This window comes from Talpa europaea (genome assembly GCF_964194135.1).
Source record: "Talpa europaea genome assembly, chromosome: 11".
NCBI classification, from domain to species: domain Eukaryota; kingdom Metazoa; phylum Chordata; class Mammalia; order Eulipotyphla; family Talpidae; genus Talpa; species Talpa europaea.
The window spans coordinates 2,387,145-2,446,280 of NC_140078.1; the positions used below are offsets into that span (position 1 = coordinate 2,387,145).

Sequence of the window (59,136 nt, forward strand, 5' to 3'; positions counted from 1 at the left end):
GGTGCTGACCGGGCAGGGGCCCACTGCTGCAGGGGGCCTTGTTACCCCAGCCAGATAAGATACCAGCAAGCAGCTAAGAAAAAGGGCCTCACACCGTGGGGCCGAAGCTTAAGGGCCTCCCACCGTGGGGCTGAAGATTTATCATCCCTTTGTTTTTTGTTCTTGGTCATAAAAAGAGAAAAATTTATTTAAAAGTATATTAGGCAATAAATTATACGTATCAGCAGACTGTAAGTATATGGCACGGAAAATTACCTGTTTAGAAATTAGTTATTAAACAATTTGGCCCACTTGACAGTGGGAGACAATTTATTGTACATGCCTGACAAGCAGCCCTGCACAGCAGTTCTAGCAGGCCCTTCTTTTGCCTTCTCTTGAAGTTTCTTGGGAAAGTTTTTAAAGGAAGCTGTTTGAGTTAAGGAGTTTCTAGGTAAAAAAGTTCTGAGAGCTGAGTAACCGCCGGTCCCCGGCTTAAGGGGATGCGAAGAAGAAAAGTCTTCTCTTGCTGAGGCTTTGGCGGACAGGGAGGGACTGGCGGCTGTCTACGGTCTTGGGTGATTGTTTAGCTGAAACAACGAGTTTTAGTGTAAGGCTCAGCTTTTTTATTAAGCTTGAAGGCTGCCTTCTTGCGGAGGGCACGTAGTGGCCAAAAGTCTATGGAGAGAGCGATGCACTGAGTGTTGCTGCTTCGTTTCTATGCACCTGATAGTGTCATCTCACGGCTTGCTAAAAAAGTATAAAGAACCTGCTGAGTCTTTTGCCAGAAGATACTTGCACCGCATCGAGTGTCGGTGGCTCCTCACTACCTCATCCCCTTCCCCTCAGCCCCTTAACGTGTCGCCGAGGCCGTCTCATCCTTTCAGGAACCCCTGACACGACATTTTGCCCGAGGCTGGTCCCGGCAGCCCACGGTGCCAGGGGAGGGGCGGGGTAAGGACGATGGGGAGGGGTAAGGAAGGTGGGGATTGGCGAGGCAGGGTCACGGCCCTCTGTGTGCTCACACGTGCGCACACGCTCACACTGCAGGTGCTTGCGCAAACACATGCCTAATACACGTGTAGCAACCCACATACACCATGTAAAACACCCCCCGCCTACATACACGCCCTGCACACGCACACGCACCCTGGGCCGCTCTGCGGTTTTTCCAGAGTAAAAGCCTCGCTGGATGGCTTCTCCGGGGCGCATCCTGGCCACTGACCACTGTGGCAGTGAGTGGCCAGCTGGTGTCATATGACCTACCAGGAACCAAGAGGGGTGTCATGTGGTCTACCCCAGATCCAGGAGGGGCGGGCCCCCCGAGATGGGTGAGAGCCCAAGACCTCGGCCGCGGGTTCCAGCACTGGCTGGTGAATTTACCGGGCTTGGGGGCCCCGTCTTTTCAGGCTGCACCCCATATAGGCTGGGCAGGCCCCCTCCCTGAGCACCTGCTGTGTGCCAGGCCCTGGGCCACAGAGAGGGAGACAGAGGCCCTCTCTCACCAGCCGGCCACATGCTCAGGGGGCAGAGGAGGGGCCCGGCCAGCACAGTGAGTCCTGAGCGAGCGGAATCACGGGAATGAAGGAGAGTGGGACGGGACCCAGATAGCACCCAGAGGACGGGGGAGCCCCATAGCTCTTGCACATGGCGGAGGACAGAGGAAGAGGTGGGGGCACTGGAACAGCCAGGACCAAGTGTCAAGGCAGACGAGGGGGTTTATCCAGGGCAGCCCAGCCGTCTGGCGTGGCTGGAAAGCTCAGTGCAGAGAACAGCGCGGGGTGGTCAGCTGGAGAGCAAAGCCGGGGCCCGCTCACGTGCGCCTGCCGGTTTGCACTTGACACAGGGCTGTGTACAAGCAGGGGTCCCCTGCACACCTACTCCTGGGGCACCTGGCAGGCCCCTGCAATAAGGAAGCTAGATTTGTATGGGGAGGGGCACAGGGTGCAGCAGCCCAGCCCTGCCGGTGGCCTCAAGTCCCCAAATCATTGCCACAGGGGGTGCCCCAAGCGCAAACACATCACCAGGCAAAGGGCTTGCCAGGTTTGGTTTGCTGCTCCTGGCCTCGTCTTCCCTCTGCAGTGAGCTGGAGACCAACCCCTCGCCTCAAGGTTCTGCCCAAGGTCTGCGGTTTACCAGGCCCTTGTCTGTGGGGATCTGAGCGCTTCTCAGAACTCAGCCCCGCTCCCACCTCCAGCCTGGGCCGATCACTCCTTTCCCCAGCGAGACTTCCCCTCTCTGTATAATTAATTTGTCATAAACACGCTGACAAAGCACTGTCAGCAGCTAATGGGGGCCGGAGGTGAAGGTCAAAACCGGTCTCTTCAGGAAGGAAATTAACTAGCAACCATTAAAAGTCGAGAATGATTAAGTCCGAATGTCCCCCAGCCCTTGGCTCCCGCAGCTCTGCAGTCGCCCGCCTGCCCTCCCGCAGGCTCTCTGCCTGAGGGACTTGCAGCCCCCGCCCCAATTGAATGGGGGAGGGGAGAGGACTTGACTTGTTGAGTTAGAAATGATTTTCCACGGGCTGCTCACACATGCAATTCCATGTCCTCAGCTGGGCCGCTGAAGCTGTCTCGTGGTGAACCCAGACAGGACTCCTCACCGGGGGCTCTAGCCCCAAACAGTCGAGATTACAGACTTAGAGCAAGAAAAAGGGTTGGGGGAGCAGCAGTTCAGGGGCATTTTAGCTGCAAGTGACAGAAACCAACCCCACCTAAGCTAAAAAGGAAGATTCTAGGGCCTCCCTGGTGGCGCAGCAGGTTGAGCGCAGTGCTGTGAAGATGTCCGCAGCCTCTGCAGCGCCGGTTCCATCCCTGACGGCGAGAATCCCACATGGCGCGGCAGACCTCTCCTATCTCGCCCGCTGCTCCCCTCGGCAGTGTATTTCGTCAGTCTGCCTGTTCTGCTCCCTGCTCTGTCTCTGGTGAATCCTCTCACCCTTCCGCACATCTGGCCTGTACCCCAGTTCTTGTGTGCATGAATAAAAAATAAATCTTTTAAAAAAAAAAAAAGGAGGATTCTATTTCTCATGCCACTGGAAAATCAAGGGATACTGAGCTTCAGGAGTGCCTGCATCCAGGGGCTTAAACATTCTTTTCTCTCCATCTCTCTGAGACTCTCTCCATGTGCCTGTCAGCCACCCAAGCTGTGACCTGCCAGTCTAGCCAAATACTGCTGGTAGCTGGTCCAGCAGGGGGGATTCTGATTGGAAACCAATCACAGGGGATGAAACATTCTGACTGGCTAATGTGGGGTCCAATGTGCTTCCCCCATGGAGGGAGCAGTCCTGATCTCCAGGAAGGAGAGGGACGTGGTGCTGCCCCAGCACCGTGCCCTTCAGGACAGGGGTGTGGGTGCTTCTTCCAGGGCTCCTGCAACACAGACGTTCCTCTTTTGGCAAAGGAGAGAGAAAGCAGTGACTCTAAGGGGGCTGAGTCACGCTGGGGGCTCTTGTAGATGCCCAGTTGTCCAGCGACCTTTGTGCAACCCCACGACTTCCTCTCCTTCCTCCTTCACAGAGTGTTTTGGGGAGCAAAGGTATTCAGTGGGTACACGTGGCTTCCAGTTGGGAAGTGTCCCAGGTGGGTCAGAATGGGGGTCATTAATAGCTTGCGAATGACAGGAAAACCCTATTCAAATCAGTGCCATCAAACTACGGGCAGCCAGACAAGCCTTTTAATTAAAAAAGGTATTTTCACATTGAGAAATCTTCCAACAGGAAGGTCAGGCAGAAAGCAAACATACCTCGGGCCTCCCCGGTGGCGCAGCGGTTGAGCGCTGGGTTGCGAAGCTGCCCGCAGCCTCTGCGGCGCCAGTTCGATCCCCGGCTGCTTCCAGGCCACCGGAGGAGGGTCCCACATGGTGCGCAGACCTCTCCTGCCGCCCGCTGCTCCCCTCAGCAGTGTATTTCGGTCCTTCTGCCTGCTCTGCGCCCCACTCTGGCTCTGGTGAATTCTCTCACCCTCCCGCGCTTCTGACTGTACCCAGTGCATGTATAAACGAAAGAAAGAAAGAAAGAAAGAAAGAAAGAAAGAAAGAAAGAAAGAAAGAAAGAAAGAAAGAAAGAAGGAAGGAAGGAAGGAAGGAAGGAAGGAAGGAAGGAAGGAAGGAAGGAAGGAAGGAAGGAAGGAAGGAAGGAAGGAAGGAAGGAAGGAAGGAAGGAAGGAAGGAAGGAAAGAAAGAAAGAAAGAAAGAAAGAAAGAAAGAAAGAAAGAAAGAAAGAAAGAAAGAAAGAAAGAAAGAAAGAAAGAAAGAAAGAAAGAAAGAAAGAAAGAAAGAAAGAAAGAAAGAAAGAAAGAAAGAAAGAAAGAAAACATGCCTCTATTAAAAAAAAAAAAAGAAAGAAAGCAAACACACCTCAAAAAGGAATGGTGAGGTGCTGGAGCAAATGCAGTGAACAGAAGAAAACGTGAAAGCTCTGTCACGAAGCGCCTCCAGGGAGGTGAGGCCCTCACATCGGGAAACAAGGATGGACTCCAGAGGTCCGGGCACGTGAGGAAAGAACTCAACGTTGAGATCAGAGCTGGGCAGAAAAACAAGACATTTATTGTCACATAAGGAGAAGGACAGGCAAGCCCTCTGAGCAGGGAGGGGCCCAAAGCGGGTTGCTGCAGTGTGGTTGGGAGTTTTATGGGTTAACTAAGAGGGAAAGAACATCCCTGAGGCCCAGTACTCTCTGTTGTCTTTTTGCTGATTGGGAGGAGCCACCCGGGGTTGTTTTTGTTTGGTCATTGGGCCACACTGACCCCTGTCCCCTGGACTTGTCGCTTATCAGAGAGCCCAGGCAGCACAACATTCCAGGCCGGGCCCTCCCTAACTGCCTGCATGCAAAACAGTCAACGTTCTTCTTCAGATGGACATATTGCAGTTGCTGAAACTTGAATGTCAAAAAGCAGTGTCTTTTAAATGTAAATATAAAAGTTTTTTTGTTTTGTGTTGGCTCTTGAGAAAAGTCTTATCCAGCAGCTCAAACAATATGGCCAAAGACACGCTGTCCCTCTGCTCCTTGGTTTGTCCTCACAGACTCAGCTTTCTCAGGCTGCAGCCTTTCCAGCCACGAAAAATGAGGCTGCCCTCATGGTGACAAAGTGGCTGCTGTGCTTCCGGACAGGATGAAGACCCACAGGACACCTGACCTTTTCTAAGCATCCTTTAATCCTCTTCTGAAGCAGATGACGACATGACGGTCAAGGGACATAACTGCCCTGGTTAAGAGGTGGAGCCCATTGGTGGGGGCGGGGGAGGGATTCTCAACCAATTTTCCTAGTCCCGATCATCAGCCCATCACCCAGGGGCACACTCACGCCTACCATTCTGCTCACTCTGATGGATGAAGCCAGAATGAACAACCCTCGGGCACCGGACAGCACTGTGGATCCTGCGGAGGCTTTTCCCTCAAGGGGCTTTTTGCCATAAAGGATCCCGGCAAAGAAACCTCAGATACAGGGTGACCTGCCCTGGTGAACCTCAACAACCACTTGCCCCACAGAGGTAAACTGAGGCTCTGAGGGGTAAAGCAACTGTCCAGGGGACAGAGGCAGGACCTTACTTCCACTGTCGCCGCAGGAGCTGTTTGTGACCTGCCGGCTGGCCTGGCTCTCTCCACCTGGCCTCACTTTTGTGGCCGGCACCCCTCCTATGTCATCAGCTCATCCACTCCCCAGCACCCAGCTGGGACCCTGGACCTTTGCTGCCATCAGAAGCAGCAGGCCAGCCTTGGTGGGTCACAAACCCAGAGAGCGGGGTGGCTGTGGCAGAGAGGGGGCTGCCCCTCGTCTGGGCTGCTGAGTCCTCCACCAAAGCAGAATCTAGCATGGAGGCCATGAAGCCATTCAGTAAATCCAGGTCCTGCCCCCCATCTTTGTGAAATCACCCCTAGTTGTCCAGTTAGCGGCTCTGAGCCCCACCAGCAGGAGGGCCCAGGAGGCTAAAAGCTGCACAGGGCTCCTAGTCTTGAGAGGGCTCGATGAGATGGCGCAGCCATGGCCGCCAGGGACACGTGGGATGCAGGCAGTGAGGGATCACCTCTTCAGGGGCTCCCCCTGGGCCATGGTGTCCACCTCTCGACCCTCCCCCCAGGCCAGGTGTGAGTCAGGGGCAGCTAGAATTGGCGTGGGGTGGGGTGGGACACTGCCGTCACAGACTGCCAGTCTACACCACAAGCACACACTCCTGCATTCTGGAGGTCGGGGCTCCTGCTGGGCCTCACAGGGCTAAAGCCCAGGGGTGCGGAAGCTTGTCCTTGGGAGGCTGCAGGGAGAACCTTCCACAGCTCCCTGCTGCCCACACCCTCTGCTGGGCACCCCCCATCCGTAAGTGGAGCAGTGAGCACCTGCCCCTCCCCTTTCTCTTCCTGCCCCCTCTTTATTCCCTCCCCCTCCAAAGGCCCTTGTGATGACATGCGGGCTGCTCTGACAGTCCAAGGCCATCTCCCATCTCAAGATCCCCCACCGTATCTGCAAGGCCTGTTTCACCCCAGCCTCTGAGGATCAGGACATCAGCACGATTGGCACTGGTCCCCTTCAGCTTCCCACATCCTGCAGCCCCCCAATAAAGAATCAGCCAGCCCCAAATGTCCACGGTGCCCAGCTGAGAAAGCCTGCAGAGCTGGGTGATGTTGTTATGAAAATCATGGCGGGGGGGGGTGCTGGCTTCATGACCCTTGGGGTCCCCTGAGTGTAACCTCCAAGCCTCAGCTTCCTCCTCTGTAAAATGGGCCGAAATAAGGACGCCCACCCCAGGGAGCTCGGCTCCAAGATCACAGCCCCGGGAGCGTCTAACAAATGTCTTCATCAGGACCACCCCACAGAGGAACCCCAGCCTCTGGGTATCGTGAAAGCTGCCCTGCCCCCACGGGCACCGCTGGACGGCACTGCCCCAGCCAGCACCTTCCTGCTCTCTGTGGCAAGAGTTTGCCTGAAGAGAGGGGCCGCAGCCAGCTGTCCCAGCCTCTTCCTCCCGGCCAGCGGCGGCTCCAGGCCTCTCATAGCCTTGGGCCGAGCGCCCTCTGCCGGCCACAGGCTGCTGGCCACTGCCGGCTGCGTCCCTGTCAGGTTGAGCCGGTGCCAGCCGGGGTGCCCTCCCAGGGCACCGTGACCCTTCCCACCCCCTCCTTCCACAGTGGCCAGACACTCAACCTGCCCCAAGCCCCAAACTGTCCACACAGCCCAGAGTAAGTTCCCACACTGCCCTCCCCCAGGGTCCCACTGGAGACTTCCTCCCTCACGGAGACCTTGTCCTCCTTGCTCTGGGACCCCAGACGCCCCCCGGGAACCCCAGGGGCCTCACCCGCAGAGTCGGAACCCTGAAGCGCACTAGTACCTGCCGTTCCCAGGGCCCCACTCGGACTCGCTCAGCCCCTGCATGGCGTCCATCCTTCCTGACCCCGGTCTGTCCAGGCTTTGGTCTCCACGTGGGTGAAGTGGGACAATCCTTCCTCACGCCCCTCAGGATGAAATCAGAGGCGGCATGTGGGCACGTGCGACTGTGCTGTGAGCTCCGTGCCCCCAACCTGCACCCCGAGCTGCCTGCGTCTCAGGGGTACCCGTCTCTCCTTCTTGCACCCAGGCCTTGCTTCCTCCTCTGATTCCTATGTGGCCCCGAGTTTCACCCCATGGTCAGCTCAGATAAGAAGGAATCAGGGCCAGACTGCTGCCCCTTCACCCTCTGGCTAGGACAAGACTGAGGACCTCGCCCCCCAGCCCAATGCACACACACCCCTGGGGGGACTGCACAGTGATGCCTCCCCCCACCTGGCCTGGAGGGGTGTGCCCCCCAAACAACACTTCTGAGGGGCACCCAGGTTAGGCCCTGTCAGAGCTCAGCTGCTTACCAGCTGATGGGCTTGGAAGCACCTTGGCCTCAGTTTCCCCATCTGCAAAGCCGGTCTGTGCAGAGGCCTCAAGTGGCGCCGGCGCGCTCTGCCCGCTAGCAGATGCCTGGCTGTCATCACGGGGCCTCTGGCCACCCCCTCCCCAGCCACGGCCTCACTGACAGCAAAGTGGGCCTGTTGGTGTCACGACCCCGGCCTGTGACTCGGCCCCCTCCCACCCCCAGAGTGACTGGCCCTTCAGCAGGGGAGGGAAAGGGGCCTGTGGTTCCGGGTCAGCCCCAGCCCCGCCACTGGGACCCCACAGTGACCACAGCCCCAGGGCTCATCCCTGGACAGGAGCCAGGGCCACGAGCGGGGGCCGGTCCCACGCATGCCCTGCCCAGGGAGGCTGCACAAGGGCCACACGAGGCCCTCACCAGCCCTGCGCCTCTCGGGAGGGGCTGGAGGAAGCCCAAGACCAGGTGCAGGCCCTGCTGGCCTGACACGCGTCCGTCCCGTGGATCCAACGGGCTGCTGGGGCCCCCGGGCTCCAAGGGCTGTGGGTGAGCACTGAGCACCCTCAGGATCCCCACCTGGCCCTGGGGGTCCAGGGGTCCTGCCCTGGCACCATGGCCTCGAGCCCCGCATATGCACTTGTCAAGCCAGACCCCCTGCCCGTGGGACCCAGGGCCCGGGCGGTGCAGCCTCCCTCAGGGAGCAGAGCAGGAACCAAGATTCCCTGCCACGCTGACTGTGCCCCTAAGTCCAGGGACACCCCAGGGCGCATGGTTGCCCAGGCCCTGCTGTCAACGTCCAGGTGCAGGCTGGCACATTCGTGGGACACCCCCCAGGGGGCAGGGCTCCGCGGGGCATGGCTCACTTCGGGGATTAAAACTAAACTCGTGGAGCGAAGGGAGAGGCTCCCGCTGGCTGCAAAATTCTGGGTGGCCGGTCTCTTGAGGCTTTCTCTGGTCTCTGCTTTATGGGCAGCATGTGTACTAACGGGGGGCTGCACACCTCCAAGGCCAGGGAGGCTGGGGGCAGGCTCAGAGCCCTGGACGGCGAGACGGGCCGTGCCGCGGCCGTGGCTCTGCCCACCAGGTGGCACCCCTGAGCTGTGCTGACAACCTGAGGCCGGCTGGGAAGGGAGGGCGGGGCGGAGGGGCCTCCGCTCAGCCCAGGACCCGCGCCCGGGGCTGCTCCCCGAGGGCCCTCCCATCCCCACTTCATGCATCTCTGTGGACCCCCAAGTTTAGCGGCTCCTCCACAGCTGGGTGACCTCCTGCATGACAAGTCCCTCTGCCCAGAGGTGTGTGTCCTCAGAGTGACCGCTGGGAGCCACGGGGTCCCCTGTACCAGGTTCTTCCCACCCCGGGACCCCCCGGCGCCACCTGGCTGGGCACCCTGACCTCTCTTGTCTTGCGCTGGTCTTCTCTCTGATCATGGAGGCTTCTTGGCCCCCCCTGGAGCTGAGAGTGGAGACTCTGCCCCCTCCTGAAGGTCCCCCCGCCCCGGCTGTGCAGTCCTGGGCCAGCGAGCACCTTCCCTGTGCTTGGCGAGCACACCCCTCACAGCATGCTGGGGGGTCAGGGCACCAGGACACCCGTGGCCCAGAGAGGCCCAGAGGCACAGTCCCTGGGCCCCCGCGGGCACGGGCGGAGGTGGCCTCCGAGGATGGCGTCCTGGGCCATCGGGACTCACCTCGGCCCGCGGGAGCGGCTTAGCTCCTGCCTGTTACTTGCACTAAACCTGGGCTCCTAAGACAGCGGCTGGAGCCTTCCCATCCCGCCCTTATTGGGGACTCCCCTCACTGTCCTCCATCCCCGTACCCCATCCCCGTGCCCAGTCCCAGATGGCCCCATCCCCTTGCCCCATTGTGAGCCCCCAATGAGGCCACCGCAGGGTGCTGCATCTCAGATTTCCCTGGGGCCACGTGGGGGTTTCAGGAAAAGCGGGGTGCCCTGCAAACCCCAAGGTCTCTTCGGTAGCTTCCTTTGGGCCCCCACGGCCAAGTGCTCCCACCACACTCAAGCATGGACTTGAATCCCCCCGGCGGGCAGGGGACTCTGGGCAGGCACTTCCCGCAGGCCGGGGTGCTCGCCAACACCAGGGCCCCAGCCAAGGGCTGGCAGGGCGGCTGATGTCCCCACCGCGGCCCGGGTTAAGCTTTGACTTTTCTGGTTGATGCTGTGGTCAGCGTCATCTGCAGGAGCTGCCAGGGCTGGACTTGGCATGGACACGCGGAAGATTTCCTGCCCACTCTCCCTTTAGCTGACGTTTAGTCCCAGACCAACCCCCCTTCTGCCCTCAGCCCGCTGAACCTCAATCCCAGTCCACCGCCTGGACGGCCCAGAGCAGGGACGGCCCAGGCAGTGTCCCCTACCCCGCTCGGTGTGTCCCCCCCGGGACCCAGGCAGATCTCTCTAGAGGCCCCCCGGCCCAGGAAGGCTCCCGACCACGCTTGCTGGTCAGAGCCCTCCTCAAGCTCGCCATCCCCCCTCACCCTCCCCCGGCCTCTGCCTTTCTCTGGCCACTGGGCACTGACCTGCCCTCTCCCCTTTCCAGCCATGCCCCACCCAGCACCCCAGGGGTGTGAAAAGTGTGCTCCAGTCCAGCCGCTCCCCTCGGCAACCCTCGGTGGCTCCCCATCACCCTCGGTGAATGAGCTCAGTAACTGCCTGGACCCGGCCCTCTAACCTCTCCACCCCGCTCCCTGCTGGCCCCGTGTCCCGCGCCCACCCCGCCTGCAGCTCTGCTCAACGGATGCGCCCACCGTCCGCTTCCAGATACACTGGCCTCGCCCTGACCCCCAGGCCCTGTGCCGCACTGTGCCCTTCCCGCCCTGCACGTGGCCCCAGGCCCCAGCCCAGGTGTCCCTCTGGAGGCTGCCTCTTCCCCTCAGAGGTGCCATCTTGGTACCCCGGAATGGGCCTTGGCAGCCGATTAGTCTCCACTGGCGGGGCCGATGTGGTTCCAGGGGTTGCGGTGTCCTGGGGCAGAGCAGAGGGGCGACCCCAGCCCCTGCTAAAGGGACGCCGCCCAGTGAGGCCCCCGCGCCCCCTGTGGTCCCACCCGGGCCCAGGTGCCCCAGGCTCTGTGCCTCCCTAGAGTCTCCTGCCGCTCCACCAACCACTGCACCAGGGTCCCCAAAGGGACACGTCTGTCCCAATCTCCACCTCAGGCCTGTCACCCCCTGGCTCCGAGGACGCCCAGGGACTCAGAATCCAGGCCTGGAGCCAGCTGTTCGGCCCAGCCTGCTCTGCCCTTGGCTTCGAGAGCCTGGCCCTGCAAGGGACGGTGATGCCCCCGAGTGAGGTGGGCACGGCTTTAACCACGCAGGTAGGAGTGTCAGCCCACCTGAGGCGTAGCTGACGCTCCACCTGATGGAGCATTTCCTCGCCACTCTCATCACCCCTTGGCCGCACTATGCATGGCTGCAGCCCATGTGTCCACCCCACCGGGGCTCAGCAGACGCTGGGGAGACCCGGCCCCTCTGCAGGCCACTGGGCCCCTGGCTTCTGGCTGTTTCCCCTCTAATAGCATCCAGCCCACCTCGGCCTGGAAGGAGCCAGAGAACGGGGTGACTCTAGCCAGAGCTCACCCCTTCCCCACAGGTCCCACCCTTGCTCCTCCCCGCAGGTCACCGATCCCCACTCCCAGCAGCATCAGAGCCCGGACCCCCGCGGCCTGGGAGTCACCCAGGCAGAGTCCCGAGCCCCAGGGAATGATTAACAGGCAGCCACAGGCTTCTCCCTTGCTGGAAGCTTCCAAGCACTCAGTGACACTGGTTCGGGTTTGCTGGGAGCTGCCCCCCCGCCCCCGAGCTGTGACCCCTTGCTCAGGACTTTGGTATAGGGAAACAAGGCCCCGTCCCAGCAGGCAGGGGCAGCAGAGGGGACCCTGGGTGGACCGGCCCCTCCCTCCCACCTGCCAAGATGCCAAGACAGCAAAACTCTGCAACGCTGGTGGCCCCCAAGGCCGGGGGCGGTGTCCACTCTGCTTCTAGGTTAGTTTTGAATCTAAGGGCATTCGTGGGGAGGGGGCTGCTTGCTGGGAGCCCATGGGGGTTGGGGACTGGCGCCCCGGGGGGCAGGGAGGGCAACGTGTCAGCTCTGCACGAGGCTGGCCTGCGGGCCGACAGCGCATCTACCGGCCGGCCGGGCGCTGGCTGGGAGGGGACATGGCCCCCAGGCCGCTGCGGCAGAGCCAGGCCCGACCTGGGGGCCCACCCAGACCCTCCCCAGCTGCACCGCGATCCTCCCCCAGGCCGTCTGGGCAGGGGCTCAGGCGAGCGGGTGCTGGGGAAGGTCCTGCAGCCTCAGCTGGAGGCGCTGAGCCCAGCCGTGTGGCTCCAGGTCCGCAAGCTCCCCCAGGCTCTCGCCACTGCCAGTGGCAGCCCTGCTCCTCCAGGCGCGCTGCCTGGGCCACCCCCCCCTGCAGGCCTGTCCCAGGTCAGAGCCGGCGCCAGCACTCCCTTGCGGCGGCGCCCCTTCTTCTGCCCACCAGGAGGGGGCAGTAGTGACAGCGTGGGCCGGGCTCTCTGTCCGAGACCTGAGCGCAGATCCTGCCCCCGTGACCTCAGGCAGGGTCGGGACGCCTGGCCAGAGTGACTGTGCATCGGGACAGGGGAGCCCCTCCCGATAGAGGGCGCTCGGGAAGGGCCACGGCCCTGAGGCCCCTGAAGCTCTAAGTTAACATCCAGGGTGCAGGCCAGGGGTTGGGAGGCCCCGTCATAAACCCCAGTGTGCTCCCTTATCCTCTAGCCCCCGTCTCCTCCATCTGTAAGCAAACGGGGCTAGTAGCCTGCCCAGCCCACCGCCCGCCCCCCAAGCCTGCCGGGCACCTGGCTCATCCTGAGCCTCTCACACCCAGGAGTCCGTTGGCTGCCGCTACAGCCCTGAGTCAGATGCGGGCCCGGGAGGCTGGGTCACACGCCCGGGCTGCTGGGAACAGCAGGTAGGTGAGTCCTGGAAGGGCCTGGGCGCATCCCGCACACGGGGGTCACATGCAGGCGGCTGGGTCGCTTCTCCCCGTCTCCCCGGACACACCAGCCCGAGGCCCAAGCCCACCAGAGCGGACGCCCTCTCCCTTCTTGCTCCTCTTACCCCTGCTTAATGCCGAGAGTCCTCACTTTGGGTTAAGCCCCCAAAGCCTTGGAAGACGGGGGCTGTTAAAGGCACTAGGTCGGGTAAGCCAGGACCGAGCACGGACGCAGGGCAGCAGGGGGTGAGGAGAGCATCCAGGTCCCTGAAGGGGGGCTCCTGAGGGTCTTTTCTGGGAGGTGGATGCAAAGCCCTGGAGGGCTCTGAGCTGCTGCAGCCGGACAGAGAGAGAAGGGAGCTCCCCACCCCTGGGAGAAACCAAGCAGGATGGGCACCTCCCGGCTGCAGCGCCCCCTAAGGCCGCAGTTTGATTGTGGGGGGTGAATGACTTCATGGGGCCAAGCACAGCTCGCAGCTCCCGGGACGTGCCGAGGATTCTTCAGCGACCCCTTGCGTCCTAATTATGAGGGTCCATGGTTTTGTGCCCACGTGCTGAAGTGTTCACGGATAAGTTGACTAAATAAACAAATAAGAATAAATAAATTCTCATTTATCCGAGCTCCTCTCAGGGAGCGTTTGCGATGCAATCCCAGGGCAAACTACCTTGTCTGGGCGCGTCCCAAAGACATGCTGGCGGAGAGCAGGCGCCCCCGACAGGGCCTCCTGAGGTGGTGCGGCCACGCTCCAGAGAACTTTGGTTCGGCTGAGAAAGTTGGGGTCCGAGTGGACTTGTTCAGCCCACAAAAGGAGGTGACGCTGTAACAGCTGCCTCCTGCGCGCCTGATGCAGAGCGTTCAAAACACCTGCCCTGCGAACACAGGACAGGCGCGTAGGGACACCCGCGGGGGGCTGCTGAGGCGTCTGACCTCTGCCCAAGGTTCAGTCCCTACTCGCACCCCTGGATTGGACAGAGGTGGGAGACTTATGGCGAAAACGCCATTGGCAGCAATACTGTGTCTCTCTTCCTTCCAGAAGAATCCACAGGATGGGCAGTTTACTCCCCTGTGCCCAGGAGGACATAGGGAGCCCCTGGCTCCCACAAAGCCTCTGCTCCGACAGGCAGAGGAACCCTGAACCGGGAACTGGGGTCCAGGCTCGATGGGACCCTCCGGGAAGCCATGACCTCACGCGACACACCAGAGTGTGGGCTCTGCGAGGCAAGGTCACGGCTCCTGACAGGCCCTGGCTGTGTCTTCCTGCACCCAAAGCACCCACTCACGGCGGGCCTCCATTGTCTCCTGGATCCGATTAAATAAAACCGAAGCTCCAGAGACAAATGTCAGTTTTCCTGCTGTCCCTGCCTTTCCGGGGAGTAGCCACGTCCCTGTCCAGCTGCCCGGCGTCCCCGGGGCCCTGGAGCTGAGGTCCTTCCCGCCCACACGCCTTGGCCTGCTTCAGCCCGCCTGCCCGACCTGCCCTCTCCCCTTCAAACCCCGTCTGTTCTCACAGGTCCCCACTGAACCCCGCAAGCCCTGAGCGCCCCCCTTCCTCCCCACCACCCCGCCCTGCAGGAACACCCTGGCTGCAAGGGAGATTGGCCTGAGCGCTCACATGCCGGCTGCAATCAAACAATGAAATTACTTTAAAACATGTTTAAAAAATCAGTTGCTGGTGTTGAGAGAACTCTGTGCTCTGACCTGGACGCTCTGGGCAACCCACGGACATCCTCCGAGCCCCACGGCTCCCTCCCGTCCTTGGAGGGTCCCACGTTTGGGACAAACCATTGTTTGAAGGCTTCGAGGGCCACAGCTGCTGAATCCTGCCCCCGCCCCCCAGCACTAGGTGTGTTTGGTGCAAGACCCCTGCCCCCACCTGACCCCCCTGCTGGGAACTGCTGTTCTCTGGGGGGCCTCCCAGCACAGCATCTCTGCCCTGCAGCAGGCCCTGGGGCTGGCTTTGGGGAGAACTCCATGTACCACTCTGTTGAGCAGCTCCCAGCACCCCCTGGGGTTGCTCCATCTGTGTCCTCCAGGTCGCCGGGTCCTCAGAGCCAGACCTGCTGCAGGAAGGTGCAAGGTGTGTGTGTGGGGGGGCAGACCCAGAAACTGCTCCCCTGAATGCTTGCCAGCCCCCTTTCCATTAACACGGACTCCATCCCCACGATGCCCACCAGGGAACCCCAGCCTTCTCCTCTCTGGCACCTGCACTCCCTCGCTGGTTGGAACCACCAATCTCAGGGATGTCTTGGTCTTCTTTGCCTCCCCAACATCTCATCCATCTCCGTGTCTGTCAGCTCAGCCCCCAAATGCAGCCTGAACCTGACAAGTCTTTCCAGCCCCAAGACACCCATCTCTTCCCTGCAGCCCCTCCTCCCTGGGATGACCCCCACTGCTGCCTCCCATGCCCCCTCTGCATGGAAGCCAGGGGAACATTTTACATGTGACTCGGGTCATGTCTGCACCACTTGTCTACACTGGGGGTTCTTGTCTACACCACTGGAACCTCCTGGGAGGAGAGCCCCAAGTTTCTCATTCAGCAGGTCTGCTGAGGGACCCCAGGGGACGATGTTGGTCCTTTAAACCAGAGCTGGACCTAGAGGTGAATTATGCCCCAGAGCAGGGAGTGGGTGCTCAGCCCTGGCACCAGACTGGTGGACTCAGTCCCCAGGCTCCGTGCTTGCTGTGTGTCCTAGTACAAACAATTTAACTCTCTGTGCTTCGGCTTGGTTTTCTTCTTTGTGAATGGAAGAGATAAGAGCACCCCCTTTCCAGGGTTGTTTTGAGGATTAGAAGGGCTGATGCTGCCTCTGGGACTGGTTCCTCTCTGAGACAGCTGCAGAGAAGGGTGTGGGGGCTGGAGGCAGAAAGGAAGCGAGACCAGGAGAGCTGCCCACATGGGGGCAGGACCAGGCAGATTGTTCCTGTGGGCAGCTGGGTCCAGCCGGCTGGGGCGCTCGGGGAGCCAGTGCAGGTCCCACCACCAGCCCTGAGGTAGGATTAGTGGAGCCAGGAGGTGGGGGGGTAATTAGCCAAGCTCAGCAGTCGTGCGGTGCGGGCTGTTCCTGGGGGGTGCGGGGCATGGGGGTGGGTGGACAGCCTGCCCCACATGCAGGAAGAAGCAGGGCCCTCAGCCCAGGGAGTCTGAGCATTTGCAGTCACCACTGGGAGACAGCCAAGGACACTCACGAAGCTGCTGGAAATACCAGGCAGAGCATCCAGAATGCAGACCAAGACGGCGTGCAGCTCCAGCTCCATCCTCACTCCCCGAGGCAAGCCCCATGACCTGAGCACCTAACCCGATAGCCTTCACGGCAGCCTCCCATGCCAGCCCCAGCCTCGGCCCTGCACTCCTAACACGAGCCTTGCACCGGCTGCTCCTCCACAGCCTCGGCCCCACTTCCTGGCATCGCATCCAACACTCTTCCTGCCCGGAGAGTGCGTTCCTGGCCCTGCCATCCAAAGCCGTCCACTCAGTCACACTCAGTCCTGTTGTCCACTTGCCCCCAGCCTACCAAGCCTCCCCATTGGCTCTCCCAGTCTCCTCTATAAACCCCACTTCATTCTCTTGTTTACTGGTTCATAGTCTGCCCCCATTAGTCTGTTTTACCCCAGAGGTCCAGAAGCTGTGTGCGTGCCATCCTGTCGCTAGCCCCCAGCAAGCATACAGTAGTGTTTACTGGACGAAGAAATGGCTAGAAGGTTTTGATGAGGGTCAGAGAGGTAACAGTGTCAAGTAAAATCTGTGTCAGGCTTTGCTAGCCTTGCATTCCAGCCCCTCCTTACACCTGTGTCCTCCTTCTGATCCTCAGGGCCTCACTTCCCTCAAGGGGCCATGAAGACTCCTCTGACCTTGGGAGCTGGGGAACTGACCTTGACAGTGTCCTGGGAGCTCCTTCTAACTAAAGGGCCCCATGAAAATGCACTGCTTGAGAACAGGCTGGACAAAATGAACAAAGTCTTCTTCCTCCTTTACCCTGGCACCCCCCAAAGCATGGCACAGTGCTTAAGATTCAGCATGATACATAGGTACATATGCACATGGTACATGGAGAAACCAGGGTCAACAGTGGTTTCAATAAAACAGACTATTTCACTTTCATGCAACAAAAGCTCTGAGAAAAGAAGTCTGAGGTAGGCAAAGCACCTTCCAGAAGTCACCAAAGCCCAGGTCCCTTCTACCTTGTCCCTCTACACTCAACAGGGAGCTTCTTCCTCATAGCCCAAGGTGGCTGCTTGTGCTCCATCCATCACATCCCCATTCCAGTCATCAGGAAAGAGAAAGGGGTGAAAAGTAGCTTGCTCTCTCCCTGTCAGGGCACTTCCTGGGATGCCACACACAAGACCTCCACTTACATCTCACTGGCCAGCACTCCGTCGCCCATCCGTGAGTCCAGCAGCTAAAAAGTGAGGGTCTCAGTACTAAAGGATATGGGGAGAATGGATGGCATGGGGCAGCCGGCAGCTCTGCCTTGGTAATCTCTCAGATGAGTCTTTCTATTTTTCTCTGATTCATCTACTATGTGCCCGGCGCTGGTGAAACAGCAGAAACCTAGGGAGAAAGCCCCGCCCCGCCCGATGATTGACGGCCCACATTCCAGTGTGGGAGACTGGCACCAACAGGGCAGCACACACGAGCAGGGTGCCTCTGTGACGAGACCGATAGGGCGAGAACAGCAGTGGGGAGAGAGGGGTGAAGACCCCTCCAGCCAGGGGAGACAGAGAGGGCCTTTCGGAGGAGGTGACATTGGACAGAGCCTTGAGGGCTGAGGAGGAGCCACCCTGCAGAACCAGGAACTGGCTTGCACACCCGAGCTTGGCCGCCTGCAGGCAGCTTCCCCGGACAAGTCCCTGGGCCTCCCTGCTCACTCACAAAGTGTGAACTGTGGCCACTGTCTCCCTGAATGGTGGGGTGGTGGGATAGGAGACTTGCTCACAAGAATGGGGGCCCCCACGAAGAAGCTGAGGCTGGGAGAGACTGGGAACCATGCTCTAAATCACTAGTTCTCAATGGGGGGCGGGGGGGGGTTGCAGGGGATGGGGGAGGTGATGTCGTCCCCCAGGAAGCATGTGTCAGCATCTGGAGGCATTTCCGGTCCTCACAACTGGGGAGGGGGCTGCCGCTACTGACCTCTAGTGGGTGGAGGCCAGGGCTGCTGCTGCGATTGCCCTCTGGCACCCAGCAGAGCCCCCCAGAAGAGAGTCACCCAGCCCAGAGGTCAGCCTGCCCTGCACGGTCACCCACCTAGACGGCCGGGGTCCGGGTCCAAACGCAGAGTCCCCCGCCCCAGAGCCCACGCTTTGCCTTCTCCAGATGTGCCCTCGACCCCCGGCCCAGACCCCTGCCCCCGCCACCACGGATCCAGCCGTCTGCCTTCTTACTAAACATCCACAATGACTCAGGCATTTTCTGAAGTTTAAGAACTAAACTTTGTGCTTATAAAGTGCCAGGCACGTAGCCGTCACCGCCCCCTCCAAAATCCATTACAAGTTTAAAGTACAGCTATTATTTTTACAGCATTGCTTAGAAATGGCTTGCAATCTCTAATTTGCTAAATTGATGTGTATATTGACTAAATAAATATTCGGCACGAAGCCCGAGTCCCCCTCCACACTTATTAATCCTCAGGAAATGGAAACACAGACACGAAATGAGCTTTTGCTCAGAGCTGCAGACAGGAATACATTATGTTGTTTTCCAGGCGTTCGGGGACTTGACTCTGCAGCTCAGAGGGCCCAATCACCAGCCTCCAAGTTTTCCATGACGCACACGTCTGCCCAGAGACGTGCCCGTGTTGCTAAGGTTCTTTCTCGGACTTTGGAAGTCTAGGATGAGAAACTTTTGCCTCAACAGGGGAAAATTGGGGTGACTGCCTTTTGGGGAGTTGATTTGAGGGGTGGCTAGATGGCTCCAATATTGGTAACTAGAGATCAGGGCTGCTGGCAGACCCGCTGAGAGAGAGCCGGGGACAAGTCCCTTTCTCCAAGGACCAGGGCTGTGAGTGAGCTCAGTCTGGGGAGCAGTAAACTGGGGCAGGGGAGGTGGGGGAGGCCCGGGAGCTTGTCTGCTGTCAACACCCCCCACCCAGGACCCACCCTCGTTCAAAGGGGTGCGTTCCGGTGGACCAATTTCTATGGGTTTCACCCACCCCGGGGACTCTGACCTTGGCAATGTTGATGAGTCCTGGGTGCTGACCTGGTAGGGTTGGAGAGGGGCTCGCCAGACACTTGGGGAGACCCTGGGTGGGGACGGGCTTGCCTGTGTTGACCTCTAAAGGCTCCCAAGCCTATGGAATGTTTGCCCAAGCCACTGGCTGATGCCACCGAGACAACAGAGCCCAGACTTGGGAAAGAAGGTCATCGTGTGAAAGTTGGGGGGCAGGGGGATATCTTCTAGGCAAGAGCTTTCCTTTTGCCCCACTGGGAGGGGTGTCTCCCGAGAGGGAGGCTTTTGATCAAGGCTGGCCTCTGCCGCAGCCGGCCCCCTCCCACAAGGGCCAGACGGCCATACCCAGGCTTTCTGCCCACAGAGGATGCAGAGCACCACGGGGTCTTGGGTCTCACCCTGACTCAGTTTCCTGGAGTGTCAGATGAGGTCACGATGGGGCCACCATGGTGACTGTGCCCAGCACTCAGCCCCCCGCCCAGACCCAAGGTGCTGACAGAGGGGGCGGCCCCCAGGAGGGCAGCGGGTCTCAGGGTCTCCCCAAGGGCCAGGCGGTAGGACCCTGGAAAGGGGCAGCTGCGGGGCAGGCAGGGGTGAAGGAGGTGAAGACACAGGTGTCTCCAACGAGGCCCCTCCCTCTACCAACCTCCGGGCAGAAGGGGCAGCCAGCTCAAAGGCCCTGGGGTGGGTCCTGCCCCCAGCTGTGGGCTGGCGCCCGGGTAGCAGGTGGGACCTCGGCCTGAAATGAGGACGGAGGGCTTGGGGGTGGAGGGCAGTGTCTTGTGGCCTTGCCCGGGGACCTGGGTTTGTACGAGGGTGGCCTGAAGTCACAGGGGGATTTTTTCAAGCTGGAGTCCGAGCCTCAGTAGCCCCAAGCTCCAGCCTACTTGGGGAGGTGGCTGGTAGGGATTTGGCCCCTGAACCCAGCAAAGAGATGAGTGACCGTCCCTCCTGCAGGACCAGCAGGGCCTTTGGGAATCGAGCAGAGAGGAGGCCCTCGCAGAGATGCCCCCCAAAAGGGATGAAATAAATCGGATAAAACCGACGGCTGCAGAGGAAGCCCAGGATGCTCGGCTACCTGGGGGAGAGGGAAGGCAGGAGCACCTGCAAACCTCTCTGGTGATTTCCTTACAAGGTGAAACATCCTCTGCCCGACATCCCCACATGGAGGTGGCTACCCAAAAGAAAGTGCCAGAAAGACTGGTGTAGGCACTCAGGGCCCCAAGCCAGGTGGGGATGGGCAGATGCAGGTGGCCCCCTGGAGGAGTGGCCCATCCATGGTACCCACCCTCCCCCCGGGGCACGGCAGAGGCTGAGCAGATCACACAGAATTTCACAGGGTGGGAAAGTGCAGGGGGAGCCCAGAGGCCTGTCTACCAGGCAGAAAGCAGACCCTCAGCCCAGTGAGGGAAGATCCGGGGGCACCAGGGGCTCGGGAGGTGGGGGTTTGCAGGGGAGGACCCAGGGGAACTTTCTGGGCTGCTGTTGGAATGTTCTGGAACTGGGGGGGGCTCCACAGGGGTCCAAACGCATCCCATTTCCACAAGAGGCCGGTGTGTTTTACTGCAGGTAAATGATGGCACCTCAGTCACCGAGACTGTAGCATGGGGGGCCGGGCTGGTGGGGCGCCGGCGACCCACCCCCTCCCGCAGAGCTGCCCAAGTTTTCCAGACAGAAGCAGAAGTTCTGCGCCGGTGGAGGGGGCCGGCGGGGGCGCGGGTCGGGGCTCCTGAGGCCACCGCGCCGCCTTCCTGCGCGCATCCATCTCTGGCTGCCAGGCGAGACGCGCTCCCAAGGCGGAATCTTGAATATTCATCTGATTTACGGCCGCTGCCGACAGCTTTATGAATCCGCCCACCAATACCTGCAGCCGGTCATCAATCTTCCCCCGAGATTGTGCTTCTGCCAGTAACTCATGAATTAAAGAGGCCCCTGGCGGCCCCGGCCCCCGCCCGCGCGCCGCGGACCTGACCGGCAGGCAAACGCGCTGCCGCAGTGGCGCGGCCGACCTTGGATGACTCTGCTCTGCCTGCGGCAGCCGAGGAACTCAGACGCCCCCCTCGGCCTCGGCCCGCCCGGCCTCAGTTTCCCCACTGTGGAGGGGGGCCCAGCACCCCCTCTGCTGCTCCCTGGGGGGGGGGCTGGGGCAGACTTGCTGTCCTTTCACTGGAGAGGCTGGCAGAAAAGAGAGGGGTCCCCGCAGCGAAGCCCCCTGGTTTTTCTTGAATGTGTGGGAGGGAAGGAAGCACTGCTCCCCAGGATTTTGTGGGGGGACTCTTGGGGGGTACCCGCCCCCGGCTGGCACTCACTAGTAGATGCCATGATTTTCACCCAGGAGGAGGCAAATATCCCAGGCTTACTCCGGGTGCAGGAGGCCACCCAAAGTGTTCACAGGCCAACACTCAGGCAGGGACCCTTGCCTGACAAACTGATGCCTCAAAGCTGGGGCCGTGTCTGGCTGGCCCGGGAGCCCCCAGAGGCTGCGGGGGATGGTGCCGGGGCGAGGCACTGCCCCCCAGCCTGTAGTCACTGGTGATGACAGAAAGGGCCCCCCTGTGTCCATCATGTCTGTGTTCTGGCTGACCCCCCGCCCAGGTCCTGGCTCCCACCGGCGTCTGCACCTGGTTCCCCCACCATGGCCCTGCAGCAGCCACGCCAGCCAGTGCCCAGGGTACCCTTCCCGAATCCGCAGACAGGGTCACTCAGCTGGCCGCCTGCCCTGCGGCGCCCACCTGCTTCCCCTGCACCCCCTCTGTCCAGCACAGCCCCCCCCCCCCGCCGCAGAGCACACTGCAGGGACAATTCTCTCAAACACCCCGTGTTTATTGAGCATGTACTGTTGCCAAGTGCTTTCTGAGGCCCTGAAGTGACCCCTTCTTCTCTCCTCCCAACCTCCAGAGGCAGATTCTGCTACCATCTGGCTTGCACAGAAGAGCCAAGACACAGAGAGGTGAAGCCCCTGGCCCAAGGTCACACAGTTCAGAAGACAGAGCCCACCGTGACCCCGCGGCCAGCCCCCGCTGCCCCCATGCTGTGCTGTGTCCATGTTCAGGACGAGACTCTGCTCCATGGAAACTAGCCTGGGGGGGTCACCTCCCTGCTCTGAACCTCAGAGTGCTCAGCAAAGTGAGCACAGTGGGATCCAGCCAGGCCGCTGACTGGACAGACTTGGAAGGGGCACCTGGAGCCTGGGCTCGGCCAGCGGGCCCCCGCCCCCTACTCTGGTGTGGCCTGCACCCCCTCTATGCTGGAGCCAGGGGTTGAGGAGTCCAGGTTCTGAGGACGTGTGCTTGGAAGGAGGTCGGGGGAGGCGGAGGCCCAAGCCAGGCCACTGTTTGCCTACTGGGCGCTCCCTGGAAGGGGCGGGGAAGCAGGCAGAAGCTCACTGGGGGAAAGGCCTCTGCTTCTGGGAACCGCTCCCCCGGCTCGGCCTCCCCAGCTGAGGTTCTGACCTGCGGACTTTTCACCTTGGCACCGGCTCCCTGAACACGCTGGCAGTGCTTGTCCTTTGGGAGGGCAGGGGCCTGACACGCGAGTGTGTGTGTGTGTGTGCGCACGAGTGTGTGCAGGCGCTTGTGGCAGCCTGAGCTCCTGAGCGGGCCGTCACACCCCATCCCGAGAGCCCCGGGTCTGCACGCGGCCCGTCTTGGTGCTCCGCCCACACAGTGTCTCCACCGCCTCCAAGTCCCGCTTCGGGCTCGCTGGGGGTCTGCCCCCGGGTGGAAGCAGGTGTTGACCGCAAGCTCCTGCCCTCGCTGGCGACAAGCTCGCCTCTCTCGTCCCCCTAGAGAATGGGGGTGGCGACTCCCACGCCACAGTGCTAAGGGGGGAAGTAAAGTGATGATGCCTGGAAGTGTATGCAGTGGGCGCTCAATGGGTGGAGGCCATTGTTACACCCGCGGTGCTTAGTAAATGCTGCGTGGATGGGCGGGCCTATGGATGGACAGGCATATGGATGGACGGATGGGTGGATGGACAGATGGGCAGGTGGCTGAATGGAGGAATGGATAGCTGCATGGACTGGCAGGTGGGTGGGTGAGAGAATGGACGGAATAGGGATGGGTGGACAGACGGGTGGACAGTGGATGGACGGGGGGGTAAGTGAGTTCCTGGATAGGAAAATGGAGGTAGTGATGTGTCCTCACTATTACTGTCACTGTCCATGCTGGGCTCTGTGTGTGTACGTGTGAGTGTGTGTGAGTGTGTGCGAGTGTGTGTGTGGTTAGCTGGGTGGGCAGTGGACAGACAGACAGACTGAGGGTGGGCAGGTGAGTACGTAAGCTGGCATGGCCGGCCGGATAGCTGCCTGGGTGGAGTCGACGGATGCGCCGGTAGATGACTGCACGGAGAGATGGGGGAGCGGGCGGCCGGCCGGCTGGCGGGGCCACACACTTGGCACTAAATTGCTTTCCTCCCGAAGGGGCCGACAACAGCCGCGTCAGCTCCTGCCTGGCGCCTCAGGTGCTCACATGGCCGGGGGCCGGAGCTCGGGGGCCCTGGCTGTCTGCTAGGTCGCGGGCTCGTGGCGCGCCCACCTCCCCGGAACCACGGGGCAGCCGCTGCCTGGCCTTCCCTGGGCACGGCTCACGCTCTCTGCCACCTCGAGCCCCTGCGACGGCGCCACCTGCAGCCTCGGCCCGGCTGCCCCAGGGCTCAGGCATGTGCCCGACAAGCCGGAGGCCCTTCCCGCGCCGCCTCGCCACGCTCTCTGCACAAGGCCGCCGGTTCCCTTAATTACCCTTCAGTTCGGGGCTTAATTTATAGCGCGGTGGTGAGGAAGCACTGGAGAAAGAGTTTCCCTGGCAACCAAGTTTTTAAACACAAGATTCTCCGCGTTTGAAAAGCCACTTCTCCTTGAATCCCTCCCTTCCCCTGAAGATTAGCTTGGAACTTTTCTGAGCTGAAAATTTTTGCAGAACAGCAGGCTGGCACTTAAGTCTGCAGCCATCAAAGGCCTTGATTTCTCCCTGCCAGGGCCACAGCCCAGGGAGTTGCCCTGCTTCCCCAGCGGTTCAGCAGGGCCGGCAATGGCCGTTGTGAAATGGATGGAGAGGGGCGGTCCGGGCTCCCGTCAGCCAGCTCGGCACCAGCCCGATTCCTGGACTCAGCTGGCTCCAGTCTCTGTGGGCCGAGTTCTGGCCGTGGGCGCTTGGTGGAGAGACCCCCGTGCCGGCCAGGTGGTGAGCCCGTCCCCCCGGCCTCTCTGGAAACATCTCCCTAGGCTAGAGGAAAGTGAGAACTAGCACCCCCAAAGCAGAGGGCAGACAAGTGCAGAGTCTACTCTTGATGGGGGGTGCTGTGCATCACGGGTCAGCGGCCCACCTCCCTGGCCAGCGAAACGAATCCCAGCTCCAGGACGTGGCCTGGCTTTTCCCAGCCTGAGCCCGCATGGGGGCCACTCAACCCCCTCTTCTGATTACCCACACCCTGCACTCTGACCGGGTCGCCACCCACCCACTTGCCCTCCAGCCAGCTGCGCTGCCACCGTCTCCTTGTCCTGCACCCAGGTCCAGGCACGCTCCATCCTGCCCTCACTCCCGGCCCTGACCACGCCCCGATCCACCTGGAATTCCTACTTGACTTCTTGAATTTGACATCACTCACAAGCCGCTTAAGCCCACTCCCTCTGAGAGGCCTCCCGGAGCCCCCTCCCCTCCCTCAAGCCTCTGTCCGGCCTATAGCGCCCCGCTTTCCACTCTGTCCTTGCAGCAGCTGCGGGTCCCCGCGGCACCGGGCAGGGAGAGATCAGGCGGAGCCTCCAGCGGTGTTTCCCCCAGCTTTCCAGCTGCGGCCTTGACAAACGGGGAGGACAGCTGAAGGGTGGGGCAGAGCTGATGGCCAGCTCACCTTGGGGAGACCGCCTGACCCCAGGTGGAGGTCGGGTTTCCACTGGGCAGAAGTGCGGACGGATGGAAGGTGTGGGCAGGCCTAGCGGCTGGAGCATGTAGGAGTGGGGACTGCAGTGGACGCGCCAAGGGCTGGAGGGAGGGAGCCAGCAGCCCAGGTAGAATTAAGAAGTCTGGGGGGCTCGGAAATTCTGGATGGCGCAGACAGTGGACTGTGGGTTCTTACGATAGGGGATGTGGCTCCGGGAAACTCGAGGCCTTCAGGTTTTCAGCGGCCCTGGGAAAGGTCAGGGCCTCCCTTGGGGGGGTGGGGGGGGCTGTTCGTTAGTCAGGTGTGTCCCACCTGCTCGCAGAAACGCTTGGCTGGTCAGAGGTGGTTCAGAAACTAGCCCCGGGGGAGAGGCAGGCTGGCCTTGGCACCCGCCACTGGAGGGCGCTGTTCCGGGACTGGCTCCAGCCTCTCCCTGCTCACAGCACAGGGGCTGCGCCCTCAGGATCAGCCCTCATGTCCAGTGACCACCCCCTGCTCGTTGGGGGCCCAGGGCACACTCAGCCCAGTGAGAACCAACATCCCCAGGGCGCAACACCCTAATCCCTCCCACCATCTTGGTTGTGAGGGGTGTGAGGTCAGAGCAAGTCAGCTCAAGGGGGCTTGAGAGGTGGCTTCCAGCCCTGTTCCTGGGAGTCCACTGATCCAAGAGCTGGGAAGACCCTGTAGACAGAGGACCCATCCCAAGAAGTTGGGGTGCAGTGACTCAGCAAGTCTCTTCTGCAGCAAGTTAGGAGGACCCCAGGATGCTGTGCTCGCCTGGAAGGATAAATCTCACTCGATGTTGCTCAGACACCCCAGCTTGTCCACAGAGCTTCTTCCCCGTCTGCTACATCTAGTCTTGCCCGGACATGGGTCCCGCACGACCCCAGGGGGTCCCCTTCACACACACGGTGGGAGGGGGTGGTGGCTTTCATTGTTGGGGGGGGGCGTTCGGGCATCTGGAAAGCAAACCAAACTTCTAAGATAACTCGGTGAGCCTCGTGCTGTCACCAGAGCTGTCCCTGTGCTTCTTCCCGCGCCCTCCCGCCGACACAAGGGGCGCTGGGGGGAGAGAGTCACGTCAGCCTTATCTCTGAAGTGTTCAGCTAAGTGCCCGGCACATAATAAGTGCTCAATAAATAACCATTATTAGGCGAGGAAGAGATGGAGGAAATCGGACAGATCAGAATTTAATTCTGCCACGCAGATTGATTGTGCTTTTGCCCAGGGAACAGGGAAGCGGAGCTCGAGCTCGCTCTCCCCCTCCGAGGCCGCCTTGGCGCAGTGTCCTCCCGTCCCCTCTGCTGCAGCCTGCTGAAAAAAAGAAAAAGACAAAACCAGCCTGGCACGCTTGGCTGAGCCCCCACCTCCCCGCACAGCCCTCTCCGACCTGGACTTCATTTCCCCGGGTCGAGAGGAAGCATGCTGATGCCGAGTTAATTCAAAATGTAAATTCCGTCTCCTGCGGGCTAATGGCTCTGAGCTCGCTTGACAGAGGGGGGCAGCTGCCTCATGAGTCCCGGGGGCTTCTGGCTCCCCGCTCTGCTCTTTAAGGCCACAAAGCCCTCACGGGGGTTCACGCAGGCAGCCGCAACCTCGCCCCCCCCCCCAGGTCACTGAGTTAGCCTCAGAGGGTGGGCGCTCTGCAGCGGGGCGGGGGGCATCAGTGCCGACTCCAGGGACGGCCCTCAGCCCCGGGGGCTGTGGTCTGGGCAGAAGTGGTCATTCCGGGCGGGCAGGCCTCGTCACCCAGATTCCGGCTTCTGGCGAGGGAGAGGCTGCCACCGCCAGCAGGCGGGCCCGCACAATGGTGCAGGGGGCTGTCTCCCCCAGCTGGGAAAGCAGCCCTGAGTGCCGCAGGGTCTGGCGGCCAGAGCGGCAGGCAAGGTCTCAGGCGTCCCCGTGGCTGCTCTGGTCCCAGGTCACCTTGGGCCACAGAGCGGCGCACCTGTCTCCCCAGCAGATGCCAGGGGCTGCTCGCATAGCAGCAGAAGCCCCGAGCCTGAGCTCACCTGCACCCTGAGACCCGCCCTGCCGGGGCTGGGGGTTTGTGTCTCGCCCCTGTGGCCTTGGGGTGTGCCCATGAGCTTGAGTGTCCCGTTTGCCCCCATCCTTCCCCAGGCCCCGGGAGTAGAGGAATTCAGCAGTATGAGAGGGGGTTTAGAGAGCGGGGGGCGCCCCGGTGGGATGGCAGGGAGCTGACGAGCTGCAAGTGAACAGTGTGGGCCCGAATGTGCTCTGTCTGCGGGCGTTCCCTTCCCTCACCTGGGTCTGGCTCCATAAATCCCAATTCCCCCGGCATTTGGAGGGGACACAGCTTTGGCTTCTGCTGTGGTAGGTTGAAAGTAGAGAGACTTTGGGGAGCAAGGTGGAGCTTTCCCTGTATAGCTGGGGAAACTGAGGCTCAGAGAGGCAGGGCCTGTCCCCAGGGTGCACCAGAGACCACCAGGGCTGCCCCAGACATAAGTTTGGGGCCCTGGGGGCCACCACGGAGTTTCTGCTACTAGGGAGAAGGAGGAATGAGCCCTGGGTCCAGGACCCTGTGTCCAAATGACCCCCATTTCTCTGGCTTCATCTGCCAAGCCAGCTGTGCTTCCTGGTCTTCAGGGAAGGCTGGGGTGACTTCCTGCGCCCCCCTCCCACTCTTGCCCCAGCTGAGGATCCATTCAGCGCCAGGGCAGGGACCGGGGCCTGGAGCCGGCTCCTGGTGGGCCCAGTGCTGCCACCTGCCGGCTGCGCGGCCTTCTCCGGCCCCGCCTGGCGGCCTGTGTCTCGCTGGGCTGACGAGAGCATCTCCCTTGATGATTTGGCCACTGAATCCCAGAACGAGGTCCGGACTTGTCCATTTTACCTGCGTCCTTGTGTCTTGGGGACAATCTGTGGGGGCAGCTCTGCTCCCCCTCCTCTCAACAAGGGGCATGCACCCCACCCCAGAGCCCCTACAGATCCTGGCCCTCGCTGAGCTAAGAGACACTTCTGTTTTCATTGTGTTTATTCCTCTTTTAAGCTACTTTCATGGCGCTTCAATTCACACGCCATGAAGTTCACCCCCTCGCGACGCACATGGTTCAGTGGGCTGACGCCAGCTGTGCAGCCTTCACCTGGAACTTCAGAACTGCGCACCGCCCAGGAGAAAGCCGGGCCCACGCCCATCCCCGCGGCCTGCCCCCCCCCCCCGACCTCCCGCCCCCCGACCTCCTGCCACCTCTCCGCCCCGCGGGCTCGCCGTCCTGCACACCTTCCCCGAAATCCTCCACGTGCCTCTGGTGGCTGCTTCTTCCACGCGGTTTTGTATCCACGCGCTTGGCATGCTGGCTTTTCATTACTGGTTGGGCTGCAATGTTTTCTTCTCAAGCAAATGTCTTTCAATCGAATCTTCAGTGAGTTGATCATTTGCTCAAGCTACCAGGGAGCTACCCAGGGCAGGGGCCTGTGCGTGAGAACATCTGGAAACTATGAAAATCCCGTCTGGGGGCCTGGGGGTCCTTTTGTCCTTGTTTCCACGATTGGGGCACTTTCCCTTCCTCTTCTCTCTCCTGCAGCCACCAAGCTCCTCCCCCCCACCCTCCCCGACTATTCCCAAGCCCCCCTGACACCAGAAGAGGGCGGGAGCAAGGGCCCTGCCAGCGAGCAGCGCGTCCCTCTCTGCAGCAAACTTGGAGGGACAGCTGTGGTCTCAACTTCTCCCCAGTCGCTCTGTCCAGAAGCAGCATCTACAACGAGTCTAATTATGCAATTAAAGTCATTTTCCTGGGCTGAGCAAATATTTACAGCACATTTTGCTGCAAATTGCTTCGCCTGGAGGAAGGTTCTGCCATTCGGCTGGCATGCCTGCTGCACATTTACATACCCCATTACCAGGGCCCACGCGCAGAGCAGGTGGCAGACAAGAAGCCCCATGGCAGGTGTCAGCCAGGCAAACGTGTCCCGCCCGCCACCGCGCTGCTGCGGGCAATGACGTCCGCTGGGCCTTTGCGCCGGCCTCTTCTCGGCTCCCACATCAGAGCTAGCGCGGACAGCAGTATCGGAACCATGTCCGCCGGCACCCACGCCGCTCCCCCATCATCTGTCCCTCCCTGGGGCTGTTGCAGGGACATTCTCATCTGTGCTGGGGCGACACCCCCTAGGGGTTCCTGAGGGTGAGATGCAATGGCCCTGCTCAGCCTAGACTTTGGGGCCTGGGGCCCGGGGCCCAGGGTCCACTCCCAGTGGTGGTTGGAGGATCACACGGTCGGTGTTCCAAGCCTCGGTCTCCTCAGTGTAGCACAGGCGGGACTGCTGTCCCATGGGGATGCAGAGAAGGGGATGTACAGCGGGCAGTGCACTCTCTGACTTTTATTTCCTCCAGGTCTACAGGGGTGCTATACAGGGGCACCCCACCGCCACCTGTCCAACCCCTTCCCCTGCTGATTTCTGGGGAAGGTGGCGCCCGCTCTGATCGGATGTCGGGGCAATCTCCATATGGGGTGAGCCTCCTCCCCAGGGACACCTCCCTTCTGTGTCCTCCACGTCTTCTCAGGTTCGGGATGGATCTGCATTAGAGGCAGTAAAATCAAACATGTGCTTATTCTCCCTCTGCTTTCCTGAAACTTTGCCCTGGCCCCCGGGAGCAGGTGGTCCTCGCTGCCCATGGGTGTCTGTCCCCGCGTCCTGCTACCACACTGTGGACAGACGTGACCACTCAGGGTCTCTGCTCTGGCCGCATGCCCTCTGTCTGGGGAGCAGCCCAAGAGAGCCTCCAGGGCCCAGGACCATGGGCTGAGAGCTCCAGAAGGAAGCTGTGGTGGGCACCCGGGGCAGTAAGCCAACCAGAGGTGGTGGTCTACATAAGAGGGACCCCTGGAGAAGGGCCTTGCAACGCCCAGCCCAAGCATGCCCAGCTGCCCTGCTCCCTGGCCCCTCACGGGAGCTCAGGAAAAAAATAGATAATGCCGGCAAAATGGGTCATAGCATCGTGATGACGCCAGAGGCCCCAGCACAGAAACCAGGATGCGGAGGTGGTGGGACGCTTAGTTGGCGCGGTTCAGGGACAGTGAGTCAGGACCCACAGGCGAGTGCTGAGTCCATGGGTCCCATCAACACCCTTATTCTGCTACGGCACCTCCTCCAGCCTGCCCCCCCAGGCTTCCAGGGCCTGGTGGCAACACAGCGGCACACAAGTCTGCTGGGAGAGTGGGTGAGGCACGTAGGAACATAAGGAATTCCCAGATGGCCAGCTCTGGCCGGGATGATGTAGGTGGACAGACCAGCAAGGACACCGGGCTGGGGGCAGGGGTTCTAAAAACGGTGTCCAAAGCATATCCTGGGCCTACAAATGGCCTCGAGGGCCCCCAGCAAGCTAAGAGGTGGCATCAGGGGCTTGGCTGCCCACTGCCTGCCCTGCCATGTTGTAGTGCCTGCTCCTGGCCTCAGCCCTCTGTCTCTAAGTCCTAGAATGGGCCTAGCGAGGCAGCTGCGGCGCAGAGAAGAAACGAGCCTGGAAGCTGCTGAAGTGAGCGCAGAGGGCAGCACTGACCCACTAGGTGCTTTTCCTGCCGGCCACTTTGGAGTTACTAGGGTGCTCTCAGCCTCACCGTCTACACCAGAAGGGCTTAGGCAAAGGAGTGAGTTGGCAAGAAAGCTGGGAAGTCAGGTTGACAAGAGCCTGCGGCCCACTGGACAGAGGGCGGGACAAACCTGTTCAGCAGCTGAGTCCGAGAAGGAAACCACCGGGGACGTGTGTTGATCCACAGAAGGGACTGCAGGGTCGAGGAGACAGTTAGTCTGGATTGTCCAGGACAGTAAGACCAAGCTGCACCCCCAATCTTCTCAAGGGACCCATGGTGAGCCCCCTGTTGGCATGCGACCCAGTATGCAGAAGGAGCTCAATTAGCCCCTGTGCCTGAAATCCGGTGGGTTGGTCCTTCTAGAGGATACTTGTCTACTCTCCTGTGAATGAGGGCGAGAAGCATGGCTCAAGGAGAACTTAGGCCATGTTCAGGAGAACTCGAACCGTCAACCCCAGCTCCTCCCACTCCATGGGGTGTGCTGGGGCAGCCCTCACCACGGAGGCCACTCGGGTGGGGGTGGGTGGACGGGAGGGTCTGTCCACACCCAGAGCCCTGCTCGGCCCCCAGGCAGAGGCCCCGGGAAGGGCCGGAGGGAGTGAGGCCGTCGAGGCAAGGAGGGCGAACCCTGGACGTCCAGAGAGACAACTCGGAGGCAAAATGCTCATCAGAACTAGTGGACGCTGATAAAGCAGGAGGCTTCAGGGGCACCGGGGGTGGGGGTTGGCAGAGAGGGCTAAAGGGGTGTAGGGGGTGAAGGTGGGAAAATGAAAAGTGAAGAAGAGTTTATTGACATAAGTCCTGGAAACTGGCCACAATGCACGTCTTGTGGGAGGCCGACTCCCCAGACCCAGGGTTTTGTCAAGCAGCGTATGTAGCTCCCCGGCGCCGCCGACGCGAGACACGTCATTTAAAGGCTGTCACGGGACACGGGCTGGGGGTTCCAGATGCTAATCAGGGGTGAATGAGAAAACCCCAAACCTGGGGCTGTGTTCCCAGGCTTCTTCTCACCTGGCTCCTCTCCCCTCCTCCATCCCTCCAGGGCCACTCTGAACCCCACGAGTGCTTCGGAGGGGATTCCGCTGAGACCCTAGTCTTGTTGGTGGTTCAAGGAAGAAAAACCAAGCAAAAACAAACCCATCTTTTCTATAAAAGTTTATTTTGTGATTTTTCCAAGAGGCGTCAAGGGCAAAGATTGAAATTACGTAAAGATAAAGAACAATGGTATATAAAAATAATTTAAACACACACATCAATAATAAAGCAACATTTCTTTCTAGCAACAACTAGTAGTAATCTTGCCCAAGATTTTTCCAAAGGTATTAAATATATTTTAGATAACAGTACACACACGCGCGCACACGCACACACGCACACACGCACACACACACATATACAGCTCAAGTATTTTTTCTGTGCATTCCAGCTAATTCACACAGCTAAAGTGAAAACACAAAAAAAGACAAAATGCCTGAGTGTCCTTAGAGCTGAACAAACGTGCATTGGATTGTGGATTTTGGAGATGTGCTAAGATTTCCCTTCCCAAAGTTGTTAGTTACTAGCCTGTACTCTGTGGTCTTATCGGAAAAATTAAAAAGTGTCTCTGGGATCTGCTTATCGCTGTGGTCATTGCATGCTGCGGGCGCTGTCAATTCCGGAAAGGCCCTCTCTCTCTCTCTCTCTCTCTCTTTCTCTCTCTCTCTCTTGTCCTATTGCGTCTTACGGAAGGGGAAGGGGGTGATTCTGAAGGCGAAGCTCTTGGGCTGGGACTACATCTGGCTGATTCTCTGCTTCAGGGCCAGGAGCTCCCTCTGGATTTCCTTGGGGAGGTCGGTGTTCACCTGCTCCTCCAGGTACTTCTGGACGTCTGCCACCTCCTTCTCCCAGAACTCCTTGGAGATGTGGAAGAGCTCCTTGACGTTGATGCTTCCCAGCCCTTTGAGGTTCAGGGCGCTTTCCTCGGGGACGTAGCCTATGGGCGTGAGCTTGGCACCGCCCGCCCCGTCGATCCGGTTGAACATCCACTCCAGCACCCTGGAGTTCTCCCCGAAGCCCGGCCAGAGGAATCTGCCTTCCTTGTCCTTGCGGAACCAGTTGACGTGGAAGATCTTGGGCAGCTTGGCGCCCGGGCGCTGGGCCATGCTGAGCCAGTGGGCCAGGTATTTGCCGAAGTTATAACCGAAGAAGGGCCTCATGGCGAAGGGGTCGTGCATGATGACTTTGCCTGTGGACAGGAAGGGGGCGCTGTCGGCCAACCAAGCCCTCGGGGGACAAAACCGCCTCCCCGGACAGTCGACAGCAAGCTCACTCGGTTTCCTCTGTCTCTGCCCACATGTGGAGACACAGAGAAGCAAGACAGGCCCACAGACAGAGGGACAGAGACCCCTCCATGTGGCGTCAGCTCCTGACTTGGGGTACCTTTGTGCTCTGCTGCGGCTGTGGCCTCGGACCTCATGGCTGCGCCCACAAGCACTCCATGCTGCCAGCTGAGAGCTTCGTAGACCAGAGGGACACCTTTAGGGGGCACAAGCATTCCTTAAGGACGCTGACCGTCAGACCCGACCAGCCGTGGTGTCACCTCACAACATGGGAGGACGCTTGGCAGGAGAGGATCTTCCCGCTGAGCTAACTCTGCACCCCAAAGCTACGTACAGACGGGCACTGAGTCCAGTTACACCACCCAGGCCACCCAGGCCACACCACAAAGGCTAAAGACACATAGATGAGCCACATTCGGTGGCCGTTTCTGCGGGCGCTGACCAGCTATCGGAGCCTTGGAAGGGAAGGCACCCGGCCCTCTGACAAGCCCGTGGATGGGCAGCACAAGCTCCCCGCGGTCTGACTGAAGGGGCGCCTCACCAGCAGGCCGGCGGCCTCCGAAGATGATGCCCTCAATGGGCACGCCCTCCGGAGACTCCCAGGCAGGGTCGATGATGGGGCACTGGCGGGCGGGGGTGCAGAACCTCGAGTTGGGATGGGCACAAGTTTCCCCTACAATGAGAAGAGAGGCCCCTGAGTGTCCAGCCCAAACACGGGGCACCTGCAGGGGAGTGCGGGGGCCCCCCGAGTCCTCACCGTCCTCTGCCCTCCATTCCTTGTTCTTCCACGAGGTGATCTTGACGCCTGAGGCCAGCGGCTGGTCGATTCCTTCCCAGTAAACGCCTCCGTCGCTGGTCTCGGCCACGTTGGTGAAGATGGTGTTCTTCTGGATGGTTCTGATGGCGTTGGGGTTTGTCTTCACAGAGGTTCCGGGAGCAACGCCGAAGAAACCATTTTCTGGGTTGATGGCTCTTAGGTTCCCTGCAAAGATTTAAAGCAGAGGGTGGAGCTGGGGGCGGGCGCGGCGTCGCACGTGCACACCCATCTCGCGAGGCTCGTCCTTATGCCGTCTTCTCATCTCCTTGTTCCCTCCCAGCATGCATGTCCTTCTTCGTCCAAGTGTTACATCCAAGGCTGTTACAACCAGCCCCCATCCGCTGCCCATCAATATTATTTCAACAGATTTATTAGGGAAACAACAGCAACATTTGGCCTCACTGCAATGCAGATTCCATATAAATCAGACTCAGAGAACACATGTTTCTAAGGCTGGGCAAGATCTGAAATAACTGAATTCAAAATCCAAACCCTGGTCCTAGGAGGACTCGGCAAGTCTGCGAAGCCAGAAATTCACTGGGCCCCTGCACTGCTGTCCACAGCGGGCCCCAGAGCCGCACCTTGTTGGTCAAACTTCATCCAGGCGATGTCGTCACCCACACACTCCACCTTCCAGCCCGGGAGAGTGGGGTTCATCATGGCCAGGTTGGTCTTCCCGCAGGCGCTCGGGAACGCGGCCGCCAGGTACTTCTTCCGGCCCTGAGGGTTGGTGATGCCCAGGATCTGCGGGAGACAAGATTTCCCTTCAGTTTTTTGTTCCTTTCAGCCCCTGTGCTCAGGACTTCAGTCCAGGGGTGTGCTTAGCAGCCCCCAAAAGGTAGTGACCCAAGCTCCCTTTCTCCAGGTATCCAAAGGACATTTTTGAATAAGGAAGTCCCGGGGCCCCCGCGGAGGCTGTGTGTTTGAGGCCCTTAAAGGAGGCGTCTACTAACAGATTCCCAGATTGCACCCCGACCCCTGCCTCTCACCAGCATGTGCTCGGCCAGCCACCCCTCCTCCTGGGCCAGCCGGCCTGCCATCCGCAGAGCAAAGCACTTCTTCCCCAGGAGCGAGTTCCCGCCGTAGCCGCTGCCGAAGGAGATGATCTCTCGGCGGTCGGGCAGGTGGGCGATGAGGGTGAGCTCAGGGTTGCAGGCCCAGTTGTTAACCAAAGGCTCTGCATGGGAGGGGACATGTCCACGTGAGGCCTCGTGCCCCTGGAGGCCCGGCGGGAAGCTGCGCGGGGGCCGCCCGCCCTCAGCTCTGCTTCGGGAAGGTGGTGCTTACTTTTCAAAGGCAGCGGGCAGCCCACGGAATGCAGACACTTGACGAAATCCCCGCTGCCCAGGGCTTCCAGCACGGGCGTGCCCATCCGGGTCATGATGCGCATGCTGGCCACCACGTAGGGCGAGTCGGTCAGCTCGATGCCGATCTTGGACAGCGGGGAGCCCAGCGGCCCCATGCTGAACGGGATGACGTACATGGTGCGGCCTGCGGGCCCAGCAGGGGGAGGTGGTGAGAAAGGCCCCCAAAGCGCACACTCTGCCTTTGCTTACACTGGGCCCCGTCCCAGGCCTCTCCCCCATCACACCCTGCTGGCCACGGCCCCCCTGCTTTAGACGAGTTTTCGGAAAGGTGTCCGCCGGCCATTGTCAGCCCACATGCTGAGAAATGGTTGTCACATTGTCTAAGACTGTTTGTAAAAGCAGAACCGAAATACCCGTTTTTCCTACATCGCCAGTGTCCCCCCGGCACGGGAGGACCCTGAGCCAGGGCGTTTCCGGGGCTGCGACAGCGACATCACTGTCTGCAGACATCACAATCAAGGTCCGCTGGTGTCCCCGCACCAGAGAAGGGTCCTCACCTTTCATGCACCCTGGAAACCGGGCTTCGAAGGCTTTGTCGAAGTCGGCCTCGGACATCCAGCAGCCCAGCAGGCTGGGGCCGGCTCTGGGGATGGGCACCGTGTCTCTCTGCTCTCTGGTGACAATGACTGTCTTGCTTTCAACTCTGGCCACATCCCTGGGGTCAGTGAGCGCCAACCAGCTGCCAAAAAATACACAGATTGGGAGTGGAGCGGGACCTTCCCTGCTGGGGCGCCGGGCGCAGGCGGCCTGCAGCCAAGCCCCTTTCGGCCGGGTCTGGGTGCCGCATGCTCGTCCCGGCCCCCGAGCACTCGCCGACCTGAGCTGTGAAGGGCCCCTGTGCCCGCCGGGACGAGGTGGGGCCTGAGCTTCGCCGACCTCGGGGTCCAACCTTCCCACGCTTGGGCTGTTCTACCAATGTGACCCAGTGAAAGTCTCTGTGGACCCGGCGGCTTTGTTAGGTTGCCCCATGGGCCTCTGCGAGCCCCGAGTTGGCGGGGAGGCGCTTACCAATTGTCGTACTTGCTCAGCCTCCTGACGGCGCCCTGCTCCTCCATCTGCTCCAGCAGCTGCCGGTTCTCCCGCTCCGAGCCGTCGCAGATGTGGATGTGGTCAGGCTGGCAGATCTTGACATAGTTCTCGATAAACTCCCTCACGGCCTGCGGCAGGCTGTCGAGCTTGCCTTGCACGACCTTGGCAGAGACGTCGGTTCTGTTTGGGACCTGAGGAGGCATGTCGGCGGGATCGTGCGAAGGGGCACAGGCGCCAAGCTTCCCTGAAACACAAAGCGCAGCCCCCCTGAGCGGCCCTGGCACAGATGCCCTCAGCCCCCCACCCCCACCCCTTCGGGGGCGGTCTCCCCAACACAGGCTGACCCGGAGGAGAGGACAGCCATCGTCTCTGCGAGGTTTGGAAATGGAAGTCACACAGCTCTGCTTACCTCTCCTTGGCTGGTCTCTACTGGACACCCAAGGCTTGGGGTCTTCCCGCTGGGCGGTCCCGGTGGGAAAGCTGGTGCCGGGACTCGGAACCTCCCGGCTTTAAACCCGTGGAGGAGAAAGGCCCTGCCCCTCGGCTGCCGGGAGGCTCGCCTCTGACGTCAGGGCAGGCCTTTGGATCACGGCCACGGTCAGTTATGCTTTGGACCGACTCACCACAATAAACCACAGAGAGATAATCATTGAACAGATAGTTGTTAATGAGTGCCGGGCCCGGCCTCACCAGCCAGCGCGAGTCCTTGCACAACTTCTGATTGACTAAACTTTGACCCAGCTCGCTGCTGATGCAAACGTGCGGGCCGGCCGCTCACAGCCAGGTGGGAGCAAGGCTGTGGGGGCACCGGATGTCCAGGCCGCTGGCAGCACATCGTGTGTGCCGAGGGCTGGGGCTGGCCAGGCCACAGTGGCCAGGAGCCACCTCACAAAGGCCCACGGGAAGAAACACCTGGGCGCAGCAAGTATGTGGCCTGGCAGGGTCCGAGCCAAGTGGGGCTGATAGTCTCTGCCCCCACCCCAAGTATATGCCCCATGAGGGCAGAGATTTCTGCCTGTTTTGTTCATTTCTGCACCACGGAGCAGGCGCCCAACAGTAGCCAAGCACTGCTCAGCTCTCATGTTTCTCCTCTCCAAGGGGGAGTCCAGACAAGGTCACTGAGGCCCAGGGGGGCCAGGCAGCCCCTCCAGCTCCCTGGCTGGTGGGTGACGGGAGAATTGGGCCAGGAGCCCCAGCGACCGCACCAGACCACCCACAGGGGTGCCGCTGATGCTTCTTGAACCTTCCACGTATTCTCCAAGTACTTCCGGGCTGTGCGGTCACCCCTGGAGTCCACCGGCCTCTCTCAATGTCCTTGCAAGTCTGGGGTTCTGGGGAGCGGAGGGGGCTTTGCAGTTTTGTTAGATTACATTTGAGTCATGAGCCTCTTAACAGCTGTAAGGAAATCGCCCAAGAGTGAGACTTTCCCTCTGAGCGGCTCGCTGGCGTCCAGAGAGCACTGGGTGAGAAGTCAGGGTGCGGGCCAGGCTGGCCGCCCACAGCCAGCCCCCTCCCTCCCGTGAGGTCGGGTGGGGACTGCCCGCCTGCCCGTGGGGTGTGGACTGAGACAGTCCCGTGACTATGGAGGGGGCTGTGCAAAGACCAGACATCTCCTGTAGCGACGAGGACTTGGGGCCCCACCGGCCCCGTCCCTTGGGAACACGTCTGTCCACGCTCCCCAACCCCACCGCAACCCCCACCCTCCCCTGTCTCAGGTTTGTCCCTGTTTTTATCCAGTCGGTTGGATCTCTCCATGTAAACACCATATGCGGTGTTTTGTTTAGTTTTAAATATTTACCGTTTAAGTCATTCAAATGTGCCACACGTCACCACCAGGGCCCGTCTGACCCAAACAGCCCCGACGTGATGCTCTGTGTGGAGAGATACTTTCTTAGCATCTGGCATCCATGAAATTAGCCCCTCAGATGTGCCATAGACACGCAGCACACGTTCACACCAGGCGTTCCGCCCACCACCCGGGCACCGACTCCCGTTTTGCTGATAAAAACGGTGAGAGGTTTGATTCCCGGGAAGAGCACGTTGATGGAAAACAGAAATGAGAACCCGCAGCGTCTTCGCAGTTCTAAATGCTCCCCATAGATTCGCTGTCTGCATTCTGAGAGCTCCCGCAGGGAAACCACTAGTTCAATTAAAACCGAAGGGCGGTGAGAGGACCCCGTCCCCGCCGCCCTGTCAACCAGAGCTACGTGGGGTGGGCGGCCCGGCTCCTTCACAGCCCCCCCATCAGCATGTTAAAAGCAAGAGTTGGGCTGCAGATTTGCTAAAAATGCTGAGTTTTTTGGAAGAAAGAAGTTGCTGGCACCCTAGAGCCTGTCAGCCCCCACCCCAGAGACCCCTGCCCCCAGGGGTCTCGGGAACACTGTCAAGGGCCTGGCTGGAGGCACACCTCTTCCCCACTGGCCCCTGAGCTTCTTTCTAAGCCAGTCTTGAAACTGGGGCGGGTTCCAGGCAGGACCTAGGGGTGGATGAGCTGCTGCTCTGCTGGCAAACCCCCCCAAAGGATTTACCAACATATTTGAAGGGTGGCTGGTGTGGGTAAGTGGTTCACATGGGGAGATGGATTTGTCATTTCTGGGGTAATTGCCAGAGGGACCCCCAGATACTTGAGGTCTCCTTAAGCATCTGCTTCCTCAGGCCTAAGGTGCCACCCTTTTAAACCTTTAAAAAACTTCTAAAAATTTGAGCCCAAATAATTTGTTGAAAGGAAAAGAAAGAAAGACCAGGCCCTGAAAAACGTTTCCAGACCCAGGGGTCCCTTGGTCTCCGAAGGTGACACACTTATTTTGTGGGTGACACGTGCAGAGCAGCTGAGCTGAAGACTCTGTGGCCAAACAAGCTTTGTAAAGCCTCCTACCCGTGCAGGATTGGGGAGCGGCGTGGGCCTCGCAGGCCTGCCAAGGCCCCAGAGGTGTGTGCAGGTGAGGCATGCAGGGGGGCCGTGGAGCACACGCCGCAGACTCCGATCAGGCCGCACCCCGGAGTCCCCGCACAGTGCGGCTGTGGCACACTGACGTTTATTGGTCACCTGGAGGCCAATCCAAAACCAGAAATTCCAAAGGCCATTGGCAGCCATGTCCCTGAAAGTCACACTGACGGTTTCTTCCCGTGTGCTCCCAGGGATGTGGGGTCGCACCGCAGCCTCTCAGACTCCACCAGCAGTGCTTGCTCAGCTCCTGCTTATATCTTTGAACAAGGAATCGCACAGGCAGACGACCTGAGAGCTGCCATCACAGCCAAGCCCTGCACTGGAGATGCCGCAGCTGAGTCCAGCGCGGCCAGTTCCCCACAGAGGCCCCCCTCCACCCCAGCAATGATGGGTGGCCCCTTAGTGTGGGAATCTGAATTCATAGGGAAGCAGGCAGGAAGCACGCATACACACAGCAGTTCCCCAGGTGACAGCATGTCTCGCCCGGGCGCCCAGGTCTGCAAGAGTCCACGTCGGGTCTCCATCGCCAGAGTCACGCTCCAGGGGCACCGAGCAGCCCACCCTGGAAGTTTCCAACCTGGAAATGCAGTACGGCTGAGAACGGATCGGCCGGGGAATCATTTGCCCACAATCCTGGTCATCCACCCCAGGTGTTTGTCGAGGACAAATATTTAGTCGTCCTGCACCTATGGTGTAACCTGACATCTTTGCAGTCAGGAGGGCCTCTCCGCAGCAGAATGCGTCCAGTTCCTACCGGAGCCACAGGGGCCAGTCTCCGAAAGCGTCCTTCAGGGGTGGTTAATCCAGCTGAGTGGGCAGGGGCTCCTCCTCCACGGGGGGCATGAAAATGTTTTGGAACTAGACAGAAGTGGCCACTGCACACCACTGCATACCACGGCACGCCACTGCATACCACGGCACACCACTTTATACCACGGCACGCCACTGCATACCATGGCACGCCGCTGCATACCACGGCACGCCACTGCATACCACGGCACGCCGCTGCATACCACGGCACGCCACTGCATACCACGGCACGCCACTGCATACCACACATGCCACTGCACACCACTGCACACCACTGTATACCACTGCACACCACTGCACACCACTGCACACCACTGCATAGGTGCTTATCACTGCACACCACTGCACCTTGTATGCCTTGGAATGGTTAATGTTAGGCAAGTTTTACCTCAATTAAAAAGGAAAACAGGATGCCATCCAGCCTTTCATTTTAAAGATGAGGGAAAGACCCAGGGTGGGTGGAAAGGACCCCCGGGGATGCAGGCTAGTGACCAGCGCCCTCCACCCACTTCCTGCTCCTGGGCCTAGCCCTCCCTGCTGTCCACATCCCACCTCGTGATGCCCCAACATGGGACCGAACAGCCACATGCTCCGCGCAGACGGCAACTGATTTCAACAGAGAAAAGGCGCTAAGCTTTGTTGCCTTTTCTTTCCACAATAAAGAAATAGAAACGAACTTAGAGGTTAACCCTTTGCTGGTGCATGTTAACAAGGCACGACCTTTGCCTCCAGCTCCTATGCACAGAAGACGTGTTCAATGAGCGCTAACGGCAGGTGTCCGGAGGATTGACTGTCGCTGACCTGCTCACTGGTGACCCGTGGAAGTGGCGTATCCACAAAATCTTGTTTATTTTCTTTGGAGATTCCCCGTCGGGTTTAAGGAGGGCATGAGGGTCTGCAGAGACAGCAGGAGTCGGGTTCAGCAGCTCATGCTCGCCCATCCTGGGAGGACTGTCCTGCAGAGGGCCCTTCCCACGCCATGTCCTCAGGGGACACTGACACCAGGCACTTGCAGCAGCTGCAGTGAAGGGACATGCGCCCTCAGGCAGGCCGGGCAGGCCCTGCAGGGGTCATTCTCCGGGCTCTTCATCGACACCCCTGTTGTCCACACCCTTGGACTTGAGTGGCCTGTGGATTACAGCCCACACATCCTGAGCCAAGACCCCATTCCTTGTCTACACAGAACCTGGACTTGGGACACCTGGATTGACTCTGGTGCCAGCGCCCCCAGAGAGCTGCCTGCACAGGGTGGGGTGAGGAGGACACACTCCAGGCCGCTCTGCCCAGCCCTACCGAAGAAGCAGGGATCCTGTCCTGGCCCCCATGTCCATTGTGGGTTTGCTTTTTACCTAGTCCCTCTGCTTTGGAAGACTGGCCATGCCGTTTGTTGGGCCTGTCTTCTGGCTAGAGGTTTGAGAGGTCTAGGTGTCCTTGCTGCTCGTACCCATTAAAATGGGTTCTCAAAGGAGCATGCCGGGGAATTCAGGAGCCACAATATCAGGTGAAAACAGACAGCTGATCCAGGCAACACAAATCATGCCTTGCAGCCCTGCCATCGTCCGCAGCTGTAGGCAGAGCGGGCTGGATTTCACCCGATCACAAGGCCCCACCACCGTCAGCTGTCCCTGGGGCACAAGACCTCCAGTGTCGGGGCTCTAGAGGAGGGGGCAGCTCCAGTGGGCTTTGGAAGTGTTTGTGCCAGCTGCATTCTCGAGCATTCTGGAACCACCAAAGTCAGAGGGCGCAGAGGGAAAGATGGTCCCATCCCCACCCCTGGGTGGCCCTTCTCCATGGTCTACGCTCCCTTGTCTCTGAACAGAGACGGCCCTTCCCACCCCAAGGCCCTTGATTTCTGGTGCTACGGAGCCCAGATTCTGAGGGAGTTTGCAGCAAACAGAATGAAACAGGTCAGTGCTGAGCTCAGTTCCAAGCACGCCAGGAGAGGACAGAGAGAGGCCCCAGGCAAAGCACAAGCGGGTTCCTGTCGTTACCACAGGAACAACCGCCACTTGCTTTGCAGAGAGAAAATGGATCCACTCCGCAGCCCAGTTAACTCTACTGGAGACACTGATAATTTCTGGGCATGAGCCGCAGCCTCCCTCTGCTCCCTGGTAGCCACGCAGATTCTACCACGGGCCTGTGATGCTGGGATCCAGAACAAAAATGTCTTTTCTGGCCCAGGCTGAGGCTAACTCCTAAAACTCAGAAAATTTAACTTCTGGACTCTTCACACAAAGGGGGAGAGAACTCATACCGCAGGACTGGGGGCGCAGTGGGAGGCCGACCGGCTTGTCCCCTTGCAGGACAGGAGCTGCTAAGTTGGCTGGAGAGCCCTGAAATAGTTCCAAGTTGCAACACAGTGGAAGCAGAGTTCCCTGGGGACTGCAGCTTTGTGAGGTAAACAAGCCCATCTCCCCAACTAGGCGAACCCCACTGGTCTGAACAACAACCACAGAGTCTGATGAAAAAGGCCAATGAGTCCCTGCCCCGAATGAATTTACGGTGCTTTGAAGAGGCAACGGAACAGACAAATAGACCGTGGGAAGGGAGAAGGAAGCACTCGTGTGTGTGTTTTGGACGTTTAAAGAAAAAGTAAAATTGTTGGGTGGATGAGACGTCTGCCCCGGGGGAGAGAATCACGAGCCAACTCAGACGAGGAGACTCGGTCTCGTCACGAGCCGGCCAGGACACACCATCCCATTCAGACAGGGAGCTGGGAGGCCGGCGCCGGGGAGCCCTCCGCGCACTCGTATGTGTAGACTCTCTCATTCTTTCATTCTCAAACGCGTTGACTTCTGTCCTGCAATTGTGCTGAGAGCTGGCTGGGCCTTTGCAGGTTTTCTTTCCCTGACTTAGCACAAGGAATCTGTGGAGTCAGAGGCTTCTCGCTGGACGCTGTGTGCCGTGTCTGGAGCTGACTCGCCAGGACCGGCGGTGTCCGGGGCGCAGCGGCCTGTCAAGGGTGGCCTGGCTCACAAGCCGCACGGGCTGCTTTCCCCGCAGCGGGGCTGGAAAGCGTGGCTCCAACAGAGACAGGTCAGCCTCACCGAGCAAACAATCCTGCTTGGCGATTAAGGCCATCAGACCGGGGGAGGCTTAAGATTTCACGGACAGGACCCAGGGTGGCCTCTGGGGGGACGGACCTGTGTGGGGGCTCCGATTCCATCTTGGCGTGTGGCCTAGTCAAGTCTTGTGCTTCCTCATCCTCTAGTTGAGGATCCGCAAAGCATTTACGCCACCCCGAAGTTACGAGGCTCGGATCTGGGAACCCGAACAAACATCTCCAAATTGTGCTGGCACCACTGAGCAGGCGCTCGTACATTCTGGAAAGAAAAAAGTGCTGTTCTTTATGGATGCAAATTCTTTTATTCCTTGACTACGTGGCTCCTGCAGGGCCATAGGCCAAGCAAGGAGGGGACCCTGCAAAGGCAGAGTCCGAACTCCTAGGAACCTGTGTGGCCGCTCCTGTCGGCACCCTCCACGCTTGGCCAATGCCCAGAGCAGCCCCTGCCAGGCCACCAGCGCCGAGCCCCAGGTGCACCACACAGGACACAGGTACCCCAATAAAAGTACTTGATCCTCAATAAATCCCTAAGCACACAGTGGTGGTAGCACCACCTCGGGTCTTAGTGGACTTTTTCCATATGCTTCCTGTCTGCTCTTCTCCACTCTCCTTCCCTTGAAGCAGATTTATGTTATCGTGTGCGTGGAGTAACCTGCTCATTCTTCACGCATGACACTGCCCTTCCCTGCCCTCCGCCAGCTGCCCCGTGCACGTGCTACAGGACTTATTCACAGCACCCGAGCAGGCATCTCCTCAGCCATGCTGTTTCCTGTTCTGGAAGCCCCCCAGTGCAGGAGCCACAAGCCACAGGCATGTTCAATAAAATAGGTGCACTAAATAGCCCGACTGGCTTTCACAGCCCTGAGTTACAGCCGAGCTGGCTCCGATTAGCCGCACACGTTGCTCATTGTGAATACTGGTAAGTGCTTCTGGCGAGAGACCCGTCCTGACAGCTCTGATGAATGGCTGGGCCCACTTTCCACCTGGCCCGGCTCATCCCCACCGCAAGCTGCTGAAATGTCCCTTTTTCATGTGCCCTTTGCTAAGTGCTGAGGCAGGAACAGAAGTCCATTCCCGAGCTGGGCACCTAATTTTTATTAATAATATCTTCACTCTATCAATCATTGTTAACTTACGGGAACATTTGAAGAAATTAATTCAAAGCTGGCAGGAGGGAACATGGCAGCCCGCGACTGTCCCCTCCCTGCTGGCGGCTGCAGTGCTGGATGCATCACAAATGCGCAGTGACTCAGCCTGGCCGGACCTGACTTTCTGCGACAGGGACAGCTTGTCCTTCAGAGAAGCAGCCTCCTGCCCTAGGGGACCGTGCTGTCTCCCTCGACCTGGCTCCCCAGAAGCCTGGGGAGGCTCAGCCCAGCAACAGGCTGGGTATTGGGGGGGGGGTTCGTGGGTGCAGGTCTTAAGAATTTGCCTGCCACTGAGGTCAGCCCTTGCACAGCGCTGTCCTTTTAGGAGCAGGGCAGGCACAGACTGGTTCTTCGGGTGGGGAACGGGGGGATAGATCATGTTTATGTCTACCCAGCAAACCCCACTTCCAGAACGAAAGTTTAAAGAGATGCCCGAGCATTCTGAACACACACAGCTCCATTAAAAAGCATGAAAAGCCACAGAGTGAGTGAGGGGAGCCTTCAGGAGTGTCCACAGTGATCAAGGAAAGGTTTGGGGGCTTTGGATCAAACTGGGGCTTCCAAGCACACACACCTGGCACTGCCTGGCAGGTGCTTCTGCGTCCAGGTAGCTCTGAGCTCTGTGTACCCGGGCAGGAGCTGACGGCCAGGATGGGCAGGATCTGGGGCCCAGGCTCGGCAGGGGCTGGCCTTGCCCGTAAGCCCTCTGGCCTGTCTGTCCACAGCACAGGGTCAGCCCCCAGGATGGGCGAGCAGTGGGTCAGCTGGAGTCCAGGCCCTCGGGGAGTCCTGACCCCTGCTTTTCCCTTAGGTGAGACTCCCTGGGCTCCCTCAAGTTCAAACGCCTTCACAATGTCCACTTGCAGGGAGCAAGGAAAGGGTCACTCGCTCCCAGAGAGGACACGTATGAATGTTAACGATAAACTCTTTGGGAAGAAAACTCCTTGGACTGCCTCTCTTGTGTTTTTAAATGATCGAATGGGGCCTCTCCGACGCCCCCCCAAGCCGTCACGTCGTTTAAAGGAGAGCATGTCCGGCATTGGCTGAGGACACCCCCTGCCCCGCCCCGTCAGGACTGGAAGGGGACTGTCCTCGCTGATGGACTCTGCTGCTGCGCAGGCTTTTCAAAATAAAGGCCTCGAGCCTTTACTGGAACGTTTCTTTTTTGGAACGACTTGCCCGTTCAACCGGAGGCTTCAAGTGCTCTCAGCTACTTTGTGAAGAACAGTGGGAAAGTTTTGTGTTCCTCTGCAAACAGAGCACACCCCACAAGTGACATTTGAAAGGCACAGATGATGGGTAATGACTGCTCAAAATACACTTAGACACGCTGTGCTCTTCATTGTTCTTTATGGATCTAATTATCCAGGTATTGTCATGTCAAGAAAAAGTTTTACGTGACACAGGTTGTTCCTTTCGGGGGGAAAAAGTCCAAGTCGGAGACGAAATCTCCTTGGGAATCGGGCCTGGGCGTCTCCCGGGGAGCATGGACCCTGGCGAGCCCTGGGTGCAACGCATGCATTTTCGGCTAAGCCACTCCTTTGTGGTGGTCGTGGTGGTCTGCCCACGCCGCTCCAGGCCGGGTCCTGCACGCCAGAACGTGCACTAACACGTGTCTGCGTTCGATCCACAGGGCAGATGCTGTGCTGACTGCACTCAAGTGCGAGGTGGGTGTGGGAGGGTGGCACTTAGAGGGCCCAGAAGAATCCAGAAAATTTCACTTGTTTTTTTTCTCCTTCCCTCTGCTGGCCCACCGTTTCACACTGTTTTCCGTCCATGGAAACAGCCAGGACACCCTTGCCCCCCCCCACCGCCACAGAACCTCCAAATAATCTTCCCTTTGGTGAGTTAAACGTGGTCGCATCCATGAGCCACCTTCGGTCCTACCCCAGGGCCTTGGCACCTGCTCCACGGGCTGCCCGGAGCATTCCATTCCTCCTGCATTGTGTTTGTCTGGGCCACCTGTCACTCAGGCTCAACATCTCCAGGCACACACAGTGTGTTTCCTACCAGCGTGTATTAATATTTGACATTACAGTCTTCCTTTGGGTTCAATTCCAGAATGTCTGGCAAGAATGTGAGCGCCATGCTGGATAAACACCAGGCCAGTCTTTGTCATGACTGTGTCCAAGCCCTCACCGCAGTGAATGCTCAAGAACAACTGTTACCTGACAGAGGATGGGGTTGACCTGGCCAATCCTCTGCTTCAGTCTCTGGTCTGAGCACCTTGAACTCACAGCAGGTGGAAGCACTTGACCCCACCACAGCTCTGGAGTCTGCTGATGGCCACACTGGCATTCTTGTGCTACCCACCAGACTTGGTTCAGATGTGCTCACCCTAAGGGTCATCGGCCCCCGGGATGCTCACAATGCTGGGCTTCAGGATGGTGACACTCAGGGCACCTGGGGGCCACCCTGGGGGCCTCGCCTGCACCTCAGACTCCTGCTGCCGCTGTGTCTTGTTCAAACTTCTAGGGACACCATCGGGAAGGTTCAGTGCTACTTGCACTGGGTCCTTTCCTGAGAGCCCAACCCTGCTTGCCAAATCATTCTCCCTTTGGAATACAAAATCCAAAAGCAACAAGAGTTTTGCCAGGCACAACAGCACTAAATCGGAGGGAGAGTGAATCAGCAAATCCTGAGTGACACACAGGCATGAGTTATAGACCTGCAGCCTCCAGGAGAGCTTAGGAACAGCTGACCTTCTCATCCACATTCTCTGCTCTGGGCAGAAACCTCAGCACCAGGTTTCACAAAGACATGGGGCACCATGGGCATTCAGTGGGGGGCCTATCCTGCCCCAACATCAGAGAACCCTACTGAGCGATGGGGGGGCCCAAAGGTTAGGCCCACCTGCATCCACTTGGCTCATGGAGGAACACACCTCCGCCAGGCAGGCCAAATGGTCCCAGCGGGCAGCTCTGAAGAGGCAGCACGTGCTGGAAGCTCAGACATGAGGGCACAAAGCGAAAGTGCACTTTTCTTTTTCGTTTTTAAAGTATGTTTGTGTTGTCTTCAGACATCTTTTTTAAAGGATTTATTTATTTATGCATACAAGAGCTGGGGTACAGGCCAGAGGTGCGGGGGTGAGAGGATTCACCAGAGCCAGAGTGGGGAACAGAACAGGCAGATCTACTGAAATACACGTAGCTCCCTGGCCAGCCAGGAATTGAACTTGTGCTGCAGAGGCTGCGGACAGCTTCACAGGCTGTGTCCTAACCCCTTGCACCACCAGGGAAGCCTAAAAGGGCACTCTAGAGGAGTGGTTCGTTTGTTTCTTAAAGTTTCCCTTGCACTCTGCTCAGTCACACGGAGCAGTGAGTGTTCACCTGTCCGAGGCAGCGAGCTGGGGCCCCGACTCACGTGCAGCTCTTGTTAACAGGCGGTCAGTTCCCATTCACGGACCCCAGCTGAGCTCCCCAAAGAGACACCGCCTTAGGGGGACCTTCCCTGATCATCACCAATGAATTCATTTGTTAACCCCTTCAGGGCAGCCTACCATCTGAGAAGCGATGACTAGGTTTGCTGCCAGAAGTCTACAACATGAGCCTGAATAAGCTACTTTAGAAAATACTGAAAAGTTTTTCAATGGTGAAAGTATAAAATTTAAGGGGGGGGCGAGCAAGGCTTGCGGTGATAAATTATAATATGTTAATATATAAGAAACGCAATTACATATTCATCACTTGCAGTAAAATGGTTATTATAATAGTATGGTATAAAAATGATAGGGTTATTACAAAATAATAGGGAATCTATCTTACCTTCTTTTGCATTGAGATATAATAAAATTACACTCTGAAAACAGATTAGGCCTTCCATTATCCTCATGAAACATTAGCTGGGTCTGGCCGGTCCTGTAGAAACTTTCTTTGCTGAGCGTTTCCTTTAGTGAGACGCTGACCTGGGATACCTCCCTTGTCCAGGGGGTTCCTTGAAGCCCTGCTCAGGGCAGACAGACCACAGCTGCCTCTGAGCTACTGCCCCTGTGACCCAGAAGCCTGCTCTGGTATCCAAGCATTTAAATAAAGCCAGCATTCCTTTCTCCAGTTGGTCATGACAGTGGAGAACTGAAGAGAAACTTCTAGAAGGAGACCGAAACCCTCAACCTGTAGGGGCCGCTGTGGCTGGGCCGTTCCTCTAGACCCTAGAACCCAGCTGCTCCCTGAACCCACACTCAGGTGAGCTCAGGGCGTTGCAGACCTGCCAGGCTGGCGGGGCACAGCCAGGGCTTGGGGCGGCGGGGCTCCCGAGAAACCATGGTGCACACCCTTTGCTCGGTCAAGGCATTATTTTGACCATCGAAGCCACTGGCAACAAAGCGGGGGGGAAAGGAAACCACCTGCCAAAGAAGTTCCCGTGCTCAGAGTGGCCCCTGCAGAACAGTGCAATGGATGTGGGCCAGTCTGGGTGGTCACGGAAACCCTGCCCCTTCCTCCCTAACCCTTTCTGCGGGGTCTTTGGAAGGATCCCTGCAAGGGTGGAGTCCTAGTTGTGTGTCATCAGCGGCCCGCCTGAGAGAGGGATGAGGAGAGGCCCTCTGCCTAAGGCCCCCCGCCTGAGGTCTTGTGAGGGCCAGCAGGTCTGCACGCTGGGGCCCCTCAACTAAGGCATGAGCTGCCTTCACCTCCACCTGCTATTGTCCTCTGGCAAGGAGACTCAAGGAGACCCAGCAAACCCCAAACATCACCCCTGCCATCCACCCCATGGACACCTGCAAGCTTTGGCAAGGCCCTGCAGTGCCCCGAGTTGGAGGGGGCTCCCCACCGGACCCCACAGCACTGCTCGCCACCCCCGGGGTGCAGGTCTCAGACTGTCTGATCATGTTTTCAAATGAAAGTACACTTAGCGCTTGTCTGGCTTCTTAATTCCTCCTAAGACAAAGTGACAGCCTCCTCCACACTCCCCCTCTGTGTTGGCTTTCATTATATCTTCCTCTGTTTCTCCATCTCGCCCACTCGTCCCTGGCGCACGGCCCCCCCGTGTGCAGTCACTTTGGTATCAGCCTCCTGTCTGCCTGGCAGCCCACTATTATGCACTTATTTTATTACTTGCTTTCCTACCCTGCTCCTGTGATTCATTCCTAACCTTTGCTGACTGTAACATAACTCCTTTGCTGTCTTCCTTGCCTCCCGCCAGCCTCCTCAACCTTTAACTCAGGATGTCAGTTGCGGTTAAAGCCTGCGGTGTCATCCTGGAAACAGGCTTATCTTCAGCGCCGACTCGATCGGCTTGTTTTTCCCGCAGAGCAATCAATTTAATCAAATGAAGGGCTGTGCTTAATGTTTTCAAGTTCCTCTGAATAAGGGCAGGAGAGATAAATAGGAATCAAGTAGGAAAATAAGGTGATAAATTAGGCCCACGGCAGGTGTTGGACCCAAGACAAAAGTCAAGACGGTCCTTTTTTTAACTGAACTTGGTGGCTTTTCACCCAACCTCGGCTCTTGGTTGCGTAACCAGGTTACATAAAGGGAGGTCAGAGATCGCAACTCAGATGGGGTTTCTAGGTATTTTTACAACCGAGTGGGACGTTTTAAGAAGAATTAGGAAATTGTTGAAAGGAAACCCGATATACAAAACATCCAAAGCCAGAAAACAAAATAAATTCTCCATGTAAGTAGTGGCAAGGAGTGCGGGTGAGACCTGGAGGGAGTCATGCTTGGGAAGAAAGAAAACAGGGAGAGAGCAGGGGACCCCGGGGCGTCCGGAGCTGGAGGGAAGCCTGGTGCTTCTGTCTAACTCCTGGTGTTGGTCTCAGGACACGAGGCCCAGGTTGATCAGGAGACTTGCCGGAGCCAGAACCGGGTGCCCAAGCTCTTTCTAGCCACTCGGCCCCAAGGAGCAGAATTTTCATTAATAGAAAAGACTTTAAAATCCTGTTTCAAGTTTTTATGATTACAACCACCTAATAGACTCATTCTCTTCTCTTTTATTTATTTGTCCTTGGGGTGCACAGTCTCTCTCTCTCTCTCTCTCTCTCTCTCTCTCTCTCTCTCTCTCTCACACACACACACACACACACACACTCAGTTCTGTTGAGAAATAAGTCATACATTTTGAAAATCATCCTTTAGAAATCTACAGCTCAGTGGGTTTAGTATATTTACAAAACTGAGCAACTCTCACCCCACTAAATCACTCTTAGGACATGTCATCACCCCCAAAAGAAGCCACTTCCATGAACATCACCCCTCAGTCTCACCCCCCCATCAGCCTCTCGGCGACCATCCTTCTAACTCCATCTCCACAGATTTGCCAGGTCTAGTGGTTTAATATAAATAGAATCCTGTTGCATCTGCACCTTTCACAAGTGCATTTCAGGGTTCACCACCAAGCAAAGGTTAGCACCCCATCCCTGCTGTAGCCCACTGGGGCCCCATCACACGCATGTGCTTCCTCTGGCTTACCCGTCCCTCTATTGGTGGCCCTTGGGTGTTTCCATTTGGGGGTGCCATGAATAACCCTGCTAGTGTTCCCCTCACCGTAAGACCTTGCCTCCCCTGGCCACTGCCCTGCCCCCCTTCCTCTGGACCGTGCCTGTCTGACCCAAGCCATGGCATCCCCAGAGAGCAAATGTTGCTGGGCCTACCCCCGCCCTCCTGAGCAGGCACTGGGGCTCCTGCAACCTTGACATGGCTCTAATGACAAGAGTGTTCTGTGGAAAGTGCCTGCTGACATCTCTGCCTCTCCGCGTCTCCCGACATCACAGCCTAAGACCCTGAGGAGCCGGCCCACCCACTCTCCCCTCCTGGGTCTGCACGTCGGAGCCACCTCGTGGCCGCCCCTTGTGGGAGACGTTCCGCCGTCTGTCTTGAGACGCTCTGTCTTCCCAGAGCAGCCCTCACAGCCCGGGAGTTGGGGAAGCCACAGCTTACTCCAAAATAACAAAACGGAATATCAGAGAAACTGACACAGCTTGAGAGGGTCAGACCGAAGCTGGCCGGGCCTGTGGGTTCCGCGCCCCATGTGCTGGCGACAGACCCCAGGCCCGAGAGGAAAGGGGCTCAGCGAGCGAGGGGGGTGATTTTCCAATGAAAAATCAATAGGTAAAACGGGACCCAATGGGAACTGAAAATAGGGTCACGGAACGAACATCCCAGGCCCCAGAAACGTGGGACAGGGGACCCGAGAGAACAACAGAGTGAAACTCTCGCGCCTCTCCCAGCAATCCCCACAGCGGCTGGTTAAAGTTTACCTTTTACCATCTCTCGAGAAAGGCTTCGATAAGCAAATTAACAGTGTCAACAAGACTTCTGAGACTCCCGAAATGCCTGAGGAGCACAAGATGTTGCTTTCCGGCCGCAGAGCTGACCGTGCGGCGCTGGGCGCGGGCGGGCCTGGCTCACGCAACAAAGCTTCCAATCGCCTCCTGCCCGCCCTCCTCGTGTTTCCAGAATAATCTTATTAAGTCATTGTTTCCTAGCCCAGTCCTTGCCTGACTTAAAAATAATAAAATATCATCTCTTAATTGGAAACTAACTGGACGCATGCGGCCAGGCCTCCCCCGACATTAGCCCAGATTGCAACGGGTCAGGCTCTTCTGGCCCTGACAGAGGGCGTCACCCACCGCTGGGCTCCGCTGCCGAGGAACGTTCCAAACTGGATGGTAACGCAGACAAGTACACGCGGGTGACGAGAGCAAGGGGGGCACGCGCGGGGCCTGTCACCTTGGGCTGCGCCGTCCCTGAGGCTGTGGCTCCTGGTGGCGAGACGGTCTAAGCAAGGGGGCCTCACAGAAGGGGGTGATGGCCAAAGGTCTGTGGGGTGTCCCTGGGGCCACTTAGTCTTGTTCCCTGATACATTATCTGTCGCGTCACCAGCCACTCGCCTGTGTGTCACCGAGTGCACACAGGAGCCTCGGGAAGTGCGGGGGGAGAGGAGAGAAGCCCGGAGCGGGCTGGGGTCAGCACAACCTCGGACACTGAACCCACAGGCTTCCCAGGGGCTGCGAGAGGAAGCCCCAAGCAGGGTCATTCCATCCCCACCCCATCTCTGGCCCCACCTGGGGCACGTGGCAGTGTCCAGGGTCAGTGGTGGCTACAACCAGAGCCGGGCGCTGCTGAGCACCCTAAAATGCCCAGGGCAGGCGATCCCCTAGAGCAGGGAGTCATCCTGCCCTAGACACCTGGGGCCAGGTGGAGCAGCACTGCCTAGCCAGGCCGCTGTGGTGGTGGGTTTTGTGCCCAGCAAAGGCCCGTCAGCCCCCATTTCTCCTTTGCGGCTAGTGGCACCACACCCAGGATTCCCAGCAGCACAGCTCCTGAGGACAGGGCCCTCCTCTGTCCAGGCCCCACCCCGCCACGTCCACGTCATGCCTGTCCATGCACAGCTAGTGTGAGAGGTAGATGTCAGTCTGGCCCCAATAGACTGGACGAGGACACTGACTTTCAGCTGCCCCAGGCTTGGAGATGCAAACCTGGACACCAAAGTCTTCTCAGCAGATCCCCCAGGCTATTCATTCAAATGCATCAACCCGTTCAGTGTTGACTCCCGGATCCAGCACCTTCCATCTTCCCAGAACCCTGAGCAGGGAGAAGGGTCACTAGCCTACAAATCAGGAAACTGAGACTCACAACGGTCGAGTCTTGCCTTAGGTGAGTGGTGAGTTCAGGTTCCTTTCCCCCAGTCACAGTGGCCACAGCACGCAGGGCACTCTGGAGGCCACTGGACTCTGTCTCCTCAGAAGGGTGTGCTTGTGCTGTAGATGATGAAACTGGCCCTGAGGTTGACACTGAATCTGGTCAGCTCCACCAGGGGGTCCTGACAGAATTGAGTTTCTGGAACTTCCAGGCCGCCAATTAGGCCCTGAACCCATACCACACCTCCAAGGTGACCCCCCGGGCCTCCTGTGATATCAGTACCCTGTGACATCAACCCCGTGCAACAATTAACAAAGCAAGACACCATCCAAACAACTGTATGAGACAAACCAAAGCCACATTATAAATATTCGTGTGCATGAGTCTGACATTTTTGCAGATAGCAAATGTACAGAAAAACATCCCCCTGCAGATCAGAGCACCCATGCAAAATGCCCGAGCCAGTGGTCTCTCGGCATCATTATCTGGAACAGTTTCCACCGCTATGACATCTTTAATGTGGGAGCTGACAACTCGACTCTCAAGCGCTCCATCAAATGAAGATGGACGTTCCGATACCACTAAGCGCACCAGTGCCCTTGAAGTGTGCGCCCTGCGTCAGTTCTGCTAGCTTAACTCCCACGCCTGGCCCCGTTTGAACTTCATCCTCAAGCAGCCCAGCTCTGCCCAGCACCGTCCCCATATTAGCAAAAGAAGCAGAAAGCTAATTGGTTTTTAAGCTGCTGATTCCCTGCATTCATCACTGAGACACAACTGCCAGCTCCCGCCGGAGCGAGGCCGTCCGTGCCAAGGCGGGGATGCGGAGGTCTTTTGTCTCCGTTTATTTGATGACTGCTGGTAATTGGAAAATCGCCTCTAGATCCATCTTTCAGAAACAACTGAAGTCCAGCCTAATTGCTGAAGAGTGGCTCAGTCTCTAACTTTCTGACGGAAAGCTGGACGGAGGCCAGAGGACACTCACAGGAGGAGACAGACATATGGTGTAAAAGCAAACAGAGGGACGCGAGGCGTGCGGGGGCACATTAACGAGGGGGCCCTCCACCCTAATTCTCCGCTATACTCCCCATCACAGAGCCCATTTGCAAAATGTTGTGCCTGGGGATCGTGACCCAGAAGAGTGAGCTGTGCCTGCTGCGTCTGCCACTGTCAAGGTCGACAGCACCTGCAGTCCCGGGCTCACCACCCGCGGGAGCCCAGGCCTTGGAAGTACCTGGCAGTTGGGCTTTTGCAGGTCACCACAATTATGAAAACCAGGCACTGTCTAGGGCTCCATGGACAGAGGGCCCCGGTCACCTGGAGGCCCCAGGCTGAGGGGAACAGGTGGACCCGGCAATACGAATGCAGGTCAAAGAGATAAACATGAGGTACCATGGAAAAGGCAGTTATGGGGCTCCCCTGGTGGCGCAAGGGGTTAAGCACAGCACTGTGAAGCTGTCCGCAGCTTCTGCAGCACGAATTCGATCCCCAGCTGGCCAGGGAGTGACCCACACAGCGCAGCAGACCTCTCCTGTCTCCCTGCTGCTCCCCTCAACAGTGGATTTCAGTAGATCCACCTGTTCTGCTCCCCAGTCTGTCTCTGGTAAATCCTCTCACCCCGCACCTCTGGCCTAGGCCCCAGTTCTTGTATGCATCAATAAATAAATCTTTTTTTAAAAGAAAGGAAAGGGCAGTTACGGATAGTACAGTGTCCATGAGAAGAGCCCCCCAGAGTGGGCCCCCCAAGAGTGGGCATGCACTTGGCATTGATGCAGTGGGGTGAGGAAGGGGTTTGACGTCAGAGAGGCCATGGGGTAGGGGCTGCGTGGGAAAGACAGCACAGGCCCTGCCAAGCGTCACCCCCTGAAAAGGAGCCAAGCAGCCGGCCTCCTCCAGCGCCGGCCTCTGGGGTCAGCAGCATGGGCCAAGCGCTTGGTCAAGCACGAGCATCTCCATCCACGTGCCCTGGTGAGGAACGTGTTTCGGTGCAATAAGGTGGATGTTGTGCGAGTGAGAGAGGAGGGCAGGCCTGGTCACGCCTGTGACTTTGGAGCCCAAGGGCAGAGCCGCCGGGCTTCACACCTCCCAACACCAACAGCCCCTCGCTGCCCTCCGTCATTTTTCTGCCTGTGAGTGCCACACACGCCAGCCGTGCCCCCACGGAGGGACACGCTGGGCAGAGGAGCCGCAGGCCAGGGCAGGGGGAAGGCCCTCCGGGACATGAGTGGAATTACCTGCTCTGGCTTAGCCTCTCCAGCGCTTCCCACGGAGGCAAAACAGAGCCTGTCCTGGCCAGGCCTGTCCACATAGCCTGCTCTCCAGCCCCAGGAGCGGCCCGGGACAGGGGAGAGGGAGGGGAGCCTGGGGGCAGCCTGGGGGTGCTCAGGCAGACAGAAGGAGGATTTGAAGGAGTCTGGAAAGATGCTTCAGGGCTGGGGCTGTGAAGAAGCAGGCAAGCGAGGAAACGTAGGAGTAAATATGTGAGTGTGTGAGGGTGGAGAGCATGTGAGTGTGTCTGTATGAACATGTATGCTGAGTGAGTGTGTGTATTGTGAATGTGTGTGTAAGTGGGCTGAGTGTGTGCATGTGCGTGTGAGTGTGTATGCCTGTTTGGGGGCAGGTGGCTGCTGCAGGCATGTGTGAAGGGGTGGGGGCAGACACGAGGGGTAGATTCTGAACACAGCTGAATTTGTGCTTAGCCTACATTGCACACGAATGTTCCTCAAGAAACTGCAATAACTTTTCAATGTCAACACAAATGGCTCACATGACCAGCCTGTCCCCCCAAGATGGAAAGTCCACATCTTCTTGGGGAACACTGTTGCAGTGATTGTCACACAGCTGGGACTCTGGCAGGTGTTCCACTCCCACCCTGTGCACACCTATGGGGCCATTCCGGGCGTGCCTGGACCCCCAGACACTGCTGGGGGGCTCAGGGCATCCTGCTCTCTAAGGCCTCCCTCAGCTCATGAGCAGCAGCCAGGAAGTTGGGGAACACCCCTGAATCACCCTCATCTGTATGAATGGGAGCTGGTGGGTGAACACGGCACACCCCAGGCCCTTCAGCAGACAACCTGGAAGCATTCTGGAAGTTTCTGGGATCCACCTCACCCTGTTTCCTTGTGGCATACACCTTCGAAACGCGACAAACAGGAAGTTAAAGAAACATGGGGTGCATACGCCATTAAACTAACATAAACACCTAGGAGTGGAATTGCTGGATCATATGGAAGCTCTATGCTTAGTAGGTCCAGAAATCTCCACACAGCTCTACAGAAACATCAATTCCAAAGAGCACCTGCACCCCTATGTTTATAGCAGCACTGTTTACAATAGCTAAGCTTTGGAAACAGCCCAAATGCCAAAAAACAGATGACTGGATCAAGAGGATGTGGTCCATATACACCATGGAATATTACTCAGCATTCAAAAAAGATAAGCACATGCCATTTGCAGCAACATGGATGGCGCTGGAAGGGATCATGCTCAGCGAAATAAGCCAAAAAGAAAAAGAAAAATACCGGATGGTCTCACTCATAGCAGGAATCTAGAAAACCTAAATAAGGGACCAGGAAAAAGACTAATTAACACAAGGTAAAAATCAAAATCAACAAAAAACTATGAACCAGAGACACTCTTTGGGGGATAGGGGGCGGGGAGGGGAGGGATTGGGGTCAAAATAAGGGGGTTGCAATTGTATGGGGAATATAAAAATAAAATTTATTTAAAAAATAAAAAATAAAAAGTAAAAATAAAATAAATAAATAAACTAACATAAACAATTCGTCAGAGAGATTAGCCAAACCTAGGACACGCTGATTTCAAACACTCAGCTAACCAGGTAGGATTATTACATAAAATGATCTCACAACTGTTCATTTGAGTTCATTCCTTCAACGGGTGTTTGGCAGGCACATCAACTGTGCCAGCCACTGACCTAGCACCAGGCAGAGAACAGGGAGCTTCCTGGCAGGTGACGCGTGTTGGGGAGCACGCATTTCAGCTACTTCAGTTGTTAGCAGGCAAGAGCATTCCATTTTTGGAGGAGATGCCCAAAACTTTCAAGTGCCGAGGAAATTCAGCCGAGGAGCATCCCTGGGGGTTCGGTTTTGAACAGGGTGGTCAGGAGATGTTGGACAAAGGTTTGCAGGAGCCCAGAGCTACGAGTCTCTTGTGTGGGGCAAGAACGTCAATCTGCCATAGCCCTTGGGGACGGGGTACGTTACTCTGCCCCCTTTCACTTGTGCGGGAGGCAGAGTAAGGGCTATGGCAGACGAAACTTCTCCTCCCTACAACTTGACTTTCCTTTACCCCTGCGAGAATGGCACATATTAAAAAAACTAGCAACAACAAATGTTGGCGAGGATGTGGAGAAAAAGGAACCCTCCTGCACTGCTGGTGGGAGTGCAGACTGGTCCAACCACCATGGAGAGCTGTGTGGAGATTTCTGGACCTACTAAACATAGAGCTTCCATAGGATCCAGCAATTCCACTCCTAGGTATTTACCCAAAGGACACAGAAACATCAATTCCAAAGAACACCTGCACCCCTATGTTTATAGCAGCACTGTTTACAGTAGCTAAGCTTTGGAAACAACCCAAATGCCCAAAAATAGATGACTGGATCAAGAAGATGTGGTCCATATACACCATGGAATATTACTCAGCATTCAAAAAAGATAAACACATGCCATTTGCAGCAACATGGATGGCGCTGGAAGGGATCATGCTCAGCAAAATAAGCCAGAAAGAAAAAGAAAAATACCGGATGGTCTCACTATTAGCAGGAATCTAGAAAACCTAAATAAGGGACCAGGAAAGAGACTAATCATAATAAAGTCAAAATCAAAATCAACAGGCAATTATAAACCAATGACACACTATGGGGTGGGGGAGGAGGAAAAGAGGGATTAGTGTCAAAAATAAGGGGGGTGCAATTCTATGGGGCATAGAACCAAAATGAAAATGCATACATTTTGCAAAAATAAAAAATGAAGTAAGAATTATATAAAATTAAATATATTAAACATAAAAAAAAAGAGAGAAGCAAGTTGCCAACAGCACGAAATGCCCCTGGGGGGTCGAATAAGGTGAGTACTAACTCATGAGCAAGGACCGGTGGGTGCAAGGTGTGAGGCTGCCATTGACTTTGACGAGAGCCAGCTCGAGCAGGCCACCTCCAACTGTCCTCAGCACTGGACACCAGCCAGCATCACCCTCTTGGGGTTTAAGAGCAGAATTCCCAGCCTCAAATTTGCATCTAATTAGGTCTGATCTAACCATGCCACTGAATTTAGTCCTTTCTCTAATGCCAAACCTACTTGAGAAATTTAAAGATGTAAAATAATACCTCTTTATCTGTTCCATGCAGAAGATTTAAAGATGTCATTTTTTAAAGGAAGATTTAATTTTAGAACAAGCAAAAGAAATCTACAAAGTGAAGTTTGGAAGACTTGCAGAATTCCAACGACATTGAATAGTTTTATGACAAATGAGAATTGTTGCATAAGTGAGTGAAAATAACAAAACAGCTCACAGTCCTTTTGCATCGTCTGGAGTCCTGCACTGTGTCAATTTTTAAGCATTGGACATACATTATTTCAGTTGCTTTTCTGCAAAGTAATACGACTAAGACGGTACTAGTACTCGGCTCAAGGTACAGAGGAGAAAACAGAGATTCAGAGGGTGAGTTGAGTGACCGGTTGAGGGCCACGCAGCAGGGAACGGGGGCACCCCTTACCTCCAAGATATGCTCAGAATGCAGACACGATGGACTTCGGACCACAGACTCAGAATTTATTTGAGATTTTGGATTCCCCAAGGCTTTTCCTCAACAACAAAAATGTAGATCACACTTTGGGGTCACTATGTGCTACTTAAAGAAATTTTGTGACAGGAAAAGGGGTTTCTTCATGTTGGTACTGTGAGCCCCCAGTCCCTCAATTCACTACCACAAACGGGTTGGGGTACAGCTAGCTTCCTTCCTCCTGCTTCCTTCCTTGGGGTACAGCTTTACAGGTTTGCCCAAAATGCTGGCTTCCCGACACGTAACCAGACTGAATGTAATGACGCTGTTGTGGTTTATTTATCTACCAGATGCTTCTTCAGGTATAGCCAGGACAAGGCAGAGGGTGTAACGATAAAGTCTGTGAAAGTTCCAGAACTTTCTGGTCTGCTTTTGCATAGCAATCAAATTCCCATGCCGTTTCCCTGCCTCTACCCTTCTCAGAGACATTCCAAATGGTTGAAGGATTGTCTCCTTGGCCTCATTTGCCCCCAAGCCCCTCACCCCTGTGGCCAAGTTCACGAGCAATGCTGAATCGCTCACCAAAGTACACTCTCGCTGTGTTCATACCAAAGGTCAAAGTACAGTGGTCTGCATGACAGCAGCGCTTGCCCAACAGGCTCACGGGCAGGTTGGAAGATGGACACTCCTTTGCAACTCATTGGTTGAAATCGGAGCGACAGCAAGACTGTTTTAGGCAAAAGAGAGGTTGTTTGTGTACTTTCTGGGTACAGATGATCTTTATGACACGCACAGGTGCCAAGTGTATCACGCAAGCGACCAGCCGGGCTTCAGAGAAACGTGTAAATATGGAACCACCTCACACTCAGAAGGACCTGGTGTTTATGCTCCATCTGGCATATACGACAAAGCAGTGGTTTGGTTTCTGGCTATTTCTTTAGGGCTGAGCGGCTGACGG

General features: G+C 57.9%; 1 protein-coding gene across 1 annotated transcript; it reads right to left on the reverse strand.

Annotated features, from left to right (window-relative positions):
- Window positions 1-31,996: 31,996 nt before the first annotated feature.
- Window positions 31,997-36,090, reverse strand: PCK1 (phosphoenolpyruvate carboxykinase 1; the record flags this gene model as incomplete). Its single annotated transcript, XM_084248034.1, has 9 exons — window positions 31,997-32,580; window positions 32,775-32,870; window positions 33,216-33,347; window positions 33,432-33,656; window positions 34,073-34,235; window positions 34,481-34,668; window positions 34,779-34,982; window positions 35,356-35,537; window positions 35,867-36,090. The coding sequence occupies 9 exons, from the start codon at window positions 36,088-36,090 to the stop codon at window positions 32,126-32,128; spliced, it is 1,869 nt and encodes a 622-aa protein (XP_084104160.1). The 3' UTR covers window positions 31,997-32,125.
- Window positions 36,091-59,136: the final 23,046 nt, after the last annotated feature.